General features: G+C 40.8%; 3 protein-coding genes across 8 annotated transcripts; 1 reads left to right on the top strand and 2 right to left on the bottom strand.

Annotated features, from left to right (window-relative positions):
- Positions 1-17,346: 17,346 nt before the first annotated feature.
- Positions 17,347-33,669, bottom strand: DUS2 (dihydrouridine synthase 2). 6 transcript variants are annotated; one of them, XM_059857135.1, is made up of 15 exons: positions 32,403-32,559; positions 31,460-31,505; positions 30,675-30,766; positions 29,821-29,864; positions 29,081-29,141; positions 27,933-27,980; positions 27,267-27,332; positions 25,588-25,658; positions 25,112-25,198; positions 24,838-25,006; positions 23,765-23,886; positions 21,009-21,152; positions 19,767-19,854; positions 19,038-19,111; positions 17,347-17,834 (listed from the first exon to the last, which is right to left on the bottom strand). In XM_059857135.1, the coding sequence occupies exons 1-15, from the start codon at positions 32,523-32,525 to the stop codon at positions 17,597-17,599; spliced, it is 1,473 nt and encodes a 490-aa protein (XP_059713118.1). In that variant the 5' UTR covers positions 32,526-32,559; the 3' UTR covers positions 17,347-17,596. The 6 variants fall into 6 exon arrangements, with proteins under 6 accessions (XP_059713118.1, XP_059713114.1, XP_059713116.1 ...); XM_059857131.1 differs by lacking the exons at positions 27,267-27,332; positions 27,933-27,980 and adding an exon at positions 33,539-33,669 and having other exon boundaries at positions 32,403-32,542; XM_059857133.1 differs by lacking the exons at positions 27,267-27,332; positions 27,933-27,980 and adding an exon at positions 33,379-33,509 and having other exon boundaries at positions 32,403-32,542.
- Positions 32,960-35,253, top strand: DDX28 (DEAD-box helicase 28). Its single transcript, XM_059857129.1, has one exon. It carries the CDS (start codon positions 32,975-32,977, stop codon positions 34,604-34,606), a length of 1,632 nt encoding a protein of 543 aa, XP_059713112.1. The 5' UTR covers positions 32,960-32,974; the 3' UTR covers positions 34,607-35,253.
- A 1,638-nt stretch (positions 35,254-36,891) lies between these two features.
- On the bottom strand, positions 36,892-47,068 carry LOC132332643 (galanin receptor type 1-like). The gene is made up of 3 exons (XM_059857136.1): positions 46,223-47,068; positions 45,295-45,360; positions 36,892-37,408 (listed from the first exon to the last, which is right to left on the bottom strand). Exons 1-3 carry the CDS (start codon positions 46,928-46,930, stop codon positions 37,091-37,093), a joined length of 1,092 nt encoding a protein of 363 aa, XP_059713119.1. The 5' UTR covers positions 46,931-47,068; the 3' UTR covers positions 36,892-37,090.
- Positions 47,069-52,369: the final 5,301 nt, after the last annotated feature.

Here is a 52,369-nt window from a genome sequence, read left to right as displayed (position 1 = left end):
GAAATCCTAAAAGGAAAGGAATGGTTTCCAGTAAACTGTACAAGACCAAAGGTTAAGTAACTCTCAGAACACGAGGTTATGGGTTGAAGTAGTTAAAGGGGAAATATTCCAGAAATACATTTCAGAAAATAAACTAATTAACCCATAATATCACCAGAATGACAGGTATTTAAACAAAAGGGAAGGGGTGGAAATAATCCCTTTTTTGGGAAATCTACTTCAATATTTATAACTTAACTGGCCCAAATATGACACAAAATTAAAAATTTAATTAGAATTATGTAGGATTTAAATTCCTTTGTACTTAATATCCTTGCATTTCTCAGTAGTGGCTCAATTGCTCAAGAAAAACAGTATTCTGGAAGGGAGGTTTTTTATTTTTTCTGCTTCCATTCAGGGTGTTTTTCTCTAACACCTTAAGCCAACCTAATTTACAGTTGCCATAGCCTGGCCCTCCACCCTCGCTGTGCTGCTGGTGATTTGTGCTGATGTGAGCACTGAGCACTGAGGCAGCTCAGGGAGCTCAGCCAGCTAAAGGCTCGTGCTCCAAAGAAAGCAACTTTTTGTCTCAGTTCCCTGAACTGGCTCATTATCCAGTAGCGTGAGTGGCAGCAGGGAGGGAGCTCAGCCAGCTCAGCTTCAGGCTTGTTTGGGAGGAGGTCCCAGAGAAGCCCTGGGACCCTCAGCATCCTGAGGTTAACCACCCTGCTGGGAGCCCCAGAGTGACACGAACTGTAGTTAGCTTTGGACAGGTAGTAAATTAAACAGATGAAACTTCACCAGACCTGAGACTTCCAACATGGGAACAATAACATCTTTCAGCAGAAAAGTCACAAATGGCCCAGCATGACTTGTTAGAAGTGGTTTGCTGGAACCAGCACAGTAGAGGTGCAGTGGGATCACTGCTCCAGTTGGACACTTCCCTGTGTGGAAGGGGGGTTTCCACACACTTCCTTCCCTATCCCCCCCTGTATGAGAACTGCTTGAACTCACTCAACCAGATGAAAATGTCTCACTCACTTTTGCTGTGGTAATTTTCTGCCTGGGGCAGAACAAGGTGGGAATGGAGTAATTTTCTTAGGAAGCAGGTTTTTCAGCTCAACTCAGCTCAGCCCCGTGCTGTTCCCTCCTGGGCTGGGGGTGCATGTCCTGGTGGGATGGCTCAGGGAAGGGGTGACCTCTGCCAGGCACCCCCAGCTCACTCAGTGCCACATCCTTGCAGTCACTATTTAAATAAGCCACATTACCCACACAGCTTAAACTGAAGCTCTTTCCTTGTGAAAATCAGGATGGAACCTGTATCTCAGTCATAACTTTATCACCTCAGTTTTCTTCACCAACAGCCCACCTGCCTATGCCTCAGAGCCAATTCTCTGAGGTATTTGATGGGTGTGTACCAGAGCTCTCTCATTATGCACCAATTTTGCAATGAGGCCACAACAAACATGTAAAAGGCAGGGCTTTGCCTGTAACCTTTTCCTGTTCCTCTATTGTTGTGTCTCCACACCTTCTCCATAAAATTAAAACAAAAAGAGCAATTTGTATCAACTGAACACATCCCGTTTCAAAAATAAGGTACTAATAAGGATGAACCTGTTGCTTCAACAGAAATTGTCAATTGCTTGCCTTGTGCCAAACTGCAGAGAGTGAGGGGAGAAAAAAAAAAAAAAAGCTTTTAAACCATGGGATATCTGAAGGTTTGATCAAAGAACAATATATGGAGGATGAATGCAGGCCAGAAAAGGCATAATCACAGGTTTCTGACCTACAAGACTTGCAGGAAAAGCCAGCCCAAGTCAGGTACAGTACAGAAATCACTGGAATTGGTTCAATTTGACTGAATGCCAGAGCACACTCTAATCCAGGGAACAGAGCCAGACCTGACCCCATTTGCAGGACCTTTGTTGCTGTTTTAAACATGTATCTTTACTGTGCCAGATAACAAACTAAAGATGGTATTAGCCTAGCAATTAAAGAATAATTAGCAAAAGAAGCAATGCTTTGAACCATACCAGTTACTTAGACTGCCATTAATGCCAACTGGGGTGTATTAAATATGGATTTTTCTCTAACAATGTTTTAATCAATTTGAATAAATTAATTTAGGCTAATGATAAGTCTCAAAACCTCCTCCCTTAAAATCAGCAATCTAGCCATTAAAGTAGATTGCAGTTATAACGACAAGTATTAGGAAATAAATTTAATATTTTCATCTGTTTGTACTCTGAGGCTTGTAAGAATATGGTGTTGGGCAATGCCAGTGTAATGGTTTGCTCCTTCCCTCTGTGCCCTGCAAGCATCCCATCTGCTCAGCTGCCTCAGCAGAACCATTCGTGAGACCACCCCGTGAGCCAGACCAAGGGAACTGACCCAGCCCTGGGCTTTATTTGGGGAGAGGGGAGGATTGTCAGGGCTGGCTGAGTTCCCCTGCTCACATCCCCAGCGTGGCCCCACAAAGAGCTGTGTCAGCAGGGCCACACGGGGATGAGCCAGTGGCTGCAGCAGGAGCACAGAGCAAGGATGGCTAAAGTTAGTACTGCTGCCAAGTGCTGCTGTCATGAGACAAAACCACAGGAGCAGCCCTGGTCACTGGCCATGCCCACGGAGAAACGCTCCAGCACTGAGTCATCCATGAGCCCCACGAGCAGCAAAACCCCCTGAACGAGCAGAGGAAGGATGAACAGATGGCATCTCCAGGATAAATGCTGGGAATACTTAGCTGTGCAGAGACTTAAGAAGAAAAGCTGTGATGAGGCTGATCAGTAGTGAAACTTGGAGAAAGTGAATCTGAACAGTAAATAATGAGGCTTATTGGAAGTGAGAAATACAGGGCTATTGAATTGTTTGTTATAGAATTTCCTCATGTTAACCTTTGTTTTAAAGACATTTTGCATGCAGTAAAGAAAAGGATAATCACTTTAAAGGATCATTGTCAGAAAGATGTATATGAAATAGTAAATCAGGAAAAACAGACTAAAGCTTAGTTCAAATAGGAGAGAATCTTAGACAAAAATTAATCAACTTTTCACCTCCTCGCAATTCATAGCAGTAACTCTGAAAACAGCAATTTTTCCACTAGGGATAATTGTTGTTCTAAGCCATGGCCCTGATGAATGTATTTTTTAGTCTCAGATTTAAGAAAAGCTACAAAAGGTTAAAAAATGTGGGTATAGTTTAGATAAACATCTGAGAGTTTGGAAATTCATCTGTATGCTTTCTATCAGGAAAAAATGTGCTGTAAGTCTTGTGAGAAAAAGGCTTATTTGTGATGTTGGCTCTTTTATTTCTGTTCTCAGCTGGAATATGATGAGAGTAGTCAACCTCACACATGGTGTTTTGTCTTCAGGAGTTGTGGGGAAAAAGTTCAGTTCTAAAAATAGAAGATTATGGTGAGACTTTCATCCTACGTAAACTCACTTTGCCCCTTGTGAAAGGGAGAGACAATAGGATAGCAATGTAAAATTTTGCTTAACACTGAAAGGTTGCATGCAGTTAAAGAAGAGAGAATTGTTTTCATTTTACAAGATTAAAAAGTCCCCATATATTCAACTGGAAATACAACTTTAGTTCTGATTTTTAGTCACATGGCACAAAATCAAAATTGCCTCTCAGCTGACTTGAATTTTATCTCTGACACCCACCAAGTTCTTATGACAGTGCCCAGAGATGAAGTTTGCCCATACACAGCAGTAGGACTGGGTCTTAGCAACAAATGGAATAAGTAGTCTACCATCATTAAATTACCTCCAAAAACTACATTGCATTTCCAAAATGCCTTAGAAATTTATATTTTTTCATTTTAAGTCAGTTGGATATAGCCTCTAATATGAGTCATGAAAATGAAATTTGATATTTTATATTACATCAACTTGTTGAAATTTTTCTACTAACAGTTTTACATGACAAATCCACATATGTGCAGGGAAAGGCCATGGTGTACATGTAAATTCTGTGTGCTCTGCCTCACCAGGGGCAGCTGAAGAAATCACATCTCTTCCATAATGGCAATTCTCCCTTTTGATAGATCAGGGTTTGGTTTATTTCCTTGGACTAGCTCTGCTGGGAAGCCTTTACTATTTCTAATGTCACAGACATCCACATCAACAAAGGTAGCTAATATCTACAGGACACAGTCTGGGAAATGATGCTTTTGCCTGCAGTTCTGTCTTAAACCATCCTTGTCTCCAGGCTCCTTGTTCCTTCCTTTTCTTTCTGCCTTGTTGCCCTCCATGAACTGTTTGGAGGGGGGTGGCAGTGATGTGGAGAACACAGGTTTTAACCTGCAAAAGCTCCCTGATCCACCTATAAATCAGACTTGCTCTATTAGTACCAAGGAGATACCTACTTAAAAAGACTCACACACAGCCCTCCATGGTCTCTCCTTCTCTCTCCCACCCTGGATAAGGTTGCAATTTCACACAGCTTTTGTATGAACCAGCTTGTTGTTCCTGACTCTTGCAGTTTATTGGAAAATTAAAAATTAAAATATGCAGACTATTTTATAACCCCACATGAATGTACAAGCTTCCAAGATTCAGTATGTTTGCTGTCCCCAAACCAGATGCACAATATAGGTATTTGTATGTAAAAATTCATAGACCCAATTTTAAAGGCTCTGTAACACACAAAAAAGAGCTGTTAGGCAGCTGCTCATTCCCCACTTTTATGAATAGAGGGCTGAGTTATTACTCTATATAATAGAGTACTTGTTTTTCCATGAGGCAGGAGGTGATCCCTAACACTTAGTCTGTTTACAGGTCATATCTGCTTCCCCAGTGATTCTTCCAGGGCTGGTATATTTTCTGAAGGGCAGTGGGACTAGACTGAGTACCTTTCACATACTGACCAAGGTATATGCTCCCTATTTAGAACTCTACAAACAGATTCCAAAGAATATGCTTTTGTTTTAGGGAACAGAGGCACATTTTTGTTTTGCTCCTCCCCTCCCAAATCTTTTCCTTCAGAAATGACTCTTGGTAATCCTTCATGCTTATGGGTTTTTTTAATCTATAGACAAAAATCTGGAGCCAGAAGTCAGAAGAAAACTCAAATGCATAAATCCTTTTAAAAGAGCTTCTATCTTATCTAGGCTTATATAGATGTGGAGACTGGAGCCAACTGTATTATTTTTGCCAATCTGCCTTCAAGTGTGAATAACGTCCCAAAAGTTTATATGCTTTCCTAGCTATATGTTACACAGCTCACAGATAACTCTGTAGTTTGTCTGTCACCTATCCCAGCAGCTGTGAGAAATACCTGGGCTCTTCAGGAAGACATATTGTTCAAGATGTCATCACCTCATTCATTTAGAAAATAATAAATTCTCAGGAGCAGCATCAAAGAGTAGTGAAAAAAGGTATCACAAGGGACTTTGAGAACAGAGTTTCCATCTCCCCTGCCTTGATCTGAGATGGAGCATTACTGAATTTGGGGACATAGAGTTGTGCAGCTGGTCTGTATCAAGGGATGAACTCCTTCCCACCACCTATAGCTGCCAGTCCCCTCAGATCTGCCAGGCTGACTACACATGGAGCCAATCCCTAATCTGATTCTGTCAAAATAATCTGCTTTTTGTGGCAAACTATCAGAGAACCATAGGAAAGGAATGAAAGAAAAATGCTCCTTTTTGTTGGCTCCTGTTACTGCTGGGACTGGACAAGGTTCTCACTGACAGTTGGTTACCATGGCTATTAATTCCTTGATAGAAAGTGAATGAATACCATGATATAGAAGAAGAGTGAAATCTCACTAGGATTATCATAGTAGTAGACAACTGTATAGTAGTTTCTTTAAAGAGAGGAACTGATGGCCATTTGGAAAAAAAGTATATTTAATGATCTGTAAAGTCTGGCTAAACTATTTAAAGATAATCTCTTACAATTAAAACCAGTTAACTCAAAAACTGCTGCAAGATGAAATATATTTGTTTTCTTGTCCACACTTTGAATTGGCACAACTTTTTTTTTCTGCAGACTAACTTCCCTCCAAATATTAAATGCTGCTATCTTACATAGCATAGAGAAGAGGCACAGCATCTGTTACCCGGTCAAGAAACAAGTCTGAGTGCCTTACTGCCAGGAAAGACAACTCACTTTGTACAAGAATGCTATCTGTCTGTTAGACATACAAGAATCCACTTAGCTTCCATTTCAGTTCATTTGTAGTTGCCAATATCTACCCTTTAAGTACTTCCAGCTGACACTTCTGTGTTGAAAAGGTATCTGTTTTCATCTTTCATTTAGGACTGAGACATTGTCCAAAGCATCTGGTAATGTGAACTGTGGGGCCCTGGGTAGCCCAAGAACTACATAACCTGGTTCAAAGGCATCCCAGAGGGGAATAAAGGAGGTTTCTGAGTGGTTCTTCTGGCAGCAGTGGTCCTTTGTTATCAAAAATTTCCACCTAACAAACCCACTTTCTTTTGCAGGCTTGTTTTTCACCCTGCATCAGCTCCCCAGTCAAGCTGGCCAGATAGCTGTACACACAGCTGCACTTGCAGAACTGAGAGTGTGATGCAGGGGCAGGAGGAGATTTCCACTCTACCCTTCTAGAATTTCACAAGTCACACTTGTAAAACTGACTTGACCACAGTGCATCCAAATCAGAGACACAGGACCTCAGCCTACACAATAGTGGGAGGATGAAGGAGGTAAAACGATATTTAATTTTAGATTCTACACTTGGGTGAATTGTTTATCAGCTGCCATGATCCCTATTGAGAGCTACCAAGAAGCAATAAAATGTCTAGGGCTTAAAAGATACAGTCTTCCCTAAAATCACCATCTAGGCTCAGCAATGCAGATTTCCATCACAAATTTGCTTTGCTGTCATATGCATCAAAATCAATAGCTAGCCCACTTGGACTACAACTACTTTAACCATTCATTAATGCAGATACTGGCCCAACAACTCCCCAGTGTGTCTGAGACTGTATGGACACTGCAGGCATTTTTAGAGCTACAGCTCATGAAAGCACAGCCAGCCTGGCTGTGGAGCAGCTGTTGTTAGCAGAACTCTTGCAGCACAGATTTCATTGCAGGGGTGCATGATGTTCTGCAAAACTGAATAAATACTTGAGAAGTATTATTAGCCAACTCAGAGATCTGTTTCAGTCTAGCTCTTCTGCCAGTAGCCAGACATTTTAACTGGTATTTTAACAATACAACTTCAATTACATGGAAATAACATTTGTCTTAACTGCTCCCAGAAATCACAGAACTTACAAAGCAAACTGTCTCCCAATATCCTTGTTCAGAAGGGCTCTTTTGCCGTGACTCTCATCATCTGTAGGGATAATTTGATGTAAAAAGGTTACAAGTCTCATTTGACTCATATGAACTGCTGGGAGGTATTTCTCTGGGCCTGAAGCTAATGAGGCTGTGGCTGTACTGACCTTTCCTGGGTGACTAATACAGGCCAAGAGTCCCCATTTTCCCTCCTTAGGCACTCTCCATTCCCAGATACCCTTTCTCACTGAGGTGCCATCCTTGCAGTTGTGCCACCACTAAGACTTGTTTGGTCCCAGAGTGAATTAAATCAGGGAACTGATTCAGCTGAAAAATAAAAGCAACCACAAGCAAGTGTCTTTGTTGGCAAAAGGGAGGAGGTAAGAAGCAAAAGAGGCTGCAGTAAGAAGCAGAAGGCCAGGACTTGATACCTTGGTTCAAACCACAGCCTTACTAACTTGAGCCTTACTAACACAGTGTATCTATTCTAACAGAGGATCTGGACCTGTAGAGGCATGAAATTACTGCTGAGTGGGAAAAGGTCAGTTAGAGAGTTCAGAATAGATGTCAAGTCAGCCTTTGTAGTCCCTTGCCTTAGTTATAGTTCCACTCTTTCCTTTCAAGAAAGAAGGAAATTTACAGGTTTGAATTCAACGCTACAAGAGTTTATTCAGTAGTTTTGAGTGTCTCTGAGAAATGTGTGTTGTTTCAAGAATAATTAGTCCAAGAATATACTGTCAACATAGTTCAAACAGGGTCCTTCCAATACATTTCCAAGACTCAGGGACAGGTACAAACTTCCTTAATTGATGGTACCAACTTCCTTAATTGAGTACCCCTTTCTGGCATTCTTCAGTTCACCTCCCATCTCAGTAAAATACAATACATTTCCTGAAAAATCTCATGCAGTCCCCATTAATTACACTATATCAGTTCCTTCTTCTTAAGCACACAATTAAAAAATTTCAAACAGAAAAGAGCTTGGAGCAAAATTCCTTGGCTAAATAGCTTTTAAGTTTTGAGAACTTAGATCCAAAGTTATGTTACTGCAATCCATCTAATTCAACCAGCATTTCATCCTTTATAAATAATTCATTCTAAAGCTTTACACTCAACTAGTGAAACTTGAAGAAATGCTGATCTCCATGTTAAACAATCTCCTGTCAATAATCATACATAAGAAAGCACATCAATACTTCTCATGTATATAGTAGGTAGATCTGAATTCAGGACATCATCCAGGATCCTGAAGTCATACCTAAATTACCAATAAAAGCACTCATGGAGACGGCAAATAATTTTCTCCTGACATTAATATTGCTCCACGTGACCCCAGTTCCAGATCCCTGACTACTTTAACTTTCTGCTCACCAGTTCATCCACAACACATTCTTTAAGCTGCTTTGTATAATGGTTTTCTTTCTCCTTTATCTTGATGATACCATGAGTCCATTCTGAGTCCCTCAGCTTCCTCCTCCTTCACCACATCTATCCTTGTCATAGAGCACAAAAAGTGCAAAAATATGTACTCCAGCTTCTCCTCTCTTCTTGTGAAAAATGGGTCAGTCAGCTTTGTGCTCCTCCCTACCTTTCACCCTTTGTAGTTATATCCTGTCTGCTCTATTGCTCAGATTTCTTCTCCTAGAGGGTAAATTCTTCACAGCAGAAACTCCATATACTCTTAACACTTGGCTACTTTGGATTTTGCTATCGTATAGAGGATAAAACTATATTCCACACAGACCTGAACTTTTTCTCATATAAACCAAAAAACCCCAAACCCTGTGCAAAATTGCCAATGTTTTTGAGTCAGAAAGTAATGTAGGAGCCTATTTTTAGACACTGTGTTAAGTTTCACTCACTTTTGATAATCTGTATTTTCCTTTTATGGAACTATGTTTTGTTTATGGCTTAGAAATTGTGCATGAGATCTCACACGATGACCTTTAAAATAAACCAAGTTTAACATCTTGATATCCACGGTGGCGTGGGAGTCTAAAGATGTGGTTGCAGATACCTGTTTCTCGTTAGAGGGAAGCTAATGACAGATCATGCCACTTCCTCACTTATCAAGGAAGATTCTCTTGATGCAAGTTTTGTGTTAACTACAGCAGTTCACCATGCACTGGGGGTGTATTTCTGTTATATGGATACAAGTTGTTGACAGAGCTCAATACTATACATTGTTCATCAATTGATTAATCCATAGAAATGAATAGAATCCATTTAATACCTATGCAAAGCTTATGAACTCGTCTTGCACAATATTGAGCAGGCAATAAATGTGAAATATAGTGGATAGAATTTCCAGACATTTTCCAGTTCCATCTCTTCAGTCACAAGGAAGCATAACAGAAAAGTGCATCTGTTGGTCTCTATCTTCTGATGGCACTAATTTCTCTGCTAATTTGCATAGAAGTGCCAAAGAATGAAAATTCTTACATTCTTTTAGGAGATGAGCTACATTACAGACACTAACTGTACAAAATCCACAGACACCCTTATCACCGACCTGAGATCTGATCTGGACATACTGTACTTGAAAAGACTAAGAAGTATTTTAATTGCCCTTTTCTTTTTCTGCCACTGATGTTTGTGCCGAGGTTATCAACAGGATGTTTCATACACACATGTTCTTGAAGATCCCAGCTGCAGTGTGAGTGAGCAGTGTAAGGAAAACCAACACTGGCAGCAGTTGGATGCTGCCAACTGTGCCCTACAAACCTCAAGGAAGAAGCTCTGTAATAACCTCTACTACAGAAACAATCTTTGCAGACCAAAGACTGGAAAACAACTGATGTACTTTTTTGTTACCCCAGCTAAAAACCTTCTTGAATGGAAGTCAATACCTGCACAATACTGTTCAGGTGTAACAGCTGCATCCCAAATTCATTTTAGTTCACCCAGGGATGCAAGAAAGGCTTGCAATGGAAATTCCAGGATTAACAAGGTGACTATTTATTTTCAGCTAAAAAGACTGGTCAGCTTGACATGCCTACTCTAAATACTGAAGTGGAAGAAAAGAAAGGTGTTTACAAAAGCCAACTTTAGCTTAGTTAGGCCAAGAAAACAACTGAGCAGAAGCCATCCTGAGTTACCATTTGAAAACCCTCTTCCCAACCCACACAGGCCTGAGTGAAGAGTACCATCAATATGCTAAGATCAGTTTTTGTCAATATCCCAAAATCTGTTAAAAAGTTGCAGATGGCTTCTTTAAGGGCTGAGTTGTATTTAATGAAAATCAATTTCAGTCACAGTCCTAGAACAGCCAATAAAAATTCCTAATGCAAGAAGGAATACAATTAGTTGCTCACTGTGAGCCTGCACAGTCAGTACAGTGACATGGAGGGTTCTAAAGCACAGGGGAAGTGAGAGGAGTGAGCTGAGTGGGTGAAATGTTCTCTCCAACCAGGTGATCCCATGAATTCACAGGCTGGGCTGAGAGGAAAACAGTACACAAGAGCAGCCAGGCAGTGATAGGTGAAGATGTAAGATGTTTTCTAACAGGATGAGGTTAGCTCTTCCTTTCATGAAAATATATCAACTTTTTCTGTAAAACCTCCTCTTCATCTAAATTGATTTTTTTTTAAATGAAGAGGTATGAAGAAAATAAAGTGTGGGTGGATCAAATCTGTTTGTCTTCAGTGAGTTTCTCTACAAAGTTAAATGGAAACTCTTCCCTCCATCCTGTGGAGAACACAGAAGCTGTGTTTGCTTCTGTGGCATAAGGCATCACTTTCAATAAACACTGTACTACACATTTTGCCTCCAACAAAGAATGGAGAATCTTACTACAAACGTGAGTTTAAGTACTAAAAATAAACACAAGAAAAAGGGGTAAATGTTTAATCTGTGGATAAATGCTGTACCAGTACTACTGCACAGAAAGACAGCAGTGACTAATCTTATTTTTCCTCTCTATCCCTTCAGCCAGCATCACTGCCATTATGGGATATGCACTCTCAGGTCATGCTGCACAGTCATGCATGCTACCCACACCAGTGAGCAAACCACCACTGATTTTACAGTCTGCATTGCAACACTTGGCATGCTGATAAAAGTTAATGGGAGAGAAGGTAATTTATTAAATCCCTATTAATTCAGCATTCATAATGCAGTATTTCTATAGCCTACAGGCTATAAACTTTCTAAGAACTACAACTCTTTTCCATGTTCAGGCACTGCAAAACATGAAAGCTGCTATTAGCTGTAATAAGAGAATGTCACAGGGCAGCATGACATAATTCCCATGCCACTGATATGACAGGTAGGCATCATGGTCTAACTGTACACTGATTTACTGCCTGAATCCTGCAGTCCCAATATTGCACATCTCTGAAATCATATCATTCTGGTGCCCTTGTGAACACTCCACCTTCCATTCCCTTCCACCTACAGATCTGCATACACAATGTTAAATTAACTTCTAAAAAAAACCAAAAACCCTTACAAACACGCCTTTTGTATGCCATAGAGGGGAAATAAATGCACACTTCTGCTCAAGTGAAACTGCCTCATAGTGTTTTTAACACCCTTCAGATCTCACTGGTTTTGTGGCTCGTGTAGGTGCCTCAACTCACACATGTTTACTTGTGTTCTGTCTGGTGTCCAGGATTTGGCTCTATTCCAGCACTAAAGAAAACAATGGCTTCACCTTTTAAACTTTTTGTTGCCTGGGATTTAGTATGGGTTTGTAACTAGAATGGATGCACACATGGCCAGAAACTTTGCTTTCAATTTTATAGCCATTCAGAGAGCTAATGAAACAGTAAACTACCCCACAAACAACCAAAACAAAAAACACCCAAAAATCCACCAAAAAACAAAAAACCCCTTTTACTGCCTGAAAAACTTACAGACAATAGCAGAGGTCCATTTCTTAAGTAAGCAAGCATACTTTGAACCAAACCAGGTAAGTCAGTGAGAAGCTTCCCAATGAAGTTCAATTACAGACTGATTTTTTTTTTTTTACTCAAAAAGGTAATCTTTGACAACACTTAGGATTAGGAAAGGTAAAAATGTACTAACTTTACTCAAATATCTAAAAGATATTTAGAAAGAAAACACTCACTTTTCTTTGACCACAATGAGGGAAACCACTTTATCAGTTTCTTTTTAAGAAGTTTAACACGAAGGCCCATGACCAGCTGCTGACAATCCATGCTAACACCTGAGCACAGGCAGTGGTGAGTGCACAGGCATGCAGAGCAGCCGAATACTGCCTAGAGAAGTTCAACAAGAAAATCAACAAGAAAAGTACTAGAAAAGGGTAGAAAAGGGAATGTGTTTCTACTGTTTTAAACCAGCTAAAAAGTAGGTTGAAGATCTGTATTCAAATCCAGTTCTGCCAGCTCCATGCAACAGAATACTAACCAAAAAATGCACATTCACCACTGTACATAGATGATATCCATTGGCTGCAATCACCAAGCAATAATTTTTAAAGGCAGCTGAACAGGAACACAATGACATACTGAAGCATTAACAAACGTACAGAGTTTATCAAGGAAAATTAAGTTGAAACGAGTAAAGTATCAGATTTGTACTACAGTGCTCTTGCAGACAATAATTTTCTAAAAACAGAAAACAGAGACTCTCCCACTGCACTAGGACAAGGGAAAACTATTTATTTGTTTAACTGATAGATGTTTAACAGCTGATTCACATTAGCTCATGCAATTCAAACAGTTTCATTTGGGAGCTAAGTGAACACCACAAGTAAGGCATATTTTAAGGCTCCTCTCACAAACCCCACTGAGGCTGGAGCTCCTTGGAATAAGGGTGACTGAATCAGACTCCCCCTGGAGCTCAGCAGTTCTTCTCCTTAACTGACCTAGACAACTGTTTTTTAACAATACATGATGCACTCCCTCCTCACCAAAGGCTTGCTTTCCATGTTTAGCTTTTAATGTTTTTCATCAGCTTTGTCATCAGCACCTGTGACTCAAAGCCTCAAGTGTCAGCCTCCTGCACGGTGGCACAGATGGAACTCAAGCCTTACAGGCCATCTCATCACTCCTTGATTCAAAGTCCAAATACAAGCAGGTTCCTGTTCAAAAAGGCAATAGCTCTATTATGTTGAGCTCCTAGATTTGATTAAAGAATGGCAGTAAAATGCCTTTGTGAATGAAGACTTTTTCCAGCTAACACCTGTGTGGGACCTCTCACAATCTTGCCAGCTGACGTGTTTGAAAAGCACATTCTTCTGCGTGTCATAACGGGTAAGGGAAAACCAAACCAAAACAAAACCTGTCCCACCTCCCCCTCCCTCCCCAGCAACCCGAGGCATGCTTATTCTTTGAACTGGAGAGCAGCTGAGCTGACATGTGGCTCACTTGCCAGTTTCTGAAACTGCAGTGCTGGGCAACTCTAGGATTTTGATATTCAAACTCTGTATTTGTACCGCCAACATTTAACCTCACATTCCAGGGCGGGGCTGGGCTCAGAGCCTGGGACATTCCAAAAAGCATTCCAGCCTGCAAGGCCCTGGAGGTAGACCCTCAGTGAGTGCATCCACACTAAAGGCTGGAAAAAATATTCTCTGCATTCCCATTCACATTTCTAGTAAGCAGAATACAGGGAGGACAAGTTACAGTTCTCCCCAAACCTATGGACCACATTTTGGCAGGTATCATTACAAATACTCTCTGCAGCATCACTATCAAGTAAAAAAATACAAATGCTCTTTTGTTGGCTGATGGTACCCCTGGGACAAAAACCCATCCAGTTGCTTCACAGAGTTCCATAGGATTAACAGTGAAACATTTTCACTAAGCAAATACTTAAAATAGAGCACAGCTTTCATCAGTATTGACCGAGCATTATATTCACACCAGATTAAAATAAAAAAAAAAAAAATTTTGAAAAGTGAAGCTAAATATCCTGCAACCCAGCTGTGGTCTCAATTGCCACCCTATGCAAGAATGCTGAAGTGCAATGGTTGGATTGGTAAATTGGCAGAAGACAGTGTATTTTTGTGCCAACAGTAAAAATACCTGCCACCTTCTGTTTCTGGAAGGTACAGCAGGGAAGAGAAGCACGGCAGAAACTCACAGACAGTAACCAGTTGCTCTTTTAAAGCAATGTGAATGTAAGGATTTCTAGAAGGAAGGCACTGGTCACTGAAGTAATTACTTTCCCACCAGTGCTGAGAAAGGATAACTCTATTTATCATGTGTGTTCCTATCTATAGAACTGGTTAGGATGAATTTAATTATCAAAGTAGTCACACATTAGTTGTAACAGAGTTACAAGGAATGAAAGTATGCAACAGAAAGTCATTTAATCACAATATTCTGGCAAGAACATACATATATATGTACAAGTGCAACATTTCTTTGGTTCTTCCTGAAACTGATCAAAGGTGTCAAATGTTACACTTTCTAGCCATTTGCCAGAATTACAGCCCTTCTATATTTAGCATTAAAAGCTCATTCCAACAGAGTGACTCCTCACTCTCAGTTTCACAGGCTCTGTTTGGCCTATCCCATAGATGAAGCACAGACAACCCCATTAGTGTGTACAACCACGAGAGCTAAGAAAAGTAAGTGTAACATTGGCAACTATGTAATAATTTGTGTAACATTGGCAACCATGTAATAATTTCAGGAAGGATTTGAAAACATGAGGTTATTAGCAAACAAACATTCCCCCTCCCCCCCCCTCCAAGGTTTAGCACCCATTTGATTTAATAAAAACACTTTGCAGGCTAGTGTTAACATAGAATTTGTTTCACTCATAGCAAACTTTGCAGCCAGCTTTATCCAGCTCTCTCCATCAACCAAGCCAAGGCACATATTCTGTAATATTAGTAAAGCACCTCCAGGCTGGTATTCATGCAACCTGTGTTAAGGTATCTATCTTCAACTACAGTTACATGTGAATGTTTGACAGCATCCTGCAGAAATCTGCTCAGGGATCAAATGAACCCAAGATTTACACCTTCTCAAGAGCACTGGAACAGCAACCTCTCACCACAAACCTGTGCTCTGAATTGCATGGAGTCACTGGCTGAAGGAAGCAATATGAAAAGTCTGCACAGGCTGTACTCCACTAAGGAGGCAGGAGGAGGCACATTCACAACACATGACAAAATACCAAAAATAAAACCCTCAAGGTACAAATACTGTTGTGAAGGCCTTGGCTCCTAAATTGAATGGTCCTATCTCACTTCTGTAAGAAGTTCAAGTCAGCAGTGACACACTTTCTCCTGAGTAATTTTTTGGGGTTTTCTGGGTCAAAAGAGAAATAACATGCTTCTCATGACTGACTTATCTATAAACTCATCCCAATCCACTGGAACTCCCACTGATCCAAAGTAATTGCTAGCATACAAGTCCACCCTGTACTTAGGCACGACCACCTGTATACTCAAAGATTCAATTCTCCTTTTAGACAGACAATGATTATGGGACTAAGCCAGATCCTTCTGTGTGGCAGGACAAGAAGCAATGGGCACAAATTTAAACACAGGATATTCCATGCAGAAGAAGGAAAAAAGCCCCACTTTTGCTTACCTGAAGGGTGCTCAAACACTGGAACGGGTTGCCAAGAAAGGTTGTGGAGTCTCAACCCTTGAAGATGTGCAAAACCCAGCTAGACATGGTCCTGGGAAACCTGGACAGGGTTCTGGGAAACCTGCCCTAGTTCATCCTGCTTTGAGCATGGGGTTTGGACCACACAATCTTGAGAAGTCCTTTCCACACTCGAACATTCCACGATTCTATTACATTAGACCCTGCAAATCACACTGGTAGCAGGACCTAAAAATGACTTTTTCTTTATTATTGTGGCTTCAAATAGCTGTGACAAAAGTAAGATATTCCAGATAGAACTTATAATAGGAAAAAGGCTACTTCTGAAATTTCTGATTAATACTGCAAAATTTTTAGTGCTTCAGAGTAAAATTGTAGCACTAAAATGATATCAAATGTAAACATATTAAAGTGCATTTACTGTAATGTAGAAATTGAACAAGAAAAACTTTCTTCCTAGACTGTATAGATTTACTGTAAATTACTATAATCTAAACAGCAGACATTTTAACTTTACAACCTTGAATATTATCTGATGAGATATTGTTCTTCCTTCTTAAAAGAATGGTTTAATGTGGCACTACCACTTGAGGAAAAGAATCAAAATTTTAAATAGAAAGATTATTTTAAGAATTACAGCCAAATGAATTATATCTTGTACATTCTTTATACAAAGTACTTTAGAGATCATGGCATGATACATCCCCATCATTTTGTTTTCAGAGCTGATAATCTCAAGATCCCTCACACTGGGGAGGGAAACTAAACCACTGTTTCAATAAACTGCTAATAACAGATATCTCTGAATTCTTTTGGCATTCTTTTGAGGATTCAGAACTCTAATTTGAATCAGACAAGCTCAGCTGAGTTGTCATGAATTAGACAGGGTCTGTATACTCTCCTGGCATTTACTTGCAGTTTACTTTAATAAGAAGTTGTGACGATGGAAAACGAAGAAGAGAACATGGGCCTTTGATCAAGACCCCTGTATCTCCAACAGCTGATTACTGAGACAAACTAGGTCACATTTCAAGAACATACAAGGCCGTATTTGGATGGCCATTACTGCAAGTAATCTACTTGTAGACATTTACGAGGACTTTCAAGTTCAAAAGACGAAAAGGACCTTCATTCAACAAAGTCAGTGCTACCAGGCTTGGCTCCAGTTCCTTACTAGAAAGACACAATTGTTAACACCTAAGACCAGGAAAGGACAGTTAATTCTACTGGCATATTTCTGAAGGTAAAATGTAGTAGAAGTTATCACAGAAGAATGTTATTTTAATGCTTGTTTTACAATTTTCAAGTCCTTCTTTCTCCAAAAATAGTTTTTCTTGATACATAAGAGATATTAACAAAGCTTGCAAAACATGCATAAAACTCAATTGACACAACCATGTCTACTTTGCTACTAATTATTTTCCTACATTGATTTTTCTGATTAACTACACAGTTCCAATACACAGTTACATTCCTCTGCTTGTGGATGATGTATTAATACATTTCTTACCCGCACACCGTAGACTTATTAAAAATAAAAAAACAAGTAACGAAACCAATGAAAAAATTGCTTTGAAAACACCTGATATTTTAAAAAAGTTTATTATTGGGATTACCTTCTCCATGTTGTTTAAAATCAAGTTCCTAATTATCATCTGAAAGGCACCATAGGGACAGTGAGTGGTGAACAGTAAACATCTCAGTGGCATTTTTCACAACTGGGAAATTTATCTGTCTCTCAGAGAATCCAAATGAAATGTGAATAGCAAGATATACAAACAGGAGCTCATTTGTAGCTGCATAGGCATGAAACCTCTAATTTCCATTAATTCCGTGCTATCGGGGCATCTTCGGCACATTCATGTCAGAAGTTTCTTCAACAAAATTAGCTTTTTTATGGGAAGGCTCAGCAAGGTCCTCTCCATGGTCTCTGCTAATCAAGGGCTCCTGGTCCCCCCTCTTGCGTTTGTTAATCAGGTGATTTTCTCCCTCACAGAGCTTTCCCTCTGCAACACCCAATGTTCTCAGACAGACAATAGCTGCAGCCTGTTCTGCCAGTTTCTTGGACTTGTCCCTGAAGAGCAAGCACACAGAGCACACGTGAAAGTAGAAACTGAGGTCTCTACACTGCCAAGAGACAATTTCCTGTCGCTGATGCAACAGCATGAAACAAACAGCATTTGTAGTCATCTCACAGCAGAAAAACAAAACGTCAGCTCCAGAAATTATTTCAGTCTTGCTAGGTGTCAAGTGTTGATGCATCAGTCCTGATGCAATATTCCTAGAAAATCTGTCTCTACCAGGGCTTGTCTCTTGAACACTCTCCATGTCAAAGGTAGACAGCCAATGTGTGTTTGCCCCACAGAAAGGTAACTTTTACAAATCTGGTCACTAAACAAAACTGAGTTATGAAGGATCACTTTTCTTGAAAGAGGCTCAGGCGTAAGTATATTCTCTGTCAGATGTACAAGTTCATTGATGTTGACAAAAGCAGAACTGTTCCATAATAATAAAAATTCTGTCATTTCTGAGAAAGACTGCCCACCACACATTTGTGGAAGTCAGTGTTTGAAAAAAATTTTTTCTCAAAATTTCATATCAGCTGAGCATAACTTCCTAAAGTCTCTGAACAGGAAGGCTGCAAAGCAGTTGTGTGTGCTTGTCCTGTTTAAAATGTTCAGTGCTGAGCTCTGGCTTTGCAGTTAAATCAAGATCACCTTAGGTGCAAATGCCTCAAATCAGCTCTGGTATTAATAGATGATTGTATAAAATACATCAAGAAACTTTAGAGCAGGCCTGGATGGAGCTGCTAATTTACTGTGATCTCCAAGAACTCAGTGCACCATCCTCTGCTACACAGAACACAAACACTTAGTCCTGACTCCTTATTGGAATGGATCTGCTGCAGTGGCTGAAGACATAACCTCCTCCAACATTCCTCTCTGCCTCCCTTGGCTTCTTTCTGAACTCATCACATATAGAAAGGAACTGGGTCACCTATTTGCTCCCTTTCCAATACAACTTGTGGACTAACACAAAGGGAATTAAAATCTGTAACCGTTTACTTGATTACGCCAGTGCTTACTTCCTCTTGTCACATTCAATTCTCAGAAGCTTTTAATCCTGTCTCCCTCCTAGAAGTAGCTTCAGGAGGCAGCTTTTAGATGACCTTTATCAAAGCCAACTGGAATAAACTGGAATATCCTTTTAATGCAAGTTTTTAAGCAACATTTCAGAAACAAAAATCCAGCTGAAAAACCCATTAAGGATGGCTTACCACAGCGTTGATCGGTATTTTTGCTCAGCTACTGTCACTACTGAACAGAATAATCTATCCAATGGTCTTTGAACCTGTAGAAAAAAAAAGAATAAAAAATGAAAGGGGTTGTCAAAAACCAGTCATGTAATTTACAGAAGAAACAACATCATCATATTTATATATTCCTTCAATATTCCTTCATATCTACAAAGACAAGGATAACAAGTAACATAACTTTAAAATTACTCTAATTCACACCACAAATTTCACCATACAAATACAACATTAAAAAATTAGGAAATTGTCCAGATTATAAATATTTTTGCTTTATAAAAATAAAAAGTAATTGAATAATGTTCCCATGTAACCAAACAGGTGCTCCTGTCCCATACAGCTCCTATCTGTAACAGTGTGCAACAACAGAGAAAACATTCCAAGACTTAATTCTTTATTTCACAAAAGTAGTAAAAGAAAGCCAGTCATGGGCTCCTATAAAATGACCAGAAAGTTACAGCAACTTCTTTCACAAATGAATCAAAAGCAGACTGAAGGCCTGACTTTGTATTTTTTATTTTCTAATAAAAGAAGCTGCTGTTGTCAAACCTGTGTGCATTACCATTTCTGCAGCTGCTTTCTGTAAGAGCTACACTAGGGGAAGCAGAATTTCTCACTACCTTGAGTCCTAAAATACTTAATTTCATATACAGGGCAGAGGGAGAGGTTTGAAAGGGTTTTTCATTGACTCACAGTTTCATAAACAGGCTGAGGATGCTTTTCTTTCCTACACCATTCCAGAAGATACATTTTTGGAGTGATCTGTGGTGGATATTCTCGCCTAGACAGAAAAGTTTTGGTCAACAACTGTGCACAAAGTTCTATTCTAAAAAGACAGTGATGCTTTTTGTATTACTTCTACCAGTTATTTGAAGTGTAATTTTACAGCTCAAATTATGAAAAAGATGCTGCTTCTTCTTCATTAGATAACTCAAGTAATATGTGTGACAAAACATCTAAATTAAATCTAAAGTTTTCCCGAACATTTACATCCTGTAGTAATCCAGCTATAGAAGACATACTTAGCAGAAAGGAGATTCTAACTAAATATGTGACACAGAAGAGAGATACAGTTTGCTACTGCTTATTATAAGCACCAATTAAACATTAGTAGAAAAAAGGAGAAGCTGCTTCTGTTACAAAGCAGTAATCAAATGAAAAAAGCGTAGAAAATGTAGGAATTTATTCAGTCACTGACAAAGAATTACAGACCCTCACACATGGCAGAAAAAAACATTAAAAAAATCTGTATTCAATTCTCAAGGAGTCAGGTAATATAACCTCTAAATAGTAAAGCATTATGACTGCATTTGTGGAGGATTTTACATATCACACTCTTCTTGAGCTGCTGGATAGGCCTATTAGCAAAATCAGCAAACATGAGTTTGACATGGAAAGTAACAGCAATTCTATAGGCTTCACAGATGATAATTAAAATTATATAAAATAGAATTCAACTCCATGAATTAATTTTTCAAGGAATAGCTTATGAGTGGAACCCATTTAGAAGACTTCAGATGAGTATGTTCTCTGTTTAGAAGAGTATTAAGAAATTTGTTCAGGACTTTTTATAGAAAAATTATGTTTTAATTAAGTTTCACTAAAAATAATTGAACTCTACATCTTTGTAATACACTTTTCTTTATGGAAATAATATTTTTTAAATTTTCTTTTAGAGCACTCAGCACTTTCAACAAGGTAAGTGAGAGAATTAAGCAGCCTCAGGAAGTCTGGAACTAAAGAACATCCCACGACATCCAAACGGCACAGGAAAAGTGGTGATTATGCAATGATGTTCACTTACTGCTTCATAGGAATTCATCCAGTAAGTGCTGTTTTGCAAATCATCATTTTCAAAAAACTGTTAAGCACTGTCAACCTCACAGTTATTATTCAGAGATGCAAGAGAGTGAAAAACTTGATTTGCATACTTACTTGTCAAATCTAACAGCCATTTTTATTACATCTGGATCTTCCATTTGGTCATCTTCATCTTGCACCTTGATTTCTAAAGATGCTTTCTTTGCTTCAAAAATAGCTGTGGTTTCTTCATAGAAGTCACCCATTTCAAAGGCTTCACTATTCAAACAGAATTCCTTTATATTAGAGATCAGTTTATAAATTTTTGAATCACATTATGGCAGAGAAAGAAAATGTAGAAATCAATTGTGTTTACAGTATATGTTATAGAGGACAGAGAACGAAGTGAAAGTGTGGCTGTATTCTGCACAGTGGCATTACATTGAGCTACAAGTAGGAAATGGATGTTCTAATTTCCAGCACTACATATGCAATTTGTAGCCTGGAAGTGAAGGCAGAATCAGTCAGAAATACAGGTCCTGCAATGTTCAAGTTATTAGCTCATTTAATAACTTGCAGTTGGATGAATCAGCAAACAAATATCTCAGTGTGACTCCTGGTGCATCAGCTTCACAAGGGCAATACAAGCAAAAAGTAAGAAAAAGAATCTTCTTCTAATTATAGTGATTAAAAATACTATAAGCAATAAACACTATAGCATCTAAACTCCTCAAAATCTCAGATTTTATGACTTCAGAGCCCAAATTCACAAGACCAAATAAAGAGAAGAAGCAATCAGGATTTTAGTCAAAGGCAAAAGCCTCAAACCTTTTTAAATTTCAAACTCATGGCAGGCTGGATCTACTTTGAAAAACTGAGACTATTGATTTTCTGCAGATGATAATGGCAATAAAACCTGCAGCATAAAAGAAACTTTTACTTTCTGTTATGAAGATGCTGGTTGATACAGGGCTGCTCAATGACAAAATGGATTCTGCCCACAAAGCCATCTCCAATGCTCCAAGAAAAAAGCAATGAAGTTGAAAAATACTAACTTATGCTTCTAAGGGAGGGCAATTTATTATATACTGCTATATAAATGTGTTGTGGGAAGAGCAGCAGGCTGTTCTCTTGCATTCAGCACTGAGGTTAAAGCTCAAATGGCTGTAACCCATCCTCACCACCAGGAGACAGCAAAATTATGCACTATAATTGTCTGAAGATAAACTGGTGCATTTTAAAAACTGAATGTTCCTCAGTTATCTGGACATGAAACAGGTTGTTCAGAACAGGGGTTAAAAGACCAAGTTTGCTGGCAGAAAGCAGTTTCATAAATTTCCAAATGGCTCTCTCTGCCCCCTCTCCTGCACACACATTGCTTTAGCCCATTTTGAAGTTGGTATTGCATCACATGTACAAAAACAGAGTTTGATTTTGGAAGCCCTTAAAGACTTGTTAGGCATAGCACATAAACCCCATAGTTTTACACTAAATCTCTATCCAGTGTTTATGTGTATGAACTGTGACACCTCTAACTACCTGTAAAACTGTTACTTTACAGTATTTATTTTACATGCTATGCATTGCTATTCATGTAGCAGAAAACACCACCACCCTCTGGACTAAGACTTTACCGAAGTTGCAAAAGATTTGAGTTCCAATCTGTACTTTATCTTTTTTCCTAAACTCAAAATCTCTATAATCAAAATAGATAGTCTGTTAGCATACTAAAACAAGTTAAATTCTTTAAGTTGCCAAAGTGAAAAATAACTTGCAAAGTTTAAATGTTTTTCATGGATTCCACTGCTCCTTTAAGAACAATGAAGTCTAGCTCCCTTTATATATGCAATATAAATTCCCTGCATTGTACTGTAATGTAATAATTATGGACAGAATTCTTTCTAGAAAGCCAAAATTGGTAAAAGGCAATAAAATGGCAAAAGGATTGCAGGCATTTCATTCCTCTTGAACAGGAATAGAATGCTGATTGGGGTTTGCTAAAACTAATATATTCCTTTTCAAAATATTTCAAGCTTTCAACATCTCTATCCATTTTCATACACATTAGTTATTAAACAGTTTCAGACTGCTCATTTTATAAAAAACAGGAGACTCCTCCCCTCCCTTCTATCAGAAAGATAATTATAACACACATCATGGATATGACACATGCAAGCTCAGAGCCTTTTGTTCAGTTTGGGATGTGTCCAAACCTGAATTCTCCTAATTCTGTGCTAATTCTTTATTCATCTGCCTATTTTATGGTTTCTCTCAAAATTCTTTCATTTCTGTCTCTCCCACTGAGAAATTTCATTCAGTCTGTTTCAGATATGCAGGATGACAGGATTCTCTAAAGCTACCATATTTCCTCAAAAAGATTGCCATCATTCATTAGGATATTCCAGGAATGAAAAGCAGCACAAAAAATTACATTTAAGTGCCAGACAACCCTGATACATATTTCTGAGTTTCTAAGTGTTCGTTTTAAAACAAATATAAATATTCCAGTAACATTATAAACCTTACATGCAAGTGGGAAAGCTAAATCAAATCCTTGGAGGAAGACAAGTTCCACAAAATTTCAGACAAGCTGAAATTTTTCTTAATCACTTAATGCAAATGCTGGATAAATGCTTGTCACTCAGTGAAGCACCACTCAAATTAGTGTGCTGAATATAGAGAGTTTTAGGGTTAAAGATTTAACATCTGAGCATGGAGGAAACCTGAAAAAGTTTACTCTGATATTTCACATCTCCCACCTGGATTTCTGGGGGTTATTTTTGGGGTTTTTGCAACTTCTCCCAACAGTGTGAAATGCCAGGCAGTGCTAGACAGAGAAGTGGTGTGCAAGTTTGACAGAGTACAACTCCTTTTCTGAAGTCCATGCTTACCAGATCTCCTGCGTGGACTGTGCAGCGTGCAGCTTCTTACCCTGAGTAGTTTCCAACTGTTCTCTTAACATCTGACACAAGCAGTATTTAGTGTTGGTGTAATGATTGTCATACCTCACTGCCTGATGGAAAGAGACAAAGAATTCAAAACCACACCAAACAAATTTATCTTCTATACTGCACATGGTGTCTTGATGACTTCCACAACCATTTTTGAAAGGCAAGTCACAGTGCAGTTTCCTCAGTAACATATTCAACACTACCCATGAATGTGAGTATAATCTGATCATTTTGGCATGACTTCACCAACTAAAGTTCAACTGACTCATATACTTCTGAAGAAAGAGTTGACCTGGTTACATCATTGACTAGCAATGCACTGATATTTTAGTAAGTAACTCGTTAATAGCAAACTCAAATTTAAGAAAAGTATTTGAATTGATGACATGATCAAAGTTACAGATTTCTGACTAATTTCCTATTATGTCATTAAAATTTTGTCTCTTGAATAATGGATAAAACTTTATATATTTGATGACTTAGCTAATGGAACTACAGTACTACAATACAGTAATTTGCCAATTACTTTATTGGCAAATCATTCCCTTTGCTTCCCTACTGTGAATACTTCTTGACAGTATTTGTGAAAAGTAATTAATTTTTAAAAGTGAATCTAGGAGCAACTGATTATTTAATACTCCTTCACCTTTCTGTTCAATGTTGTAAATTCAATATTGCATACTGTATATAATAATCTGCTCGTTTGTACAACTGTGACTTTGAAAGGGTTGGACTACATATTGTTAGATTTCATTACATTTTTAGATAGCCTGGTAAGCCTCATAAATGTTCCCAAGAAACAAGGGCTAAAAAGCATGTTTTCTGCATACAGATTTCTAAACAAAATCAGAGGAAGCAGGGATTGATTTGCAAGGATCATGTAACATGCAGTATGTTAAAATATCCCCAGAACCAAGTCTTTGAAATGAAGAGGAGTTAAGATACTGCAGTAGGACTTGGATAAACAATTCTAAACAATGTTAATTACAAGTAAGATCTTCATAAAAACATACATATTTGATGTAATCTTGCATGACATCCTTCAAGGGGCAAAACCCCTCTTTTCTGAAGACAGAGGGGTTCCACATGGCAGCACGAGCAATCATGACTGATGAGGCAGCTGTTGCTTTCTGGAAGGTCTCAATGTCTGCATATTCCTTAATGAAGTCATGAGATCCTCCACTAAAAATTAACAACACTAATATGATTAATCATGGTTCTTTTTCCTGCACTTGGAAATCTTAAGTACAGGCATCTGACCAGAATGAACGAATTAGTCCAACTTACTTTGCTATTACTGGAATGGAGACAGCTTCAGATATGGCCTTGATCACATCACAATGGACAGGGTGCTGAGGCCTCTCCTCCTTCTTCCTTTCCAACAAACAAACAAAAAAAAAGACAAGACCAAAGATTTCCTGTGGAATTTATAGATCTCTAAACCACAGCAGACATGACACAAGGATTATTGGGATATACTTGTGTCAGCTTATTTATTTTATATATTTGATTTTTTAGATACAAAGTATGCAAGGTAATTTTAGTTTTATTTGGTCTTTGAGAAAAAATATTTAGGAAAAGAGCAGCAAGCAGTTTAATTCCATAATTACTAACTTAATTTCCTAGAACACCAATTCAGTTAACAGTTGAAATCAGAACCATATATTACATTTAGTGTACAGAGCATACTCATTTCAATCATAACATACTGTGGTACAGTCATCCACAAACTAAAAAGATCTTTCTTGCCTAAAATCATTTACCTTCCATGGACTGCAATGGCAGCAATGCCAGTTTTCTCTATTCTCTTCACCAGATTCACAGTATCCTCCACCTGAGGGGTAAGACAGACATTATTTCAATTCAAAGCAAAAGGAATAACTATCAGGTGACCATCGTACAAACAAATGCTGGAAGTCTTCTTTTATCAAGAGGGATGTGACTCCTGTCTTTCATCAATAACATAACACGCACAAACATTTAATATATATTTAAATTAAAAAACTAAATGCTATGGCAAAAAAAAAAAATCATTTTCAATGCTTCCTAGAACCTACAGATTACAAACTTTCTCAAACCAGGTAACAAAATACCCTGTAGCAGGAGAATATTTTCCAAATGTTTTCAGACTGTCAATTGAAAATGACTGGAACATTTGATTAGCAAGTCCTCTCAAATGACTACTCTGTAAATTGTAATTAAAATGCTTTTCAGTCAGAGGATGCCTTCTGAAATCAACCTAACATGCAATCACACAACTATAAATATTCCTCTCAGATGTGTCTTAAAAATGTTAACCAGCATCTAAAAAATTCTAAGGATATTCTTACATGCCCAGTATATCTTCAATGAGGTAAAATGCTCCTAGAAAACAGAAATAAAATTGACACACTGCTGCACTAGCCTGTCTTATGCATCTTCAGGGAAAGGGAGAACGAAAAAAAGGCAAAATTTCCTTTCAAAAGCTGGAGGAATATCTGTGGCTCATCCCAAACATATCAGATTCAGTCTGAAAACTGCAACATGTCCCAGCTGGCAGGGATGCAGAGACAGAAGCTCACCTGCTGCTCTGATGGATGACATTATCCAAAACCAGCTTGAAACAAAAAGGAAGAGGCTCTAGGATAAAGGTGCCAGTTCTCTAATTTAATACTTCAGAACCAAAATGATCTTAGACTGGGTTACTGATTCTTTTCACACAAGCTTAATTTGTTTATCCCAACACATAAATGACTTCTGAACAAAGTTGGCTCAGGTACAGTTCATCCATCTACTGAATACATGCAATCATAGTATCTGGGAAGTAATTAAATACCCAATTGCTAAATTGTAATTAAATACCCAATTGCTAAATAATCAGTCTGTAAAAGAGAAGGCATGTAATCTCTTGGAGGCTTAAAAATAAGTAGAGAATTCATCTAAAAAAAATAAAACAATAAGGAAGGTACATCAGCTGTAAAAAAAGTCTGGAAAAAGATGCTGAAAAATACAGACTCTGGAACTTCATTGGCTGTTCTAACTGCAAGAACAGGAAAACAGTATGGAAGAAAAATTAGTCTGAAAGAACAGAAAACAATTATCTATTGGCTGCCCCATGTGAAAACCAGGAACTAACAGCATCCAGTGGCTGCTTGAGGGTGCTGTCCTACACCCCTTTTTACCTCTATTACATAAAAAAATGACTTAGCTGAGAAATTTAGAGGCTAAAAGCCTCTGTGCCCTTGCCTATCATAGAAACTGACAAGCCCACAACCATAGCCTCTGTGCACCTGCAGGTCAGATTTAGGCTGGGACAGCATCCCAAACAGAAATTGCAAGTTCCAAGTGCTATTTCATAGCAACAGGAGTACAGTGAAACATACTAGAACAACATATATTCTAACTGATAGTAGATCAGAGCAGTAACAGCTGAACACTTCAGCACGACAATTTATGCTCTTACTGAGGGCAAAATGCGGATTTTGCAGGTTACTGGTTTACAAATTCCTTTAACAAGGGTGGTCAATATCTGAAAAAAAAAAGAGAAGACAAAAATTTGATCACAACAGTGGCATTACTAAAACTCTCCTCCTTTCTCTCTTGAAAATAAATTAGAATAATGTAACACTCTTTATTATTCCTCTATAAAGAATCTTACATGCTAAACAGACATATACAATCTGTAACTGAATATACAATTTTATCCAGTAGATACACAAGTCTACTTATAGTCTAAGACATTTTTATTTACAATTCTTTGTTGATTTGAACTGGATTTTTAGAGAGCAATTTACTGCTGCTGGAGTTTTAACACTGCTTTTAATATGGCCTGACCAGTGAACTCTGATTTCAAATTACATGCATAGACATGTAAAACTCACAAATACTGCACCACACTCAAAGTTTTTAAACTGAAAAAACCCCAAAAGTAGCAGTTTTATAATCCAGATAATGGCAAGGAGAACTTAATCAGGAATATTTATCTATAACCTTAACTCCAGTGTCCTAAACTGAGTATTCCACTCAAGCAATCACAAATTTGTTGTCTATGCAACTCATTCCTGCTGCCAGTAGAGCACAGTGCACAATTCTTCCCAAGGTAGTTCCAACCCCACCAGGTGATACTTACAGACTCTATTTTGTCAGGATCAGACAGCAGTGCTGCTCCCATACCTCCCTGGGAAAACAGACAAAAGATGTTACCCACTGGGCAAACACATTTTTCAACTCAATTGTTTTGCCTAATAGCAGACCACAACAAAAGCACAATATCATATTAAGGAAAAAATGGCAAAATTTAAAATACAGAAACATTACTGAACACCTTGGTGCTACATTTCTTAGACCCATATCAGAATAATTAAGCAGTAATTCAGGGCATCAATTTGCTCTTATCACTTTAGGGGAGCAGACAGGATTTCAGAGAGCCATTTTTAGCAAACATAATCATCCATTTTCCCATTTTTCATCCATAACATAATTATGAACAATTCAATATTTAAGCTGTTGTTCCCACACTGTTTCATCTGCATACATAGATGCAGAGGCCAACAACTTTTTCGTACAAATATTTTTGACCCAGAACTATTGTTGGAGAATAACAATTCACCAGCATTTGTACTCCTGATCTTTCACCCTAGTACAAGATGGATACTTTGGTGTTTTGTTCTTAATTTGTTCTGTGGAGCATTTGACATGAAAATGGAGTGCCATGGTTCAATTTATTGATCCTTTTTCTCTACACCAAGTGGCTTAACAGTCCTAACAACCAGTTTGACTGCTCTGTTCTAGTCCCAGATACAAGACTAATTTAGAACTGCATGTGCTTTATTACAAAACAAACAAACAAAGGTTTTAAGTGATCCATTGTCCTCCCACTTAAAACTGACAAAGAACTGAATTCAGCATAGCTAAGTTGTCACTGTATTTTGCCAGTCATTTGCTCAGATGACAAATTGTGATTTCAGTTTTTATTAAGGCTAGGCAGAACTTATTTCACTCACCCAACAAATTAATGACTTTAGAAAAATATTAAAAAACCCTAAACACTTCATTTTATCTAGCCTTTAAGAATTTAATTTTCTAACAACCTATGTCATTTTACTGTATTAGGGCCATGACACCTTCTAGAGTGTTCTGCTTACTACAAACAATTAAATTTAATTTTTCTCTTAATCAAAATTTTACTGCTTGAATTTGAAAACCAGACCATATATTCCACACTCCATACCTCCGAGACAGAAAAGGCTCATTTAAGAGTAATCAAAATCCACTTGCCTTAGTAGAATATTCTTTTGGGCACCCCATGTTGATATCAATACCAGCCACATCACTCTCTCTGAAAGAGAAGGAAAAATCAAAATATTTTTTAGCATATTAAAACAAGAATCAAGAAAGAGATATCTTGCCAGGTAATTTGTTCTATCATCATAAAAGCTTAAATGAGAACTTAAAGTAAATTTGAACTTCTTTATTTTTAGCTTCTCACTTATTTAAGTTAAATATATAAATTGTAATGATGGTCTGAAGATCAGATTGTTCAAAGGTTTCAATAACCAGTGCTGTGCAGAAGCTGCAAATACTCATCTTAAATACCTTCTATATACTTAATCCCATATAAACTATATCCACCACCAAATTCTTCACTACAATAAGTCCTATTGAAACTTCAATCTATTTAAATGGAGGCTTAAAACAACCTTTTTAAGAGCCACTTTCGATTTCTGCACAATACATTACTGAAGGCTTTGAACCACAAACAGTAAGGGACATTTTCAGGTATATTGGTCTTGCAGGGACCAAAAGCCAGGGAAACTCATACTGGAGAGATCAAGGACACACTTGCACTACCAAGAAGCCATCCCAGCACAGAATTTATGCAGCTGAACTTTTCCTGGTTCTGTCAAGAGCTACACTGATGCTCTTAATCATAAAAAACCGTCTTCTACAATAATTCCTCTGTACAAAAAATCCCAGACAAACCCAAGGTGGGAAGAGGGCAAGAGAAGATGACTTACACAAGTTTAGCTACTGCCAGGGCTCTTTCAGCATCTGCTGAACCCTGTTGGTAAAAGAAGAGGATTTATAATTACAAAATATCATCAAATTAATATAAAAAAAAGGTGCTTACTTGCACCTGTGTACAACTAGATTTGTTGTGAACATTTAGCAGAGACAGAGACCCACTCAGAGGCACACTGGATACTTCAAACATTTACCTATAGCACGTATTGGAGTCAGTCACTGGATGATAAAAGGTGAAACAAAGAGGCCTGTCTGCCCTCTTCACCTACAGCAATATCAAATGTTCTTAGCCCCTCAGCAACAGATATCTATTTTAATGTTCTTTAGAAGTTCCACTAATAACAATTCTACAGACTCCACAAGCAACTTATTTCAGGGCTACATTACCACTGAAAAAGTATCTAATGCAGTCCACTCATGCCTCCCCCTCCCTCCAAGCCTATCATCTCTTGTCCTACACAAAGTGGTCTCTAAGAGCAAATTCCTGTCATTTTCTCTTCAGCAAAGAGAATCTTTATTGCATTCATGCAATGCCAATGCACATATTAATCCTCTCTTACCTATACTAAACAATGCTGTCTCTTTCAGTCTTTCCAGTGGGACTGTTCACAGGACAGTGAAAAACTTCAACGTGTGATCAGAGATCAGCACAATTTATATCCACATCCATAAGATCAGAAATATATTTATAATACCTCTTACAAAACTAAGCTGCTGGAGAGCACCTCTTAGGAGAACTTACAATGTAGAATCCTGATTTGTAGCAGCAGCTCAGAAATTCTGCAACACCTTTGGTGTGAAACCACCTCATTTAACTATGTTGTTAGAAGAGTATCTAGTTTCTTACCATTTGGAAGACAACACGCTCTCTCTCCCTTTCACAAGTTCTGAAAACAACTCTGTCATTAGGTGCAACAAAGTCCACTGTTTCAAGTACTTCTGTATGAAATGAGAAGCAGATAAAACAGACAAAAATTCTGTACAAATACAAAAATTAAAAAAAGTCATATGACCATGTCATTTGTATATACATGAAATGCCATCAAAGTCATTTGATGTTCTTTGAAAAGTATCAAAGCCCAGCGATGACTCGGCCAGAATGAACAGTACTATTTTTGGGAAGGGGCAGGAGGAGAGGACATTTGTAGTGAACTTCTGTTTCCCAGCAGGGACATTGCAAACAACTGTTTCTATGCCACTCAGAAAGGGCCAGGTCTCAAAGATACTTTTTTAAGAACTTGCAATGACAATCATGTTATTCCAAGTCCAGCCCATGGACTTCAAGTTAATAAATGAATGATAAATAGTGAGGTCTTGTATGTATTGCTTCCTTGTTGCAGTAGACTAAAAGGTGTGTATGTTATCATGTCACAAACAGCTAACATGAAAAAGACACGATTGGAAACTGTCTCTACTGCAGTCCAAACAAATGGGAAGTTTAAAACTAGAGCAGCAGACAGGTCTAAGGTAGCACTTCAAAAGCTTGCTGTAAGCCCCTAGACACAATTCAGTGAGATTGTACTGATACATCACTATAATCACTAGAAAAATGCTTCAGAGAAATAATTACCCTTTCTTTTTACTAGGAAAGAGACTTCTTACAGGTATTATCAAAAGAAATGCCATACTTACCATTTATAACCCTCTTACACTGTAGCATCTTTATGTCAATCAGCTCCTGAGTAGAAAGGATAAAAAAATCTCAGTGAGTTGAATTGTTTCAGTCTGTCAGCTCTAAACACTTGCCCATTTTATTAAGTAATTATCTAGAGAGACCAACTTCTCTGAGCAACCTGTCCCAGTACCTCAGCACCCTCTGGTTAAAGAACTGCTTACTAATATCTAATCTAAAGCTCTCCTCTCTTTAGTTTAAAACTGCTCCCCTGGTCCTATCACTATCTGTCCTTGTAAAATGTTCCTCTCCCTTTTTCTTAAAAGCCCCCTTTAAGTACTGGACAAGCTCAATGAAGTCTTCTCAGAGCCTTCTCTTCTCCAGAGAGAACAATCCCAACTCTCTCAGCCTGTGTTTGTAGGAGAGGTGCTCCAGCACTCTGATCAACACTGTGGCCTCTCTGGATCCACTCTAACAGGTCCACATAGTTCTTGTGCTGAGGACCCCACACCTCAATCTCAGGCAGCTTAAAAAAAAATGTTTAAGAAACAAGGAGAGCAATGCTATGAGTGAAATACATGGAGGCACAGCAGAACTAAGCAGATGAGACATGAAGTCAGTCTTCAAAGTTCCGACTCTACTGAAACAAAACACAAAAGAAACCCCCAAAACCAAAAAACCTACACTCCCAAAGGCAAATAAAAATGAACCTGGAGGAAACTGTTATGGTGTTCTGTCTAAATTACTTGAAGTTACTGAACAGCCTCAAAATATGGATTTGCCACAACTTGAGAATGGCTCAGAGAAATGCCTCAAGACATAGAGATTCTTCTTTCCTCATTTTTAATGGAAAACTACATGTAAAAATAACAAGCCATACAATGAAAAAAGTCCATTTGTACTTTCCTTAATAATAATGTTGTCAGATAAGATAAAACCGCCCCATCTGCTCCTTCTCCATACCTCACAGTACACAATATCGGCACCATAGTCCAGAGCAAGCAGACGCATTGGCAGTGTCCCCACTCGCACCATAGGAGCCAGGATCTTCTTTCCTTTAAAGCACAGCGGTGTGTTCACCGTCATTCCCGTTGCTGTACCACCTGAAAGACAGAGCCCAGGGGGACTGCCACGGAGTGTCATTTCCCACCCGCAAACACAGGCGTGTCCTTCGCCGGGAAGGGGCGGTGGGTGCCCCGCCAGGTGTGACGGGGATCGCCGGGCAGCGGGGACCGGGCTCACCCAGCGTGAGGGCGCCGGGGGATGCTCCCCGCCCCACGGGCTCCTTCCCGAGGGAGGAGCCCCGCGCCGCCCCTGCCAGAGCCCCTCAGGGCCGCGGCTGCTCCGGCGGTGGCGGCGCGGGGAAAGCTCTCAGCCGGCGGCGGAAAAAGGCGAAAGAAGGGAACGGCAGCGCCCGCCGCACTCACCCTCCTCGCGTGGCTCCGCCGCGGCTCCGCGGGGCGGGGAGAACCGGGGCCAGCGCCTGTTTCAGGCGTCATCGGGCAGCGCCGCCGCCGCCACACGTGGGGGCCGCGATGGCGCTGGGCCGGGCCGGGCCGGCGCTCGCCCTCCCGCTGCTGCTGCCGCGGCGGCCGGCGGGCAGCGGGACAGCGGCGGCGGCGGGGAGCCCGCAGCCCCCCGGGGCCGTGGTGCGCGTCCCCTGGGCCCTGCGGCAGCGCCTGCAGCGGGGCGCGCAGCGCCGGCGGCGCGAGCAGGGGGAGGCGGCGGCGCCGCGTTCCGGGAAGCTGCTGCTGCGGAGCCGGCGGCCGGAGCTGAGCCAGCCCCGCTGGCAGACTGTGGGGCGCTGGGAGCAGCCGCCGCTTGTGTCGGCGGGCTGGAAGCACCGGAAGGCATACGGGGATTATTTCCAGCTGGAGCCCTCGCAGGAGGCAGCTCCCGCCTTGCAGGCGCTGCCGGCTGAGGCTGGACAGGGCCCTACCTTCGCCGAGCTGGGCCTGCAGCCGGCGCTGCTCGCCGGCCTGGAGCGGCTCTCCATCGGCCGGCCCACGGCCGTGCAGCGTCTCGCCATCCCTGCGCTGCGCCGCGGCCGCAGCGCGCTGTGCGCCGCCGAGACGGGCAGCGGCAAGACTCTGGCGTACCTGCTGCCGCTGCTAGAGCGCCTGCTCGGCCGTCCCGAGGTGGCGGCGGAGGCGGCGGGGCCGGCAGCGCCCCGCGGGCTGGTGGTGCTGCCGTCGCGGGAGCTGGCTGCGCAGGTGGGCGCGGTGGCGGCGGCGCTGTGCGCGCCCGCGGGGCTGGCGGTGCGCGGCCTCACGGGCGGCGGGGCCGCGGGCGGGCTGCGGAGGCAGCTGCGGGCGCCGCCGCCGGGCCCCGCCGTGCTGCTCGGCACCCCCGGCGCGCTGCGGGAGGCGCTGCGGCGGCGCTTCCTGGCCCTGGAGAGGCTGCGCTGGATGGTGCTGGACGAGGCGGACTCGCTGATGGACGAGTCCTTCGCGGAGCTGCTGGAGGAGATCCTGGCACACGCGCCCCTGGCCGCCGGCGCTCCTGGGCCCGCCGGTCCCGACGAGGAGAGGACGCAGGTGGTGGTGGTCGGAGCCACCTTCCCCGCGGGGCTCAGCGAGACGCTGGCGAAGTTCACTGACGTGGGCCGGTTTGTCACCCTCAGCACCCAGAGCCTGCACCGCCTGCCGCCTCACGTCCAGCAGAAGTTTGTCCGCCTCAAAGGCCGGGACAAGCTGCCTGAACTGCTGCAGCTGCTCAAGGAGCACCCATCATCAGGCGGGGCTGTTCTCATCTTCTGCAACAGTGCCAGCACCGTCAACTGGCTGGGCTATATCCTGGACGACCACAAAATCAAGCACCTGAGGCTGCAGGGGCAGATGTCGGCAGCTGCTAGAGCCGGCATCTTTGCCTCTTTCCAGAAGGGAGACGTGTCTGTCCTTGTCTGCACTGATCTTGCCTCGCGCGGGCTGGACACCAGCAGTGTGCAGCTGGTGGTCAACTATGACTTCCCAGACACCCTGCAGGACTACCTGCATCGTGCCGGGCGAGTTGGCCGGGTTGGGAGCAAGGCACCTGGAGCTGTGGTTAGTTTTGTCACTCATCGGTGGGATGTGGACCTGGTACGGAAAATAGAGACTGCAGCCCGGAAAAGGACAGGTCTCCCAGGGATGGACTCTATTAATAAACCTGCACCTAAAGGAGGTTGATTCAGATTGCCAGGCATTCCCTGGTAGGGGATTACCTTCAAGCCATTAAGGCAGAGTGAATGAGCTGCTGTGTGTAAGGCAGATTGAAGGAATAGGGTTGAGTTTCAGAACCAGGGGATCAGGTTAACTTTGTGCACTGTTCTGGAAGCTGCAGTATTCATTTGCGCAGCCCTCACAACATGTGGCTTTCCCAAAGGAAACTAGTGAGTAACAGAATGCTTTTGGAGAATACTGAAGAATTACTTCATCAGTTGACTTGGTTTACATATTTTGAGACATAATTTAAATTCAAATAAAAGTGTGTTTGTATGATATACAGTTCTAATACATTTCATTACTGCCACCACCATCAGGTAATATTCCTTTTTAAAACTGAAAAATTTCACTGTGGCAGGAGAAAAAACCTGTCCAGTTACAGACACAAAAGACTGAAGGACAAAGGATACTTGAGTTTCTTGTGCTGTAGCAGTTCATTTAGAGAATTCTAGACCAGATAACTGTAAAGTACAGTGGCAATGAGAAGGCACAGTAATGCTTGAGGCTCTTTCAAGGCCTTAGTTTATTATTTTATGGTTACCTTTCACTGAGAAATGGGATCTTGCTCCTTCATATTGCATTAAATAAAAAGCCCTAAAGTGTTTCCTGTACATTTTTTTCTGCATAATGTACTGACATATACAGTTTCTGAACTGACTGTGAAAAAACCATAAAACCCCAACCCCAGCACACTGAAAGATGTCTTCTGTTAAATAAAAGTGTGTTGACTCACAGGTTCTAGTGACTCTCACCTAATAGAGTGAGAGTGGGATTTCTTTTGAATGTTGTGCCTTTGTCCTGTTTTGCTTCAAACCAAGAGTTGAAGTGAGGCTGAGGTTATTTCATATCTAGCTGCTAGTTTGTATCCATGGTAAATAGTCCCACAGATAAGCATTTTAGCTCTGAATTCTGTTGCAGTTATTTGCCACAACCCTTTCTCTTGGTGGCTGTTTTTCCCATGCTCTCCACTTTAGGCTATGCAGTCACTGGGAATGTAGAAATAGTAGATTTCTACATTATGGTAAATGAGAAGATCAAAGCATTGGATCTAAATCTAGTTCCTAAGGAAATAATTCACTGGAGCTACTCTCCAGAGTAAAAGTTAAACAAAGAGAAAACTTGTGCAGATAATCACCCAAGGATCAGGCAGTGACTTTATCCTGTTGTACATGTGCTCTGTTCATATTGCACAGTTAGGAGCTCTTAAAGGAATTTACAAACTGCAGTAAAATTATTTAATACAATAGCTCCAAAGTTTTAGAAATATAGTGAAAGAGTGATCCGTTTGGAGACTGGAAACCCATTCACTGCATGGACAGCAAATAATTTGTAGTTTAACTTCTGTAACTCACATTTTTACAGTCTATGAAAAGTGTAGTCTGGATTGCAGCACACAGAAATACTGAATTAGACAACATAGTGAAATAATGAAGTTCTTTCAGCAATTTGCTTCCTACTTTTGAAGTAATATGCACTTCATATAGTTACAAGTAATAACCTTGAACTTGGTACAATGCCCTTACCTTTTGTTGCTAGGGCACTTGATCACAAAAGTTTGTCAAAAAACCCCAAACAACCCAAACAAACCCTCACCACAAATTTCAGGCATTTATATACTAAAGTGGCTCATAAAAAGCCTTGGGTAGATAGACTCAAGAGAACACTATTTACCGACAAAACCTTTTTGTAGACAGTACTTTCAAACAAAGCCACAGTTTTTTAAGCATATATTGAGAAATACCACTATTGTATTGCTGCTTACCAAGAGACAGTTGCTGGAGCCAGTGATTAACAGCAGTAATTACACACAGGAGCACACAGACACTCACTCTGGGATGTAAAAGCTGATACAGAGCCACCAAATGGAGACAGCCACACCACTGACTCATCATGTGAAAGGTGTAATTGCCCAGTAAGTAAATGCTACAGTAAAGCCTTCCAGGAGATTTAGAGACCCTACCCCCTGTAGTGAGCTAAATGTGTTTGCAGCTCCCACATGGTCAAATTGGTTGAAGAAACAAAGACATCCAAAGACTTTAGTTTGGCTTCTCCCAAACTGCTCTCTGAATATTTCATCACTTCTTGTTCACATCTCAATGACTGACTACAGATGTAATTAACTGCTGTCTTCTTGTCTGTACATATTCTACCTTCTGTGTAAATCTTTAGATCCTTATGGTCATAACTACAACTTCATTTGGGCTCTGTCTTACGGACATTCAGGTAATTCTGTTGCACATAGCCCAGTGTCTAGCCAGATACCTAGGACAGGCTCTGTCACATGTCATCACAGCGAGATGAAAATATGTCTCCTACCACTCCAGTAACCTGGCAAAGTGCACACTTTTGCAGACTCCACTGCTCCCTATAATACACCTGCATGCATGTTCTTCCCAGACAGAACCCTCTTCCCTCCTCTTCCTCCTGAAATGTATTTGTGAGCCCAGCTTACAGGTTTGTTGTGGAGTGTGTGGTGGAGAAGTTCTCCATGCGCACTCTGGCCAGTTTCTCAGCGGCCACCGGCCGCAGGAGGAGCTTGCAGGTGAAGACTTGGCGGCAGGCCTTGCGGAAATTCTCCGAGAGGAAAGCGTAAAGGATGGGGTTGATGCAGGAGTTCCCGTAGGCCAGGCAGTGAGAGATGATGCGGAAGGTGAAGGAGATGTTGTTCAGGGGAAAGTGCCCAAACTCTGCCCACATGGTGATGATGTGGTGTGGCAGCCAGGAGAGCAGGAACACAGCAACCACGAGAAGCACTGTCTGCGCCGTCTGGAGAAGAGAAGATCATGTATTAAATGGGCACAGTGAGCAAGCGAGTCTGTGGGATGAGTGAGTTTGCTTTCCTCTGTCAGGCAACACTGACAACTGCCAGGTGGGCAAATCATGACAGTATGAAAAAGGATGCTAAAAACCTGGTAGACTTGGATTGATTGGTTTTGGCTCAAGGAAATAACTATAGACAATTGAGGTAGTGCCCATAAAACTTCAAACAGTTCAAAGGCTGCAACAATGTGTTACAAGGAAGAGTGGAAATAATAGTTCCTAACACTTCTAGGGTGAGGAACATTGAGGCTATTGAAAATAACTGCAGCGGAAAACAACTTCCAAGTAAGCATGCTGCTGAGAAGAGTAACAAAGGCTGGCTTGAGGAGAAAGGTTTTTCCAGTATCTCCCTATTACAGAAGAAACTCAGGAAACCAATGCATAGGGGATTTTTTTTTTTAAATACACAGTGCTCATTGACATATTCCTTGCTGGGTGATGACCTGAGGGAGGCTCCCTGTGCCTGTGGGGTCCCAGCCTGTGCTGCCTGGGTTAGAGGTGTGTCCCTGCAGTGCTTGCTCCCCACTTAGCTGGCCAGCCTTTGGCACAGTCTGTCATTTGTAAGTTCCAAAGCTTGACCTGAGGTAAAATTTTCCTGAAAACAGTGGTCTTTGAAATCTCCATACAAAATGAAGGTTAACAGTGGCAGTAAATAAAATTAAGCTGTAACTCACTTCAACTTTCTTTCTACAAGACCCCAAGGCCTGTGGGAGCAGGACCGCAATTTCCAAATTTAGGAAAGCTGGTAGTGTTGCTTTTCTCTTACTTTCTACTTCTAGAACACTCAGTGAATGCCTAGGAAGTCTCAGAGATTACTGACTTGGGGGCCCTAAGATCCCTTCCTGATGTTTTTGTAGGGCTAATTCTACCTGACTTAATGAATGTTCAAAAAGAAAAATGGTAATGCAAGGTGAGCAATTGTTTTGTATTTAATCTCTCAGTTTTGGGGTTCTGTAGCATATGCACAGCTGGTGACTTCCCTCCTCTTGCCCCACTTCGTTCTGTGCACAATCCACTTTTAAACTTTGGTATTTTGTGTTTCTCATTTCTGTATTGTCATTTTAATAAATGTAACAACTTGCAAACATGCAGATGGTGTCCTTCCCCTAAGGACAACTGTTGTACAAGTAGCAGAACAGCAATAGAGAAAAATTAAAATTCAAGTTTCATTTCAGTTCAAGATTTACAGCCTTGCTAGTCTAGGTCAATGTTTCTGTCAATAATTCCCTTGCATGAATAGTGTAAAGTTACTTTCCTAGAAAAGGGATAATTTTCTAGTGAACAGAAATTTGTTTAGCCAGTGGTTATCATGGCTACATTTAGTTAAACCCATTAACCTCTCTAAGGAAGATGTTATTGTGTTAGGTCAAGACTACAATACAAGTAAAAAAAAGGGATTTCTGTCAAATGGGTCTCTCAAATAAGGTTCTATTAACTTTGAAAGGCATTGACCTGTAGGTTCATGGTGTACCTGGCATGCTCCAGGTGCTTCCTTGTTTCACCTACCAGAATGCTGTCAGACAGCTGAGCTAACAGTGTTCCCCTAAGAGTGAACAAACTACCCTGCCAAGTGTCCTCAAACCAACCATGCTGGGAGCCAGATGATGTCCTTAAAAATAGACTGGAATGATTAAAAGTTGATGACACTGAAAGACACAGATGGAGTGGTCTTGTGGGGTCTGGCTCCCCCGCTGTGGTATGATGGGTACCAAAGAAATGATTAATAAACAGGTCCCATCATTAGCTTTCACCAGCAATAATGGTGCTACTTCGTTACCCTCTAGCAATGTTAAGTAGCTTAGGCTTGTTACCCAGGCAACCTTTCAGAGCATCCATCTGCTTAAATTAGGGGGCTACAAGCACTGAAATATGCTTTTGAATAAGGCTTATATACCTAGCTTTCCCCTCTTCTATTGTGAAATAACAAACCGTGCATCTAACGTAGGGCTGAGTGTTACACAATGAGTTTGCAGTTGCTATGTAATAGCACAGAGTTGTTTCTGGGGTCCAGCTTTTTGGGATTTTGCAGATGGAAAACACAGACAATACCAGAGTACTAATGTACATAACTCATGACTCAAAAAACAGGTTTTGGAAATGGAACTTTTGTCTGTTTTTTCAAGTTAGGGAGTATGTAGATAAGACAGCGGAAACTGAAACAAAACACTGTTTGGACTTCAGTGTGGTAACTTTGCTGTAGCTTTAAGTACAGTTACTGTAGACTGTGACCAGCTGTGGAGGACTGATCCAAATAGTTTGTGTACTGTTTGAGCTTCTTCCATGAGCTGTGAGAGTCTGCACAGTTACTGCATTACTGTTGATCTAGTAATTGTCCCCACTTAATACAAACCTTCTGGTTTGACTCTGAAATTTTGGTGGGCCCATAATAGACCTGTACAATGGCCACTACTGGCCACTTAAGTCTCTCTTACTACTCCTACAAGACTTTTAAGCAGCTCCAGGATATAACTTACAGTGTATTTGTTGTACAGGCAAAGTAAGTGCATTGAAGCTATACAGTGAATCAATAGCATGGTGACAAAGACAAGGAGATATTTTTGTTTGTCAGATAATTGGATGAACATCTGTTATTCCTGCCTTCCCCCTGTCCATTTCTGTCATGTGCAGATTGTGTTGAATTTATTTGCTTATTCATTTGTTATCTTTTTAGGTTATCTGCCTCTCATTTATGCTTTCCAGACTTTCTTTGTCTGTTTTGCCCTTTGATTACTTTTCCACCTGGCCCTGGACAAGCTATTTCTTGCTTTTAGCCTTCCCTCATCCTTCAAAAAGCATTGGAAAATGTTTTTTAAAAACATTTTGGGTGACATACCTCATTCAGGAGGATTATGAAGTCTTTAACATTTAATTGTGTTTAGAGCTGTTGTCCTTGATAAGCTTTTAATGAAATTTCTTGCTTCAACTTGTCAGGCATCTTGTCAAGGGCAAAATTAAGATTGCCTGTAATGAGTCAAATGCTTCAAGTTTTCCAAGGATTTACATATTTTAGTAAGAACCACCTGAATGTTAGATTAATAAACATTCCCAAGATTAAAATATAAAGTGGACAGAACAGTCTAGAGGGGTAGAGGGCTTGTCCCTTTCCTAATTTAGTCCCAGTTGGAGACAGCCTAGCTGCACATCATTTTTCAGAGCTGATCAGACCATCCATTTCTACTGTGTACCTCAGCCACACAGAAATGGGAAAGAACATTCAATTAGGTTTTTATTAAACAGCACTGGCTTGCAGACAAACTGGGCTTCATTAGTGAGACAACTGCTGTTTCCTGAATGTGGTGAGATTATTTTTCATCCTTTTTTCTTCCATAATTCTAAATGAAGAAGCATAAAGAAGCCTATGCCAGTTCTTCCACACTGTCTTATCAGCAAATTACAAATGACACTTCCTTGATTACTGCTTTGTAGGAAGATATCTGATTATGTCATTTACTGATAAATCTTTTCTCCTGATATTTTCATCTCTAACTTGTAGATTCTTTTCCCTAAAGTTTGAGAGACAATTGGCACATATTTTTACTGCCCCATACTTCATTATGGGGCAGAGTGACAGACTTCACTATATCCTGTAATTTACTGTAGTGAAGACTTGGAAAGTATGTAGTGACCCACAGTGCCTTAAGCTTTTGTTTTTAGATACTGCTGGTATCCAGTGCCCAGGAAAGACATGTGGCTTAGTGCAATATACCACTGCACTGCTGGAGGAACTTCCCAACCTCTGAGGAAGACAATTTCTGTGGCTTTACATTCAGGGATACCCAATGGAGACCATCCTTTTGCTCAGAGTCCACCCATGAGCCAGCGTGCAAAGTGAAAACTGCCAGTTCCTTCACTCCTGCTGCCACGTTCTTGTTTGCTTTGTTGGCAAATCTGACTTGCCCTGGTGGATTTGCAAACATTCGTTTCCTTTTTGCACATAAAATTCTAACAGAAAGGTCCCAAGGACAATCTGATCCCCAGAAACATAGCTTAGTGATAAATGCAAAATGTTTAGAAAATGGCATACTTATTCTTAGGTAACTTAAATGTCGGATAGCAGCTGTCCCTACTTCAGAGCACACACATCTTTTAATTACTACTGAAGCTCTTCTCGTTGCCCTTTGGTCTTTTTTTTTTTTAATTACACTTGAGTCTAATTCTACTCCAGTGATCTGAAAATCACTCTGAAAGTATTCTTTTTTATTGTTCTGTCTTCTTTCTTGGAGCCAGAGATGGCAGCTGAATGTCATGAAGAAGAGGAGGGACTGAAGTAAATAAATTTTCAGATCTTATCAGCTCATTTTGATTACTTGCTTTATGTGCTAAGAGGAGCTCTTCATTTCCCAGCAGATTGCTTGCACTGTTCCAGCTGCTCATCTGCACATCTCTCATTCTGGAATTATGCCACTTATCTCCTCTGTTGGTGCCCTTGAAGTTTGTTCACTTTCTATTCATAAATGTGTATGAGCATTGTGATATTTCCATTACCCCCTAATTGGTAATGATGCTCTTAATTCCTGCTGCCCTGGGCTCCTGTTAGCCAAACAATGTGCAGGATGACACTTCTGAATTATATTCTGCTTTGATGGATCCCAGGATCTTCCATGTTCCTTTGCTGTATTTTCTGTTGTTCAAATGCCAAGGGCTTGAACATCACGTTCATTGTCTACATGAAAACTTTCAATTTGCATGAACAATAGCCAAACAATTCATTTAGCATACAGAGCACTTGTTTAGTACACAGAGCAACTTTTATCTGCCTCTCTTGGCCAAGGTGTTCAGCAATACCCATCTACCTTGAAGGAATTCTGTATCTTTTACCTCAGGCTCTCATATGACTTTCAAAGTGCAGCACACCAGGGAGTGTCCCAAAAAAACTCCGTGTATCTTTGTGTTTACTGAGCTCTGGAAGCAATGAACAGCTGATTTGCTAACCCACCAGGCAGGCACGGCTCACCTTTCTATTGTAGCTAACCAATAGAAAAGCATAGCACTAATTTGTTATCTTTAAGTGGCTCATTTGGTTAATTGAAGCTTTTGGCCTCAAGGTCCCACAGTTCCTACTATCCTTTCAAGGGATCTTTCAAAATTGCTGTGAAATTCACATCCCCAGACACATTCTTAAACTTGAAAAAAAATTTCAGATTGTTCAGTTTGCAAAGCTTGTTATTTGTTCTTTAAAGATGCACAATACAGAACTGAGTAAACACTGAGGAACCCTGGTGTGCTCCAGAGGCCAGTAAAACACCACAGGGCCATGCTAGACCTTAGTTTGCATAAATTTCCATCATTAAATCATCTTATTTAAGGCAGATGTAAGATCAGAGTTCCTGGGGCTGGGCTCTTATGAAACATTTTGCAACACTGTCAGGCAGGGAATCGTTAACTTTCTTTGGAGCCAAATCACAGACTTGCTGTACTCTGCATAGTTGAGAAAAGAGGCAACAGAGCTGAAATATACTTCATTGTCATAGAGGGATGCACAGAATTTCTTAGCATGTGGTCTTGCTGGCTGGCCTCAAAAAACGATTATCCAAAACTTCAAAGGAGACTCCTGCAGCATCACACCATCTGATTTCAAGGCTGGCAAACTTGTACAGCTAGTGTGGCATTAAATGGGGAAGCAGTCAGTCATGGCTCTCTTCTGCAGGCACAGCCTTAGTTCATCATGCAGAATTTCAGCCTAGGCATGCAAAACGTTCTAAACATCTTCCTTTGATTCTTTTGAGACCTTTACTCCTGTATGGAGCCCAGATGAGATTGGGAGATTTGAACAAAAAGCTGTTTGCAAAATTTGCTTTTTAGAAACAAAACAACACTAAACCCACAAACCAAACAGAAAAAACCCAATCCAAACCCAAAGGAGAAAACCCAAAGAGAGCAAACCCACACCCCAATCTTTTGGGGGTAGAAGGAAGATAGTAGCTCAAATGCCCTGTTTTCTTGAAATTATAGGAATGAAGCAGGAACTGCATGGTCATAATTTCAGACTATCCTCTTTTTTATGAATATGACACCTTGTTTTCCAGATCAGTTTGGTGAGGATGCACACTGTGAATTAAAAGATGTGACTCAGACAATTTTGTCATCTCATGTGGGAAGACTTGGCTGTTGTGCTACACTTTCTCTCATAGCTCAAGGTGATCAGGGTTTAGCCACTGCAGTCACACCTATTTCAGAACAAACTCAGTGTTCTGCATGTACTAAATTAACCTACCAAATGGGGACCAAGATTCATTTGTCAAACATTTTTCACTTAAATAAACAAAAGCTGTTCACTTAATCCCTGATGAAGTTTATGAATTAAACTCAAACACAGCTACTTGCACAAATGGGCTAACTAAGTACATATGAAAGAAGCTAGAGTAACAGAACTGACAGCCATCTATGAGTTTCCTATTAGGCTCTAAAGTGAAGTGTTCTTAAGAAGATGTGCTTTAAAAACTGGCTCTCACTCTTGTGTTTCAAGTATGCTTTGAAAGAATATACAAGAATTGAGTGTGTCTGCAACCACCTCAAGGAAGTCACCCTAAGAAATGTTGAGTACATGTTGAGTTTGCAACAAAAAACCCTATAAGTACACTAAAGAAGATGTTTGGCATGCAGCAAGGCTAGATGGACAATCTCTGCACAGACAGGGCTGGAAGAAGACATTTTGTGAAGGATGATGTCTGTGTGTGTAGAGGAATGTATTTAGTTTTCCTTCTATCTGAAAGGATCACCTATCTAACTAGGTCTGACTGTGCTACATGGAACAAGAATTGCTGTTGGGTGTTTCTTAATTATGGCCAGGGAAATACTTAAGAAGAAGTGCTGCACCCCTAACTTGTCTGAACTGCTAAAATCAAAGGCTTTTTTTTTAAAATTGATCCTCTTGGCAATATCTAATAACTAAACTTGATATTGAAGAAACTGCAGAGCTATTTTCTCATCAAACTCTACAGAGCAAATCTGAAAACAAAACAAGTGGATACATTTGAAAAATATCATAAATGAAATTCTTAACTTCTTTAGCAATTTTTCAAATTTGTGAAATTGAGAAATTATTCTATGTGGAATGACAGTGCTTCTTAGCACTTTATTGGCTGCGTTTTACATTATCAAAATTGTCAACACATCTTGGTTGCCTTTTCTCATAGTAGCTGTTAAACACACAAAACTCTGACTCTGCTTTCTCTTGGTAGACTGAACTATTGATCCAGAAATTATACTCCTGCTTTTAACATTGCAATTCACAATTCATCTGCTGCAGTATCAGCATTTATCCAAAAGTCAGTAGGCAAAATAAAACATGCTGTTCTTCAAAGTGTTCTGTTCCATCTAGGTCTGGTGGTGTTCCTGCAGCAGGCAATACACAGCAACTCATTGCTGCATAATGTGTTGCCTTAGAAAAGGTGGTGAAAAGAATATTTATTAAAACCTACTTGAAGTTAGATGAACACAGAAAACATGGTCAAAACATTCTGAGAGGAATGGGTAAGTAACACCTAATAAATATTGTTTATGGTGTATTATAACTTGGACAGTTAGTGTGTTATGAGATAATATTGCAAATACCAGTTGAATTCTAACCTGAAAGTGCAAGACCAATTAGGAATTGGTCCTCATAAGTATATTGCAAACAAAACTGAGTGTATGCTAGTGAATGTAATGAACCAATAGAAATTAATACAACCTATAGTTCAATCTGGTTAGGATTCGTAGGCAAAAAGGACTGGCAGAGACTGTAAAGGCTGGAATCAGCTGAAATCAGCACAGACCAGGCTGATTACTTTATAAACCTGGCATATCTCTTGTATTATAGTCAATATACAGATTAAACCAAATATATTTACCTTCTTCTTTGATCTCTCTGATTTCTTGGAAATGTTCTTTACTTTCGTATGGAGATGGTATAAAACCTTGGGGGAAAAAAAGGAGCAATATATTGAATGGGAAATTGAAATTTGTGTAATAATACTTGAACTTCTCATACAAGCACCAAAAATTTGAAGTAATTGTTTTACTATGACTTCAAAGATGAATTTGATGTTTCAGATTTTTAATTCTAAGCTCTCCAATTTCTCTTTCAAGAAATAAGGTTTGGAAAGAGCATTAAACCTGCTAGGCTTTCAGGAGTTCAGCATATATTAAGAACTCAGCTGGCACTAGGCTGAAATCCACAGGAGTTTTCAGATGGACTGTGAATTTTATATTGAGCCTCAGATTGTCTTCATTTATTCCCTAGGCTGATGATACTCATGTGCAGAGAGCAGGCTGCCAGTCCTGTGCCCTGGTGGGACTGTCCTGTCAGTCCTGGAGACAGCACAAACAAATGCAGTGGTGGGGAGGGCCACCCTCCAGAGAGAGGGTCATAAGGAGTGTTGGAGCACTCTAGGCAATTGTCAATTAACAACATGTAGATCTAGCTTTTGAAACCTGATTACAGCACAGCAATAACCTGGAAATGTTTATCCCTTCATAGGTTTTTCCTCTTGCCAGTAGCAAACATTTGTTATTTAGAAAGAACAAAATGAAAAATATGAAAAACAGCAAGAACCTTTAGGGGGTTTGGGTGACAGGTCATCTTGGTAGTTGTAATCCTTTTTGTGATCTCGTGTAATTTCATTCTCTGTTTTCCTTCTCTCCCCCCACCTCAAAAAGTATTCTGTAGCAGGAGAGGATATGGAAAGGGTTGGCTGTGTAGTTGTGTACACACACGCGCCACCAAGATTCTGGGATCTTTCCCTCCATTTAAGCATTATTCCCACCCCTGGCACCCACCTTGGCATAGCAGCAGGTGATGAGCAGCAGGGGCAGGAGGTATCCCACCAGCAGGATGGTAATCTTGTACATCTGCTTGGCTGTGGAGCCGTTTGCCCAGTGCTCCCAGCAGAAGGAGCTGTTGGGTGCCTGCTGATGGCCACTCATGAGGGCCTGGTGCTGGGCCACGGGGATGGCAATGAGGAGGGACAGCAGCCAGATGACAGCCACGCCGAGGGCGGCGTTGCGCTTGCTGCGGATGCAGGGCGAGCGTTTGGCATGGACCACAGCAATGTACCTGTCCACAGACATGGCCACCAGAGTGAAGATGCTGACCAGCATGGTTGCCATGGCCGAGTAGTGAACCCACTTGCAAAAGAAGGCACCGAAGATCCACTCTGGCAGGGAGTAGATGGTGGCCTGGAAGGGAACGCAGAAGAGCAGGAAGGAGAAGTCTGCAATGCTTAAGTTAAGGATGAAGATGTTGGTGGCACTGCGCGATGGGCGGCCCCCAGGCCGGAGACGCCCCAAAACAACCAACACTAACGTGTTTCCCACCATTCCCAGGAGAAAAATCAACCCAAAAAGCACTGGTACAATCACCACCTCCGGGCCTCCCCTGGTTGCTCCTGCCCAGCATGTTGGGGCCTCCGTTTGGTTGGTCTCAAGGCTGCACTTGCTGGTGTTGGCTCCAAAGGAAAGCACAAAGTTGAATTCCTGCTCGTCCATGGAGCCAGGCAGGGAACAGTCACTGCAGCCCTGACTGCTGTCTGTGTTTGGTGGGGTGGCCAGAGGTGAACTTTTGCCTTTTCCAATGCTGGGTCTTTCCTTTGAGGAGTAATTTTCTTCAGAAGATTCTTCCGAGTTCTCTCTCTGGTGCTGTTTATTCCAGGGACTGGCAAGAAAAAGGAGTTGAGGAATTTGTGTCATCCAAGAGGTGACATCCACATTTGGCAGTTGGTGCTGGTGTGGCAGAGGAAAAGTCTGTGCCAGAAGAGCAGAGGATGAGGCTGCCCTGGGAGCTTGGAGCAGCAGCAGAGCAGCAGCAGCTCGGCTTCCACATGCTCCTCCTCTTCTGCTTCCCTCCCACACTGCCTGCATCTGTGGCTGTCACACCTGCTTTCCCAGCTCCACCCTGAGCCGTGGCACAGAGAACAAATGCTGTCTGTGACCTGAGCCCTTCAGAAAACAACCCCTGGCCAGCTCTGTCCCCATGCATTACTGCTCACGAGGGGAAAGAGCAAAGCAACAGTTCTCATCCAAAGGGATGGATAAGCAGCAGCTGCTGAACGGTAGTGTGTGCAGTGAGGGGCAGCACTGTTACTGGCTGTATAAGACCAAAAAAACCTAAACAACTTTATTTTAATAGATAGAGAATTATTTTAGTTGTTTATTTGTTTCACAGTACTCAATGCTCCCATTAGAGCATAAAGCCATCTGAATATGTGTGTTTCCAACACAAAAAGCTGGGAAAGCTTTAGATTCAGCACTGGGTCTTGCCACTTCTGGGATATCTGCCCAAATTCCTTAGAGCCTGAATATTCATGGACCTTGTTGATATAGCTTGGAAGACGTTTTGGGTTAAGCCCAGTAGTGCCAACAGCATCTGCACTGGAAAAGGAAATGTTCAGTCTTGGTAGCTGTGAGCAGCTGTAATATTCCCTGTCAGGGAACAGAGATAGGTTTGGGGTTTTTTAAACAGAAGTTTTATTTAAGATTAATGGCTCAGTTACTGTGGTTATAATGATTGCTCATAGAAACAGCACATATGTTTTGGAAGGTAATAAGCAGGTTAGTTCTAATGGTTTGTTTCCTAACATTTCTTGAGGGATTCTTCAGGGAACAAAGTTTAGGTGAACATTAACAGTACCTGCACACAGTGATTTATGGATGCAGCACAGCTGCCTGCAAAGGAGAGTACCCACCTCTATTTTCAGTGGTTACAGCTCCAGGCACTTGGTCAGAGTGGTGCACCACTGGCTCTTGTGAATGGGAGGGTTTGACTTGGGGAGCCCCTTAATTCTAGGAACCAAGTTCAGGAACTGAAAGTTGCTCTGCCTTGTGATTTTTTCTTGTTGAGAGGTAACAGTGCTGCCTTCTGTAGCCTGCTCTGATTATACCCGTGCTTAAAACTGATCTGGAGCTCAATCCCTTATTTCCCTCACAGCTTTGGGGCAGTTTTGGGGTGATGCCAGGGAGGGAAAGGTGTCTGAGCGACAGTGGAAAAAATGACCTCCCCTTGTCATGAGCAGATCACCGTGGCTGGACCTGACGCCACCTGCAGCTCCACAGCCTGGCTGCCTCAAGTAGCCCAAGACCTCAGACACCTCTCAATGTCCCAGGACCTCAGACACCTCTCAGTGTCCCAGGACCTCAGACACCTCTCTGTGTCCCAGGACCTCAGACACCTCTCAGTCTTCCAGTTCCCGAATGTTTTGAGCGTTTGCCGGGATCTCTGCACGCTGTGGGGCTGTGCTGCAGCCCGAGTGCCATCTGCTGACACTTTGCCTCCTTCGCTGCCTTCAGGCAGCTCCATTCTTTCCCTCAAGCGCTGTCAGCTCAGTACTCACCTCTGTCTGCTGCGGTTCTCTCTCGTCCTTATCTCGTCCCACCTCCCACCCCCTTAAATCATCAAACTTAAATATGTTTTCCTTTTCCTTTTGTGATAATATGTGACCACTCTAAGGTTACTTCTTGTCATATTACTCATATGCTACATGTAGCACTTTGGAAAAGGCTATTGAAAGTGATTTCAATGGTTATCTTTGTATTTTCAATGCTTGGGTTTTTTGTGGCTTTGTTTTTTCCTTTTTTCTTTAGAGGACAGTCATACCAGAAAGAATTATTTAAAAAGAATCATAGCAAATGAGAACATGCATTTTAATCTTTTAGTGGGTTTGGGAAAAATAATAAAAACTGCAGAATGTGTGGTTTCTGCTGCAGGGGATTTGAGACAATGCATGCAGGAATTTAAGAATTGCTTGTATGTGTCACCTGCAGAACAAACACAGCTTTACAGATCTGAAAGGACTCATGGCATGCAAAGCAGAATATGGGCAGAGAATAGCACAGTTTTGGCAATGAGAAGGGACAGTTCATAGAATTGTTTAGATTTGTTAAAAAAATAAAAGTCAGCAATTACCTAAATTCTTACAGAAGGAACATTCCAGTTCTGTGAAAGTGTTATAAATGGGGCAGGGGGAAGAAAGGTGAATATTCTGGATAGAAAGTGGCAGTCACTTGTTGAATTAGACATCCAGAAAACTAGACTATGTGCAGGAACTCAGCTTGTTTTCATTAGGGAACTGAGATACTGCAAATCTGATTTCAAATGGAGCTTGGCTGGTGTGGAAGTATTCCTGGCTGGCCTTACTCACAAGGAAGCAATTTCCAGTGTTAATTTACATGCTTTGCTGAAAGCTTATCCTGAACATATGTTTACCATGGCAGTCAAAAGTTTCACAAAGGAAAAGATTCCTTCTTCTGTTTCTTCCATTGTGCCACTTCTCCACTGCTTTAAATCATGTGGTTTTTAGAGTGAGAAATTTCCTGTCCCTGAGAATTCCCAATCCAAACACACTCAGAAGAGAATTGGACCATGCCAAGACAGAGTACTTGCCATAAGACCTGTTCATTAGTCCAACTAGCAGTAGGTCAAGTCTTGAATAAGTACAGGAGCATAAATAGCAGGTGGACCTGCAGTGTCTGATTTGCTGGGAACACTCACATTATGGGGGGTAGTTAAAAATTCAGAGTGCTTCATCTGGAAATCAGAAACAATTAATGCCCTGTGGATTGAGCTGCATGAAATATCTCAGCTGTAAAAATTCTGCTGTTCTTTAGAAACTGCTGCTTCTTAGAAGAAGACAACAAATATTTAAACATGAGTGGGAGGATGTAGCAAAAGGACACTGAATAATCTCTGTGAGAGTGAAAAAAAGGTAGAAGTCTGACAGCCACCACTGATGATCAAGATCAAGAATGAACTGGAAGCCAGATGCTGTTGCTTTTGTCTGAGTTGATTTGGGCTAAAAGCCTTGGATTTTCATCCCTGTTGAATGCCTAAACAGGCATGAGGCATGTCTTTTTGAGAGAGGATTGTACTGGACATCTATGAACAAATTTGCAATCCCAGAGTAAGGAGAAGAGTGGGAGAATGTCAACCCTAAGAATAAAGGTGGGGGGAAAAAAAACCCCAAAAGATTAAATAGTAGTATTTAAATGGTAACATTTTTAGCTTGTCTAGGTACAAACTAATTTGTCCATTTTCTGATTGCTAATGGGTGCTTCAGCTCCTAATTGCAGTGAATATCAGGTATGTTGCAAACCACTCCTACCGTTTTGATAGTCATGGTTCAGCTTTTTGATACTTGTGCATTAGCTCTCTAAGCCTCTTGACTCTGGAATGGAAGGAGGGCACTGAATCATAACAGCAAGCAAGAACCTTACTGTCACACTTTTCTCTCTCTCTGGAGAATGTGGGTTACATCTCAGATTCAGATCCATTTAAAGAAAAACAAACATCCAGATCAAAAGCCTATTTGTGGCTTTAGGTTCAGCAGCTCTTGGTGCTTTTTGAAAGGCTGATTCAGGCTGAAAAGCCCTTTAGGCTGACTGATGAGCTACCTGGATGTAACTGGCAAACAGCAGTGGTAAGTCAGAAATCTTTGCACTTGGCTCACACCAACCCTTTCCAGTTATGATCCTGAGTGGAAAGAGAAGGTGCAGTGGCCATTCCTCTTGGAGTAAGAGCCCAAGAGAGGCAGGAGGTCCTGTTGACTGCTCTGCTAATTTGTCCCCAAAAATGAGAGTGCAGATTTGATTCCTTTCCAACTCCACAGAATCCTTTTCCTGAGTTGCATCTGATAGCTCCTGAAGGAACTGAAACCTCCATCCCCCTAGAAGTTACCTGTCCACCAGGCCCCCAGCCCAGCTGTAGGGGGTAGCCCTGCTCATGGAGGAGCTATGATGAAAATATCTAAATCCTTTACCTTTTGTGAGCTGTAACCTTTGAGTCTCTTCAGTGAAGGATCAAAATTGCATTTATGTACCTCACTCTGGCTATTAAGTCCTCACATGACTTTTCTATGTCGTCCTTACTGGACAGGTAGCTGGTTACAAATATCCTACAAATTCCTTTTGCCTTAACCTAGAATTTGTAATAAAAATGGAACAACTTTGTTTAAACAGCCAAAAGCACGTTTCCAAACTTTCTTCTGCACTATAATTTTTGATAAGGCAGGTAAAATAGTTTAAGAAAGTTTGTTATTCATTTATGACCGACCAACCAACAGAGTAAAAATAATTATTTTGGTTCTGACAGAAATAATGTTGGAAAAAAGTTACAAAAAGAGAAGTCTGTATGGCATACAGTGTTGGCAGACACATATAAAGCTAGGACAGGAATATGTCAAAACCATAATGAACCTTAAAACAAGATGCTTGTAGGTACTTGTTTAGTCCTCTGTAGGGAATAAGAAATGTGTTCTGGCTTATGTCAACAGATTCAGGACAATGTATCTCTTCCTGTGTGCTCCTGTGGTTTTGTGCCCAGCTCTACTGCGAGGTCAGAGGAGACAAAGTGCTGCGAGTGATCTCTCACAGTTTGGCCTTAACACAGAAGAACAAGATGTCTTTATCTGGGTCCTGATGTGATATATTTGTAAATACATCTGTGCCTCTGTGCAAAGGGCAGTCAGACCCCGGTGCAGAGTCTGAGACACACCTGTGCTGTGGAAGCCAGGAGCACCATGTCCCCCTGGAGAGGAGCTGCTCCCCATTCAGTGCCACACCTGGTGTTAATGAGAGGGAAGGTAAGGAGATACCACAGCTTCAATGGAGTGTGTGAGCTTGGTCCATCCTGATCTGAAAACCAGATCATTCTGTGAGAACATTTAGTTAGCTTCTCATGGTGATAAACTGATTTAAGGCCTGTTCACAAATCTGTTTTCCCTCTGTGTGTATCAACTTGACTTTACCAAACTGTTTGGGTAAAAATCACTTATCCAATCATCTCTTAACACTTTTCTGTGTGTAACAAGATTTGCTGTCAACTGGCCAGTTCTGCAGCATAACAAAATCCTGCAACAGTTCTGGGAAAGTTCTGGTGCCTCATGTGTAAATAACCCTTTTACTCAGCCACTCCAGACTGTATCACAAAATGCTGTC

Source organism: Haemorhous mexicanus, chromosome 12 (genome assembly GCF_027477595.1).
Source record: "Haemorhous mexicanus isolate bHaeMex1 chromosome 12, bHaeMex1.pri, whole genome shotgun sequence".
Lineage (NCBI taxonomy): Eukaryota > Metazoa > Chordata > Aves > Passeriformes > Fringillidae > Haemorhous > Haemorhous mexicanus.
This window is presented reverse-complemented; position numbering and strand designations above follow the sequence as displayed.

What these genes read in the sequence shown, in the direction of transcription:
- DUS2 (XM_059857135.1), bottom strand. Translation starts at nt 32,525, where the DNA reads ATGACGGTGAACACACCGCTGTGCTTTAAAGGAAAGAAGATCCTGGCT. An exon ending in GTGTAAGAGGGTTATAAATG is followed by an intron (nt 30,767 to 31,459) that starts GTAAGTATGGCA and finishes CATTTCATACAG; the next exon opens with AAGTACTTGAAACAGTGGAC. An exon ending in TCCATTCCAGTAATAGCAAA is followed by an intron (nt 25,007 to 25,111) that starts GTAAGTTGGACT and finishes GTTAATTTTTAG; the next exon opens with TGGAGGATCTCATGACTTCA.
- DDX28 (XM_059857129.1), top strand. Translation starts at nt 32,975, where the DNA reads ATGGCGCTGGGCCGGGCCGGGCCGGCGCTCGCCCTCCCGCTGCTGCTG.
- LOC132332643 (XM_059857136.1), bottom strand. Translation starts at nt 46,930, where the DNA reads ATGGACGAGCAGGAATTCAACTTTGTGCTTTCCTTTGGAGCCAACACC. An exon ending in TCACCTGCTGCTATGCCAAG is followed by an intron (nt 45,361 to 46,222) that starts GTGGGTGCCAGG and finishes TTTTCCCCCAAG; the next exon opens with GTTTTATACCATCTCCATAC. An exon ending in CAGAGAGATCAAAGAAGAAG is followed by an intron (nt 37,409 to 45,294) that starts GTAAATATATTT and finishes TCTCTTCTCCAG; the next exon opens with ACGGCGCAGACAGTGCTTCT.